General features: G+C 44.4%; 1 protein-coding gene and 2 long non-coding RNA genes across 4 annotated transcripts; all 3 read left to right on the top strand.

Moving 5' to 3' along the window:
- Positions 1 to 41,437: 41,437 nt before the first annotated feature.
- Positions 41,438 to 45,017, top strand: LOC120965201 (uncharacterized). 2 transcript variants are annotated; one of them, XR_005757617.2, is made up of 5 exons: positions 41,438 to 42,645; positions 42,761 to 42,802; positions 42,943 to 43,224; positions 43,403 to 43,506; positions 44,162 to 45,017. It is a non-coding gene; the product is annotated as an uncharacterized lncRNA (long non-coding RNA). The 2 variants fall into 2 exon arrangements; XR_005757616.2 differs by having other exon boundaries at positions 41,443 to 42,645; positions 43,418 to 43,506.
- A 4,367-nt stretch (positions 45,018 to 49,384) lies between these two features.
- Positions 49,385 to 51,530, top strand: LOC141023458 (uncharacterized). The gene is made up of 2 exons (XR_012184986.1): positions 49,385 to 49,942; positions 51,154 to 51,530. It is a non-coding gene; the product is annotated as an uncharacterized lncRNA (long non-coding RNA).
- Positions 51,531 to 51,890: 360 nt separating this feature from the next.
- On the top strand, positions 51,891 to 56,359 carry LOC109774708 (uncharacterized). Its single transcript, XM_020333473.4, has 5 exons — positions 51,891 to 52,195; positions 52,286 to 52,475; positions 52,568 to 52,729; positions 54,576 to 54,639; positions 55,982 to 56,359. Exons 1-5 carry the CDS (start codon positions 51,998 to 52,000, stop codon positions 56,190 to 56,192), a joined length of 825 nt encoding a protein of 274 aa, XP_020189062.1. The 5' UTR covers positions 51,891 to 51,997; the 3' UTR covers positions 56,193 to 56,359.
- Positions 56,360 to 72,089: the final 15,730 nt, after the last annotated feature.

The raw sequence follows: 72,089 nt of genomic DNA, 5'->3' as shown, positions 1-72,089 counted from the left end.
TCTCCCTCTGCTTCGTTTTGGAGAGGAGACCGACGCGGTCGCCGCCGTTCTCCGTCGTCACCGCGGCCACACCTACCGCCTCACTCCGCCGTCTTGTCGTGAAGCTCCGCCAGGGTCGACTCCGTCGTCTGGTGCCCTCAGGTGGAGCTGGGAAGCACCGCAGCCGCCGTTCGTCCTCGTCCCCATCTCCTGATGCCGTCGATCTTCTTCGTCTCCGGCGCCGCCCCTGCAGCTCCTAAATCGCCACCGAGCCTCCTTGTTCTGCGCGGTGAGCTCTCCTTCCTCCCCGCTCTCTTCTCCTCGCCCCAACGTGCCCGTAGTTGCCGTCTCGTACGTGCCCGAGCCCATCACCGCGGGGGCTCATCGCCGACGAGCTTCCGGCGACCAAATGGTCCCACGCCAGTGCCCGTTTAGCTCGCCCGCGCGCGTAGGACCTCGCCCCCCCCCCCCCCTTTGCCTCACCTGTTTGCGCACTGCTGCTGCTAATCCACTTCCACCCGAAAGCCACCGCCGCCCCCACTCGTCGCCGGCGCAGTTCTGGTCACCCCGAGTCCAACTGACCACACCACGCGGGGCGACATCGAGTCCTCATTCGAATGCAACAAACCGCGTGCGATTTGGTGTCTTGTGGCGCTTTTTCGAGCATCTCCGGTGATCTGCCATCGTGCGCGAGCTCGCCGGAGCTCCTTCGGCGCCGCCACTAACCTGGCAAGCGTAGGCCCACCCCGGTGAGGCTGACCGGGGGCCCCAGCGCCTCAGTTGACCGCGTTGACTACGGTCAACGCGGGCACTGTTCACCCCCTGCCACTGACTTGTGGGGCCTTGCGCTTAATTAAGATAATTAAGTTTTCAAACTAATCTGCTAATTAGAATACTCACTGACACATTGGGCCGACACCCCTAATTAACCCTGTGTGAATAATTAATCCACTGTTAACCCACAGAGGCTGACATGTGGGTCCCTGTGGCCCCACTGGTCAGTTTGACCAGGTCAGCCGCCCTGTTGACTGCTGACGTCGCAGTGATGTCATGCTGGCGTAGTATTCCTTTTCTGTTAATATTAATAATTCCACATAATGCTTTAATCTTTGAAAATTAATAGAAAATAAACTGTAACTCGGATGAAAATGTTTTCTACATGAAAGTTGCTCAGAAAAATCCAATGGTCTCGAATACGTTGTCCGTTCATCTGTCACATGCCCCTAGCATGCTGAACATGGAACTTTCCCCCTCTTTTCCTTTGTCCGGAAAACACCAAACACCAAAAAACCCTCTGGATGTTTTCCCTCTTCGTCTGCAACGCGTAGTACTGCGTTAGAACACCCCTAGTTCTGCTTTTCGTCATGTTATGCTTTGTGATGCTATGTTTGCTGTATATTTATTGTTTCTTCCCCCTCTTCTCTCCGGTAGACCCCGAGACCGATGCCTCCCCTGTGATCGACTACGTCGACGATGACCCCCTCCTTGCCAGAGCAACCAGGCAAGCCCCCCTTTGATCATCCCGATATCGCCCATTCCATTCTCTCATGCTTGCATTAGATTTTGCTACTGTTATTGTTTGCTCCTATTCTGATGCATAGCCTGCTTTTGTATCTGCTGTTGTACCTTACCTGCTTATCCTAAACTGCTTAGTATAGGTTGGTTAGTGATCCATCAGTGACCCCCACCTTGTCCTTGTTGCCCCTGCTTCATCATTGAAGACCCGATCAACGGGATTGAAGACCAGGCCCCGGCGCCGCACATCACTTTCCCCTTAGTTGCTCGACACTACTGGGTTACTATCGAGTGCCGAGGGTGAGACCTCTACAGCACTTCTGGTGTTAACCCTGTAGTGTAGCTATTCGGTCGTGGTCATCGAGGGTGATTCCGCCTTAACCACTTCCGATACGACTCTGTCATGCAACCCCTCAAGTGTGAACCTCGGGGGTGGTTCCTCTTACGTTCACCTTGATGATTACATCGAGTGGAATCCACCGGGGGTGATTCCTCGGGTTTTCCCCTTGATGTTTGGACACACAGTTACTATGGTTACTATGAATTTACACTGAACCATGTTACTAAAGACGGGTCGGCCCTGAGGGGTACCCGCGCGAGCTTAATTGTGAGTGATGTGGAGACGGGTTGACCTGGAGGGTGCCCGCGAGATAATTACGAGGCGTGGCCGGGCATTCCTAGCCCTTGCCTCAAGTCCTCGAGACGGGGCAACGGGGTCACATCTTTCGTGAGCCCCTGCTTGTTACCGCGTGTTCCTAATCCACTACGATTTGTATATTTGATCCGAGGGGCCTCTGGCCTGATAGCACTAACCATCACGTGGGCATAGTATGGGCGTTCTGCGTCGTATACATCAGCCGAAGCTTAATAGACGTCAGCGACTGAGCGGCGCGCGCCAGGTTGGACTGCGTAAGCACCTGCCTTGTTGAAGGAGGTAGCTAGTTCTGCTCACCGGCCGCGTACGCAACGTGCAGGAGTTCCCGGGGAGATAGCCCATGACCCCTGGGGGCATAGGTTTAGTCTGGCGTGTTGGCCTCTCTATTAAGCCTAGGTCGGGTTGCGGCGTATTGTTTGGCCGAGGCCGGGCATGAACCAGGAAAGTGTGTCCGGCCGGAGTTAATCGAGCGTGGTGGGTAAGTTGGTGCACCCCTGCAGGGAAGAAAACATCTATCGATAGCCTGTCCTACGGTAACAGACACTTGGAGTTGTATCCTGATCGATACAGCTAGAACTGGATACTTGTGATGAGTAATGGATTGTGATGATAACTGGATAGTATGGCTCTGGGATTGCTTTCTCACAGGGAGTCGAGAAGGGATCTCTGGCCGAGGTTGATAACACTACTACTACTTTACTTTATGCTACTCTACTCCCTCCTGTTGCTGCAAGATGGTGATTTTCTAGAAGATGCTAGTCTTCGATAGGACTTGGCCTTCTCTCTATTCTGGCATTTCTGCAGCACATTCCACATATACAACCTTCCTTTGATAATGTTGCATATGTAGTGTAGATCCTTGCTTGCGAGTACTTTGGATGAGTACTCACAGTTGCTTTACTCCCCCTTTTCCCCCTTTCTTCTTCTTTCCGGTTGATGCAACCAGATGTCGGAGCCCAGGAGCCAGATGCCACTGCCGATGCATACTACTACGTGGAGACCGCCGACGACCAGGAGTAGTTAGGAGGCTCCCAGGCAGGAGGCCTTGCCTTTTCGATCGTTGTTGCTTTTGTGCTAGCCTTCTTAAGGCAAACTTGTCTAACTCATGTATGTACTCAGATATTGTTGCTTCCGCTGACTCTTGAGTTTTCGAGCTTATGTATTCGAGCCCTCGAGGCCCCTGGCTTGTAATATAAAGCTTGTATTATTTTAATTTGTGTCTAGAGTTGTGTTGTGATATCTTCCCGTGAGTCCTTGATCTTGATCGTACACATTTGCGTGTATGATTAGTGTACGATTGAATCGAGGGCGTCACAGAGACGTATCAAGCACATCACAAAATTAGGATATATTCAAAAAAATCTACTAGTTAGACTTGTAACATAGGCCCTCCTTTGCAGCCCAAGTCCGGAACAAATGTGGGATGCATTTATTGGATCCTCACTTGAAACTTTTAAAAATTGCAATCACTATAACAAGGAAGTGAGATAGAAATTTTTTGACATTCTCAGACTTCTCGCATACAATATATATAGATAAATTAATTGAACGTTATCCTTGGTACCGAGGCAGTGACTAGGATGTAGCATACAAGCAGGAGTACAGTGGAGACTCCACTTCCCCACAACAAGTTTGCAGCCCATCTTGGCGAGTTCTTGAAAAACACGGCATCACGCAACAATGACGGCCATGAAACCCACAAATGTACATAAGATCGGCAATATCCATGCGAACGCAATCATCTTCAATTCACTCGACACCGCCGCACTCAACCAGTTTTGCAGGACGCTTCTTAGGAAGTGGCTCCTCGGGTGTAGGTGGTGGCATGTCGGGGGCACACTTGGGGTTGGGACGAGGCCCGACCTAAGCCGAGTCCCTGGTGTTAGGTGACTGGGGAAGGAAATCAGATTGGGTGTGCAGGAGAGAGGAGCACGCCGCGGTGGAGCGACCGATGATGGAGCGCGTGGCCCTAGAGTGACTAGTGGTGGAGCACACGGCAGCGATGCATGGACCCACATTGGGTTGATCCAGCATGGGGGAAGCTCGGGCTTCGATTTAAGGGATCGTCATAGGTCCGGCGGCAAGGCTACCCAAGAACTCTGCTCCTTCACGCTGTCGCGGCCAAACCCTTGATGCGGTGCGATGGGACCGTGAGAGCTAGCCTATTTTCAGTATATACTTTTTGCCTTGAATCCATATTTTATTCATACTAAAAACCCTTAAACCTATGGAACAACTTTGTTTAATAAAATTCCCTGAAGGGCATCTTAAACTTGATAATTATAAAAAAAAATTGCGATTACACTAAAAAATACAACTGAACACATAAAGACCAGTAAAAAGGAAATTCATTGAAAATCATACTAGTCTTCCTCTTCCTACGATTGTACTCCATCCAGAGATTAAAAAAATGCACCGAACCAATAGTGAAGGAACCTCGCGATACCATACTTTAAAGACAACAATGGTCATTCACCCCTTGAGACGAGATCTAGAAATCGCCGAAGAAGCATTGGAGCATCACCCCCCCCCCCACACACACACAGTACATGCATGCAATCCATCATCGCTGGTCCAGAGAGTTGGAGAAATTTGACCATGCCGCAGAACAAAGACAAAAGAAGATGTTGTTGCTGCACCATAACAAGGCAATTTCTCTCCTTTATAGACACGCCAACTACAAAGATCTGAAGAGAGCCAACACATCTATGGACACAAAATCTAACAGGTCCATCATCAGCGTCGTTCGGCCATCATTTGGGTGAGGAGAGACTAGACAGAATTTATTCCTACATGCTATCACCGTCGATAACTCGCTGATGTTGCCCGGGAAACAAAACCTAAGCAAAAGGAAAACGAATGAACGGGTCCTGACTCCTCTTGCCATCGGGGATACAAATTACACTACATGCGTACTTGCTTGAACAAAGTTTTGTTTGAGTAAAAACACATTCTCGGTCTTTAAGAGCGTCCAATTTCATCAATGTACTTTGAGATGTTCAATTTATGGTCATTGGAGACGTTGGGGAGGCCCATCTAGAATCACTGGCTTGTTCCTTATATATTTGTCTATGGTTACTAATTAGCAAACAAACCATCTTTGTCTTGATTAGTGTCACGACCGGTTTTCCAATAAAACATTTATTGAGAAACCGATCCCTTTAACGGACCAGTATAGAAGAATCCTTCTTAGTGATAGACAAATCCTTGATACAGAAAAATCCAGGAGTACTAAATATAATACAAGGTTGAGCGGAGGCTGCTCAACAATTTATTACAAGCACGCTGATATTATACATAAAGGCGGATATGACACAATGGGTATGGTGGCATAACTACTGACTCGTAATAAAAGTGGTGGTGGATATGTCACAGTGAAGTGGGTGACATCACTCCTAAATCTTACAGCTCATCGAGCGTCGGAGTGAGGCTCGAGGGCTTTTATTTGGGTGGCGGAAGCGTATATAATACAAGTGACCAAATCCAGGATCGCACGGGACTGACTGGGACTCCTCTAGGCGTCGGACTCGCTATCAAACTCATCATCCATGAGATCGCCTTCGTCAACATCTGGCCAAATCAACAAGCCAGGTGAGTACTATGAAAGTACTCGCAAGACAGTTTGGACATAAGATATAACAAATGCAAACATGATGCACATGAGCAGATTAATAATGCACACTCCGATAATAAGCTTGCACTGCATGGGAAATAAAAAGGAAGTCGGGCGGTAGTCCTCCCGAAATCCCAATGTGATACTGAAGGCCAATCGAGTGTCTGAAATGACTCCTCGAAAGGGTACAAATAAATTAACAATGCCGCAGTCGGGCGTCAGGGCGACACCACGTAAAGGGCTTATAATGGAATATAAACGACAGTGCGTGCCACAGTCGGACGTCTGAGCGACATCACGTAAAGGGCTTATATCAAAAGTAAATAACAAGAGTGCCACAGTCGGACGTCTGAGCGACATCACATAAAGGGCTTATATCAAAAGTAAATAACAAGAGTGCCACAATCGGACGTCTGAGCGACATCACATAAAGGGCTTATATCAAAAGTAAATAACAAGAGTGCCACAGTCGGACGTCTGAGCGACATCACATAAAGGGCTTATATCAAAAGTAAATAACAAGAGTGCCACAGTCGGAAGTCTGAGCGACATCACATAAAGGGCTTATATCAAAAGTAAATAACAAGAGTGCCACAGTCGGACGTCTGAGCGACATCACGTAAAGGGCTTATATCAAAAGTAAATGACAAGAGTGCCACAGTCGGACGTCTGAGCGACATCACATAAAGGGCTTATATTTCATAACTCGATATTCCAGTAGCTCATGAAGTTAAATCATCTCAAGGAAATACTCAGGTACGAAATAATAAAATGGTTAGTCCATCCACAGGAATAACATTCAACCGGGTTTACCACTCAAGCTTGTTCACCGGGGATTTCCACGGAGACTGACACAGGGACTGACACTGAGACTGATATGGATACTGTTATGGATACATTGACCCAGGTCCTTGACCATGGACACGATGACTCGGAAGGTTTTGACTCTGCAGAGTTTGTACTCTTAACCACAGCCAACGGATTTCAGTAGTCACAAGGGACTAGTTCCGTTTACGGTATTTTAGGAGAAACACATCTAACCAGTACACACCCATTCCACATTCCGATGCCAGGAATCACCCTAGGCAACGTTCAAGAAAAACCTTGAGACGGGGAGGCTACAACCTCGCGTAGCATGGGATCAAATTTATATCGCGCGCTCTAAGGGGTGCCCCCCTCTCGGTCCCAACCGGAAACACCCATGCCCCCTGACCGGATGACTGGCTTTAATCCAGGGCCATGGAACCCTCATCCCGGCCCCTCTATTTTCTGTGTACAAGGAAAGAGGTTTGCAACTTACTAAACCGTATTCTTTGTAGAAAACATGTGGCAGCACGGAAGGGGACGAACGGTAACGTGGCTCGGTCCACGTTAACGTCGGAGTTTAACGGTTGACATAAGACTGGCATGCTACAACAATACCATCTTACTACCTCTCATGTCACCACATGATCAGGTCATCTCCCATCAAAAGCTCACATCAAACTTCGAAGCACACAGGTAGTTGCCTTGCATGCAACGTGACACTCACCGATGCCCATATGCCATGCACAAACTACTCAAGCAAACATGCAAAACACTCATCATATCAAAGGTTCAAACATGCTTGCCTGGTTCGGAGAAGTCGGAGTCTAGCTCGGCGAAGTTCGCGGCTCCGTCACCTCCTCCGGTATCTACGGTATAAAGAAACCGTATACTAACGTGAATACCGTTGCGTGTATAACAATTATTCGAAAAAATTTCCAAATAAATACTATAAAAAACTAGACAAAAATATAAGACTGACAAAAAAAGAATCAGTCAAAAAGCATCTTTTGTTTAAAAGATATAAGGGTTTTAGTCCAAGGACTAATCTGTGATGAAACAAAAAAGATCCAGGGGCTTGTTTGAAAAAGCAGAAAACGCTTCGGTATGAAATACGCCTGCCCAAAAGGGAAAACACACTTTGCCCGAAGGCGCCTTCAGAAAACGGTTCGAAGGAAAAGAAAGAGAGGCTGGCGGGGGGGTCCCACCCGTCAGGTTCAAACTCCAATAGAGCTCACCGGCGCCCGAAGGCTGCGGTGGTCGCCGGCGTTGATCCACGGCGAGGTAGGGTGAGTGATCGGAGGGTACCTACGGGTTCAGGGTGTTCTTCCGCGTCGGTGGGTGGTGGACTTGACCGACGGCGAGCACCACGGCGACGGCGACCTTATCTCCGGCGGACGGTGGTTCGGGCGAGGGTGGAACTCTCCGGTGGGTGCTGCAAACTCCAAATTAGGGCGCGGGTCAGAGAGGTGGATGCACTAGGAGGCTACTGGCATGAGTTGAGAGGCAGGGGTGCACGCACTGGAGCGAATCTTGCCGGATCCCGAAGCGGGTCGAGGCGGCCGGAGTTGGGGAAGGAGACTTCCTCGAGGCCTACCCAGTGGCTTGGCGTGGTACTTGTGGGGTGTAGGGATGGTGCGTGTTCGAGTACGAGCTCGGGACCTCCTTTTATAGGTGATCCAAGGAGGTGGCCGTGAACGGGATAACGCCGACGAGCAATTACGGCGAGGCAGAGGTTGGGCAGGAGGTTTAGGCGGTTGGGCACCATCGTGGTGGTCCACTGGCACCGTTCCTCCGCTAAAACCTCGGTCGGATTGGGGTAATGCTCCGGTCCTCGACGGAACGGCCGTACGGGCACAACGGCGGCAGGGAGCGCGCTCTGTGCCTCCCAGTTCACAACGACGGCTCTGCAGCGTGCACAGAGGAGGGGACGGCCACGCGGTGGTCTCTGGTGGCTTGGGCGGTGCTGGATGGTGCCGTCCCTCGCTGCGCCTCTCTGGCAGCCGCAGCGGGCGCTGCTGCCGCCGCGCACGGGGCGATGCACCTCGGCCAGCTCGCCGCCGACGCCCGCAAGCGTCCAGGCGACCGTGCGGCGCAGTGGATAAGAAGGAGGAACAGGGCGCAAGGTGCCACTGCCGTCATTGGCGAGATCGACATGGTGTTCTGAAGAAAACGACATCGGCCACTGAAACTGTTTTTCTGAAACTCTGAACTTGACAGTAACAGTGCCCTCCAGGGGTTCGACGATATGATTTGGGCACGAGGAAAATTTTTCTGGAGCTGTGACTTGGTGAGGTGACCTCTCGATGCATCTAGAGGCTGCCTGAACTTTCTCAGATTTTTAGGAGGAGAGAACAAATGAATTTCACCAAATTTTGCAAATATGGCCCAAACTTGCAGCAAGCACATTTTGAAAATTTTGAACTGGAGACCAGTGGATCTTCCTGGATCTTGGTTGAGGGTTCTAAGGACTAGCCAGGGAAATTTGTTTGGAGGCAAAACTCAAAGGAGAACTAGTGGTTCCTTTGTAAATCTACAAGGGTCAAAATAGAGGACAGAAAAGGTTTTTGATTAGGAATAAAAGGAGATAAAAACATGGGGGAGTCTAACTTGCTGGATTTGAAGTTTATCTTAACACAAAGTGGGGATATGGCTTTTGGGAGGGGGATTTCCACTTAGGTCATGGCAAGAGGAAATTTTGAAAGGGAAAGGATCACTCCATATGCCATAGGGCTATTTTAAAAAGAAAAGATTTTCAAAAACTTTCCCAATGAAAAATCATTTGTGTTGAGTCAACACAAGATGAAAAACCTCCAAGACCAAAGATCAAGTTTTGGATGAACTCAAGGAAAATACTTGTCATAAAAGAAAATTTTTGAGAAGGAGAGTCCTTTAGGAAAAAAATTTAAATGACCTCCCTCAAATCAAATAAAGAATTTGATAAAACCAAATAAAATTTTTGGGTGTCACAACACCTACCCCCTTAGGAAAAATCTCGTCCCCGAGATTTCAGCTGATCCTCAAATAGGTGTGGGTACTCTGCCTGAAGAAAATCCTCTCTTTCCCATGTTGCTTCATCCTCGGTGTGATTGCTCCACTGAACCTTGAAAAATTTAATTGTTTTCTGACGGGTCCTCCTTTCAGACTCTTCCAATACTTTTATTGGTCGCTCCCTGTAGGTGAGGTCTGGTTGCACGTCAATGCTCTCATGAGATACATGCTTTTCCGGGTTGCTCACACATTTCCTCAACTGTGAGACGTGGAACACGTGATGGACGTCTGACAGCTCTTTGGGTAGGTCTAGCTGGTAGGCTACTGTGCCTCTTCGTGCAACTACACAGAAGGGTCCAATAAATCTTGGGGCTAGCTTTCCTTTAATTTTGAACCGTTGCAGGCCCCTCATAGGTACACATACTCATCGGGTTCAAAGCTGACCTCACGATGTTTTCGATCGTAATAGCTCTTTTGTCGGCTTTGAGTTGTCTTGAGTCGGTCCCTGATTTGTTTAACTTTCTCCTCGGCTTCCTTGAGCATGCCTGGGCCAAAGATACGACTGTCAACTGTTTCTGACCAGTTTAATGGGGTACGACATCTCCGTCCGTACAATGCTTCAAAAGGTGCCATTTGTAGGCTGGTTTGGTAACTGTTGTTGTATGCGAACTCGGCATATGGCAAGCTTTCCTCCCAACTGGCTCCATAGGTGAGAACACAGGCTCTCAGCATGTCTTCTAGGATTTGGTTCACGCGTTCAGTTTGTCCATTAGTCTGGGGGTGGTACGCTGTACTGAATGCTAGTTGAGTGCCCAGAGCTTGTTGTAAGTGATCCCAAAATTTAGAGACAAATGGAGTGCCCCGGTCGGATATTATAGTCTTTGGGACTCCATGCAGACAAACCATACGGGAGAGATAAAGCTTAGCAAGCTTCTGAGTGGAGTAGGTCGTCTTCACGGGAATGAAATGTGCTACCTTGGTTAGCCTATCTGTGATGACCCATATGGCATCATTTCCGCGTTGTGATCGAGGTAGTGCGACGATAAAATCCATTCCACTTTTCGTCCCATTTCCACTCAGGTATCCTGTTTGGCTGTAGCAGCCCTGCTGGTTTTTGGTGCTCGGCTTTAATGCGTTGACACGAATCACAACATGCAATGAATGTGGCTATATCCCTTTTCATACCGTGCCACCAAAATCTTTCCTGAATATCCTTCTACATTTTGGTTCCTCCAGGGTGGATTGAATATGGGGCGGTGTGGCCCTCGGTTAGGATTTGTTGTTTGAGGTCCTCAATGTTTGGTACGCAAAGTCTGTCCCCGTACCATAATACTCCCTCATTGTCTACAACGAACTCTGAAGCCTTGCCAAGGCTCATTTTTCTCTTTATACCTTCGATGCTGGGATGTCCATGCTGAGCCTTCTTAATCTGTTCCATTAGGGTGGGCTATATCTCCAGATTTGATACGTTGCCCTCAGTGACCATCACCATGTTGAGTTTGGCGAACTCCTGCTGAAGTTTAGGCCTCAAGTTCTGTAGACTGTCGTTGCCCGAGCTGGGGTTCCGACTAAGAGTGTCTGCCACTACATTTGCTTTCCCTGGATGGTAGTGAATGCCGACGTCATAGTCCTTGACTAATTCCAACCAGCGTCGTTGTCGTAAGTTGAGTTCTGGTTGAGTGAAAATATATTTAAGGCTTTTATGATCCGTATATATTTTACAATGATTTCCCAGCAAAAAGTGCCTCCACTCCTTGAGTGCATGGATGACTGCTGCTAGCTCCAAGTCATGAGTAGGATAATTTTCTTCATGCTTCCGTAGTTGCCTGGAAGCATATGCGACAACTTTGCCGTCCTGCATCAATACGCACCCGAGGCCCTTCCGGGATGCGTCACAATACACTTCAAAACTTTTGTGTATGTCCGGCACAACCAAAACTGGTGCTGTTGTTAATTTCCTTTTGAGTTCTTGGAAGCTTTTCTCGCACGCTTCAGTCCATACAAATTTCTTATCCTTCTTGAGTAACTGTGTCATTGGTTTTGCTACGGTGGAGAATCCTTCAATAAACCTTTGGTAATATCCAGCCATTCCTAGGAAACTTCGTACATCTGTTACGTTGGCTGGTGGTTTCCAGCCAAGAATGGCCTTGACTTTTTCTGGGTCTACGGCCACGCCCTCTTGGGTCAGTACATGGCCTAGAAAACCAACCTGTCTTAGCCAAAATTCACATTTGCTAAATTTGGCGTATAATTGATGTTTCCTTAATTCTCCCAGTACAATTCTGAGATGTTCAGCATGTTCTTCCGGTGTCCTTGAGTATACCAGAATATCATCAATGAACACCACAACAAATTTGTCCATAAATTTCATAAACACTTTGTTCATGAGGTGGACAAAATATGCGGGGGCGTTCGTCAGTCCAAACGGCATTACTGTGAACTCATATAACCCGTATCTGGAGGTGAATGTTGTCTTAGGGATATCTTCTGTCCGTACTTTTAATTGAAGATACCCCGATCTTAAATCAATTTTTGAGAACACCTTGGCTTGCGCGAGCTGGTCAAATAAATCATTTATCCGTGGCATCGGATATTTGTTTTTGATGGTGACCATGTTGAGTGCTCGATAGTCTATACATAATCTCAGTGTCCCATCCTTTTTCTTGGCAAATAATACTGGTGAACCCCAAGGTGAGGAGCTGGCTCGTATAAATCCTTTGTCCATTAATTCTTTTATTTGCTTCTTTAATTCTACCAACTCGGAGGGTGCCATTCTATAAGGTTTCTTGTAAATGGGGGTGGTGCCAGGTGCTAGTTCAATGCTGAACTCTATTTCCCGGTCTGGTGGCATGCCTGGTAGTTCTTCGGGAAATACGTCAGGAAACTCACACACCACTGGAACTTTTCTTAATTCTGAAATGTCCACCTTGTTCAACTTTGGTTGCCGTGACCGTGGTCTCTCTTGAGCTGCAACTTTTATTGTCTTGCCGTGATGATGAGTGAGAATCACAGTCCGATTGAAACAGCCGATAAATCCCTTGTTGGTGGTTAACCAGTCCATTCCTAGGATAACATCCAGTCCTTTATTTTCCAACACGATGAGATTCGCCTGAAACTTTAGTCTTTCAAACTCAATAATCACACCTTGACAGTAACTCTGAGTGATCTGCTTATTCCCGGGGGACTTGATGATCATGGACTTTTCCAAAGGAAGTATCAGAAAACCATGTTGCAAAACAAAACTCTTCGAAATGAACGAGTGAGAAGCTCCAGAATCAAACAAAACCGTGGCCGGTATTGTGTTGACAAGGAACGTACCGAGTACGATGTCTGGGGCATTCTGAGCTTCTTCCTTGGTCACATGGTTCAGGTGACCCTTCTTGTGACTGTTGTTGGGGTTGAAATTGTTACGCCTGGGGGCTGGATTATTTCCACCATTGTTCGGCTTGGGGGCCGAGTTCCTCGGCTTTGGGCACTGTTTGGCATAGTGCCCTTCCTCTCCACAAGCGTAGCAAGTGACACCTGGGCGGTACGTAAAGTCCTTGTCCCTTGAATGAAAATGTTTGGTTGGCCTTAGAGCAGTGGTCGTGGATTTTCTCGCTTCATTCCTCTGAATATCAGTCTTGCTCCGGTTGTTGCGAGCATGGGTCGTTTTGTCCCTTTTTCGCTTGCGAATATCCTCCAGACTGCGGCGCTCATTCTCCAATGTAATAGCCTTGTCAACCAGTGTTTTGAAGTCTGGAAAGGTGTGTACGACCAGTTGGCATTTAAGTGCTAGCGCCAGGCCGTCCAAATTTTTTTCCATCTTTTTATTCTCAGTCATATCCTCATCGTAGGCATAACGAGATAATTGAGTAAACTGACTGTTGTACTCAGTCACTGTCATGCCTCTCTGCTTGAGGTCATCAAACTCCCTTTTCTTGATCTTTATAATGCTCCTGGGGATGTGTGCCCCACGAAAACCTTCCTTAAACTCTTCCCAGGTGATGTTATGTTCATTGGGGTGCATGTGTAGGAAATTTTCCCACCATGCTGCAGCTGCTCCAGTGAGGTAGTGAGGTGCATAAAGCACCTTCTCACGATCTGAACATTGTGCAATAATCAACTTCCTTTCGATGTCATGAAGCCAATCATCGGCCTCAAGCGGCCTATCAGTGTGAGCGAATGTTGGAGGACGTGTCTTCTGTAGTTCAGACAACTTGGAATGCGGTTGGTATGGCTCACGGTGATTTCCCATATTGATAACGTGATTCATCATTTCTTGGTGTTGCTGCTGGCTTTGTTCGAAAAGGCGGCATACTTGAGAAAATGCTGCCTCGCTGCCCTGCTGACTAGATTGCCCCTGTGTGAAGTTGTTGCTTGTCTGGGTTCCATAAACTTCTTCCGGTGGATTTGGCATGGAACGTGTCCAGGGACGAGGCATTTTCCACTCTGGGGTATTTTGTTGCAAAACTCATGAGAAGAACTGTGTGGCACAAGGAATAATTTTGCAAAGGCGAAAATTTAAAAGACCTCAAGATTTTTCAAGAAAAATACTTGATTGCGCATGGAGAAGGACCGCTCAGTACATATCTTACACGCGAGTCGTAATTATACAATACATCACTCAGGATGTGCGTACACATTCCTGACATGTTATTTAGGCTAGTGCACTTCTCCGAGTTCCTACATGATGCGCACACAAACTACTTCTCACCAAACCTATGTACATATAAACATATCATACATGCTGGCACAATGCACGGCTGCTAGGCGCACTCAGTCGGAGATGGTGAAAACTTCCTTCTGCCTGCCGAGGGTAAGACCCAGAGGTGCAGGAGACTCAACCTCCTCCTCCTCCCTAATAGGCTCCAGGCGCGGAGCACCGCGTTGAGGAGCTGGTGCGGGTGCGGCCGGCGGTGCAGCTCTACTTGGAGTAGGAGCAATGACTTGGTCAAACTCCTCAGTGGTAGGCAGACGGCGGGCGGTGGCTAAAATGGCAGGTGCATAGGATGTTGAGGACGTGACGAAAGTCAGTGGCGGTGCCATGTGGAGAAGCTCCCTCCTGTTGGCGGAACAGCCCTGAACTGAGTCCATACGGACAGCCACAAGGTCGTCCACGAGGTTGTCGAAAGCTGCCTCCAGAGCTTTGAGATACTCAACAAGCATCTCGATAGCCTCATCTCTCTCTCCCCTGTGGCAAGCGAATGCATAGTGACAAGTATATGGCACATGGCATGGGAGGTAGCGGTAGCGACGAGTCTTCATCGTAGGAAGAACATCCCGAAGGCGAGCTATCGCCTCACGGGCAGCCATCTGCATGGCATGCCTCTCCGTAGGCATGGCCCTTCCCACAAAACGGAAATGGTGAGACGCAGAACGTCCTCCCTTGAATTGTACCACGGCCTGGTGCATAGACACGTCGTCGCTGAGCTTGTGCTGGTAAAGTGTGAACTCTGGACGAGTCGACGGCCCGATCGTGAGCTTGGTGATGGAGACGAGAAGCTTGACAAACCCCTCAGGCACATTAGCGAACACCCGTGACTCGCAGTCGTTGCCAGCCATCTACAAAAGTAGGCAAAAATTCTGAATAGTCAAATCATAAATTTATGATGTCTGACAGAAAATAGCTACATTTGCAAAATGCTGAAAAAGCACTAAAAACGCTAATAACCGATTAGCGATCGCACCTAGTGGCTTCCTACAGTCATCCTGGCTCTGATACCAAGTTTGTCACGACCGGTTTTCCAATAAAACATTTATTGAGAAACCGATCCCTTTAACGGACCAGTATAGAAGAATCCTTCTTACTGATAGACAAATCCTTGATACAGAAAAATCCAGGAGTACTAAATATAATACAAGGTTGAGCGGAGGCTGCTCAACAATTTATTACAAGCACGCCGATATTATACATAAAGGCGGATATGGCACAATGGGTATGGTGGCATAACTACTGACTCGTAATAAAAGTGGTGGTGGATATGTCACAGTGAAGTGGGTGACATGACTCCTAAATCTTACAGCTCATCGAGCGTCGGAGTGAGGCTCGAGGGCTTTTATTTGGGTGGCGGAAGCGTATATAATACAAGTGACCAAATCCAGGATCGCACGGGACTGACTGGGACTCCTCTAGGCGTCGGACTCGCTATCAAACTCATCATCCATGAGATCGCCTTCGTCAACATCTGGCCAAATCAACAAGCCAGGTGAGTACTATGAAAGTACTCGCAAGACAGTTCGGACATAAGATATAACAAACGCAAACATGATGCACATGAGCAGATTAATAATGCACACTCCGATAATAAGCTTGCACTTCATGGGAAATAAAAAGGAAGTCGGGCGGTAGTCCTCCCGAAATCCCAATGTGATACTGAAGGCCAATCGAGTGTCTGAAATGACTCCTCGAAAGGGTACAAATAAATTAACAATGTCGCACTCGGGCGTCAGGGCGACACCACGTAAAGGGCTTATAATGGAATATAAACGACAGTGCGTGCCACAGTCGGACGTCTGAGCGACATCACGTAAAGGGCTTATATCAAAAGTAAATAACAAGAGTGCCACAGTCGGACGTCTGAGCGACATCACATAAAGGGCTTATATCAAAAGCAAATAACAAGAGTGCCACAGTCGGACGTCTGAGCGACATCACATAAAGGGCTTATATCAAAAGTAAATAACAAGAGTGCCACAGTCAGACGTCTGAGCGACATCACATAAAGGGCTTATATCAAAAGTAAATAACAAGAGTGCCACAGTCGGACGTCTGAGCGACATCACGTAAAGGGCTTATATCAAAAGTAAATGACAAGAGTGCCACAGTCGGACGTCTGAGCGACATCACATAAAGGGCTTATATTTCATAACTCGATATTCCAGTAGCTCATGAAGTTAAATCATCTCAAGGAAATACTCAGGTACGAAATAATAAAATGGTTAGTCCATCCACAGGAATAACATTCAACCGGGTTTACCACTCAAGCTTGTTCACCGGGGTTTCCATGGAGACTGACACAGGGACTGACACTGAGACTGATATGGATACTGTTATGGATACATTGACCCAGGTCCTTGACCATGGACACGATGACTCGGAAGGTTTTGACTCTGCAGAGTTTGTACTCTTAACCACAGCCAACGGATTTCAGTAGTCACAAGGGACTAGTTCCGTTTACGGTATTTTAGGAGAAACACATCTAACCAGTACACACCCATTCCACATTCCGATGCCAGGAATCACCCTAGGCAACGTTCAAGAAAAACCTTGAGACGGGGAGGCTACAACCTCGCGTAGCATGGGATCAAATTTATATCGCGCGCTCTAAGGGCTGCCCCCCTCTCGGTCCCAACCGGAAACACCCATGCCCCCTGACCGGATGACTAGCTTTAATCCAGGGCCATGGAACCCTCATCCCGGCCCCTCTATTTGGTGTGTACAAGGAAAGAGGTTTGCAACTTACTAAACCGTATTCTTTGCAGAAAACATGTGGCAGCACGGAAGGGGACGAACGGTAACGTGGCTCGGTCCACGTTAACGTCGGAGTTTAACGGTTGACATAAGACTGGCATGCTACAACAATACCATCTTACTACCTCTCATGTCACCACATGATCAGGTCATCTCCCATCAAAAGCTCACATCAAACTTCGAAGCACACAGGTAGTTGCCTTGCATGCAACGTGACACTCACCGATGCCCATATGCCATGCACAAACTACTCAAGCAAACATGCAAAACACTCATCATATCAAAGGTTCAAACATGCTTGCCTGGTTCGGAGAAGTCGGAGTCTAGCTCGGCGAAGTTCGCGGCTTCGTCACCTCCTCCGGTATCTACGGTATAAAGAAACCGTATACTAACGTGAATACCGTTGCGTGTATAAAAATTATTCCAAATTTTTTCCAAATAAATACTATAAAAAACTAGACAAAAATATAAGACTGACTAAAAAAGAATCAATCAAAAAGCATCTTTTGTTTAAAAGATATAAGGGTTTTAGTCCAAGGACTAATCTGTGATGAAACAGAAAAGATCCAGGGGCTTGTTTGAAAAAGCAGAAAACGCTTCGGTATGAAATACGCCTGCCCAGAAGGGAAAACACACTTTGCCCGAAGGCGCCTTCAGAAAACGGTTCGAAGGAAAAGAAAGAGAGGCTGACGGGGGGGTCCCACCCGTCAGGTTCAAACTCCAATAGAGCTCGCCGGCGCCCGAAGGCTGCGGTGGTCGCCGGCGTTGATCCACGGCGAGGTAGGGTGATCGGAGGGTACCTACGGGTTCAGGGTGTTCTTCCGCGTCGGTGGGTGGTGGACTTGACCGACGGCGAGTACCACGGCGATGGCGACCTTATCTCCGGCGGACGGTGGTTCGGGCGAGGGTGGAACTCTCCGGTGGGTGCTGCAAACTCCAAATTAGGGCGCGGGTCAGAGAGGTGGATGCACTAGGAGGCTACTGGCATGAGTTGAGAGGTAGGGGTGCACGCACTGGAGCGAATCTTGCCGGATCCCGAAGCGGGTCGAGGCGGCCGGAGTTGGGGAAGGAGACTTCCTCGAGGCCTACCCAGTGGCTTGGCGTGGTACTTGTGGGGTGTAGGGATGGTGCGTGTTCGAGTACGAGCTCGGGACCTCCTTTTATAGGCGATCCGAGGAGGTGGCCGTGAACGGGATAACGCCGGCGAGCAATTACGGCGAGGCAGAGGTTGGGCAGGAGGTTTAGGCAGTTGGGCATCATCGTGGTGGTCCACTGGCACCGTTCCTCCGCTAAAACCTCAGTCGGATTGGGGTAATGCTCCGGTCCTCGACGGATCGGCCGTACGGGCACAACGGCGGCAGGGAGCGCGCTCCGTGCCTCCCAGTTCACGACGACGGCTCTGCAGCGTGCACAGAGGAGGGGACGGCCATGTGGTGGTCTCTGGTGGCTTGGGCGGTGCTGGACGGCGCCGTCCCTCGCTGCGCCTCTCTGGCAGCCGCAGCGGGCGCTGCTGCCGCCGCGCACGGGGCGATGCACCTCGGCCAGCTCGCCGCCGACGCCCGCAAGCGTCCAGGCGACCGTGCGGCACGGTGGATAAGAAGGAGGAACAGGGCGCAAGGTGCCACTGCCGTCACTGGCGAGGTCGACATGGTGTTCTGAAGAAAACGACATCGGCCACTGAAACTGTTTTTCTAAAACTCTGAAGTTGACAGTAACAGTGCCCTCCATGTGTTCGACGATATGATTTGGGCACGAGGAAAAATTTTCTGGAGCTGTGACTTGGTGAGGTGACCTCTCGATGCATCCAGAGGCTGCCTGAATTTTCTCAGATTTTTAGGAGGAGAGAACAAATGAATTTCACCAAATTTTGCAAATATGGCCCAAACTTGCAGCAAGCACATTTTGAAAATTTTGAGCTGGAGACCAGTGGATCTTCCTGGATATTGGTTGAGGGTTCTAAGGACTAGCCAGGGAAATTTGTTTGGAGGCAAAACTCAAAGGAGAACTAGTGGTTCCTTTGTAAATCTCCAAGGGTCAAAATAGAGGGCAGAAAAGGTTTTTGATTAGGAATAAAAGGAGATAAAAACATGGGGGAGTCTAACTTGCTGGATTTGAAGTTTATCTTAACACAAAGTAGGGAGATGGCTTTTGGGAGGGGGATTTCCACTTAGGTCATGGCAAGAGGAAATTTTGAAAGGGAAAGGATCACTCCATATGCCATAGGGCTATTTTAAAAAGAAAAGATTTTCAAAAACTTTCCCAATGAAAAATCATTTGTGTTGAGTCAACACAAGATGAAAAACCTCCAAGACCAAAGATCAAGTTTTGGATGAACTCAAGGAAAAATACTTGTCATCAAAGAAATTTTTTGAGAAGGAGAGTCCTTTAGGGAAAAAAAATTAAATGACCTCCCTCAAATCAAATAAAGAATTTGATAAAACCAAATATAATTGTTGGGTGTCACAACACCTACCCCCTTAGGAAAAATCTCGTCCCCGAGATTTCAGCTGATCCTCAAATAGGTGTGGGTACTCTGCCTGAAGAAAATCCTCTCTTTCCCATGTTGCTTCATCCTCGGTGTGATTGCTCCACTGAACCTTGAAAAATTTAATTGTTTTCTGACGGGTCCTCCTTTCAGACTCTTCCAATACTTTTATTGGTCGCTCTCTGTAGGTGAGGTCTGGTTGCACGTCAATGCTCTCATGAGATACATGCTTTTCCGGGTTGCTCACACATTTCCTCAACTGTGAGATGTGGAACACGTCATGGACGTCTGACAGCTCTTTGGGTAGGTCTAGCTGATAGGCTACTGTGCCTCTTCGTGCAACTACACAGAAGGGTCCAATAAATCTTGGGGCTAGCTTTCCTTTAATTTTGAACCGTTGCAGGCCCCTCATAGGAGACACTCGTAGGTACACATACTCACCGGGTTCAAAGCTGACCTCACGATGTTTTCGACAGTAATAGCTCTTTTGTCGGCTTTGAGCTGTCTTGAGTCGGTCCCTGATTTGTTTAACTTTCTCCTCGGCTTCCTTGAGCATGCCTGGGCCGAAGATACGACTGTCACCTGTTTCTGACCAGTTTAATGGGGTACGACATCTCCGTCCGTACAATGCTTCAAAAGGTGCCATTTGTAGGCTGGTTTGGTAACTGTTGTTGTATGCGAACTCGGCATATGGCAAGCTTTCCTCCCAACTGGCTCCATAGGTGAGAACATAGGCTCTCAGCATGTCTTCTAGGATTTGGTTCACGCATTCAGTTTGTCCATCAGTCTGGGGGTGGTACGCTGTACTGAATGCTAGTTGAGTGCCCAGAGCTTGTTGTAAGTGATCCCAAAATTTACAGACAAATTGAGTGCCCCGGTCGGATATTATAGTCTTTGGGACTCCATGCAGACAAACCATACGGGAGAGATAAAGCTTAGCAAGCTTCTGAGTGGAGTAGGTCGTCTTCACGGGAATGAAATGTGCTACCTTGGTTAGCCTATCTGTGATGACCCATATGGCATCATTTCCGCGTTGTGATCGAGGTAGTCCGACGATAAAATCAATTCCAATTTCGTCCCATTTCCACTCAGGTATCCTGTTTGGCTGTAGCAGCCCTGCTGGTTTTTGGTGCTCGGCTTTAATGCGTTGACATGAATCACAACATGCAATGAATGTGGCTATATCCCTTTTCATACCGTGCCACCAAAATCTTTCCTGAATGTCCTTATACATTTTGGTTCCTCCAGGGTGGATTGAATATGGGGCGGTGTGGCCCTCGGTTAGGATTTGTTGTTTGAGGTCCTCAATGTTTGGTACGCAAAGTCTGTCCCCGTACCATAATACTCCCTCATTGTCTACGACGAACTCTGAAGCCTTGCCAAGGCTCATTTTTCTCTTTATACCTTCGATGCTGGGATGTCCATGCTGAGCCTTCTTAATCTGTTCCATTAGGGTGGGCTATATCTCCAGATTTGATACGTTGCCCTCAGTGACCATCACCATGTTGAGTTTGGCGAACTCCTGCTGAAGTTCAGGCCTCAAGTTCTGTAGACTGTCGTTGCCCGAGCTGGGGTTCCGACTAAGAGCGTCTGCCACTACATTTGCTTTCCCTGGATGGTAGTGAATGCCGACGTCATAGTCCTTGACTAATTCCAACCAGCGTCGTTGTCGTAAGTTGAGTTCTGGTTGAGTGAAAATATATTTAAGGCTTTTATGATCCGTATATATTTTACAATGATTTCCCAGCAAAAAGTGCCTCCACTCCTTGAGTGCATGGATGACTGCTGCTAGCTCCAAGTCATGAGTAGGATAATTTTCTTCATGCTTCTGTAGTTGCCTGGAAGCATATGCGACAACTTTGCCGTCCTGCATCAACACACACCCGAGGCCCTTCCGGGATGCGTCACAATACACTTCAAAACTTTTGTGTATGTCCGGCACAACCAAAACTGGTGCTGTTGTTAATTTCCTTTTGAGTTCTTGGAAGATTTTCTCGCATGCTTCAGTCCATACAAATTTCTTATCCTTCTTGAGTAACTGTGTCATTGGTTTTGCTATGGTGAAGAATCCTTCAATAAACCTTCGGTAATATCCAGCCATTCCTAGGAAACTTCGTACATCTGTTACGTTGGCTGGTGGTTTCCAGCCAAGAACAGCCTTGACTTTTTCTGGGTCTACGGCCACGCCCTCTTGGGTCAGTACATGGCCTAGAAAGCCAACTTGTCTTAGCCAAAATTCACATTTGCTAAATTTGGCGTATAATTGATGTTTCCTTAATTCTCCCAGTACAATTCTGAGATGTTCAGCATGTTCTTCCGGTGTCCTTGAGTATACCAGAATATCATCAATGAACACCACAACAAATTTGTCCATAAATTTCATAAACACTTTGTTCATGAGGTGGACGAAATATGGGGGGGCGTTCGTCAGTCCAAACGGCATTACTGTGAACTCATATAACCCGTATCTGGAGGTGAATGCTATCTTAGGGATATCTTCTGTCCGTACTTTTAATTGATGATACCCCGATCTTAAATCAATTTTTGAGAACACCTTGGCTTGCGCGAGCTGGTCAAATAAATCATTTATCCGTGGCATCGGATATTTGTTTTTGATGGTGACCATGTTGAGTGCTCGATAGTCTATACATAATCTCAGTGTCCCATCCTTTTTCTTGGCAAATAATACTGGTGAACCCCAAGGTGAGGAGCTGGCTCGTATAAATCCTTTGTCCATTAATTCTTTTATTTGCTTCTTTAATTCTACCAACTCGGAGGGTGCCATTCTATAAGGTTTCTTGTAAATGGGGGTGGTGCCAGGTGCTAGTTCAATGCTGAACTCTATTTCCCGGTCTGGTGGCATGCCTGGTAGTTCTTCGGGAAATACGTCAGGAAACTCACACACCACTGGAACTTTTCTTAATTTTGAAATGTCCACCTTGTTCAACTTTGGTTGCCGTGACCGTGGTCTCTCTTGAGCTGCAACTTTTATTGTCTTGCCGTGATGATGAGTGAGAATCACAGTCCGATTGAAATAGCCGATAAATCCCTTGTTGGTGGTTAACCAGTCCATTCCTAGGATAACATCCAGTCCTTTATTTTCCAACACGATGAGATTCGCCTGAAACTTTAGTCTTTCAAACTCAATAATCACACCTTGACAGTAACTCTGAGTGATCTGCTTATTCCCGGGGGACTTGATGATCATGGACTTTTCCAAAGGAAGTATCAGAAAACCATGTTGCAAAACAAAACTCTTCGAAATGAACGAGTGAGAAGCTCCAGAATCAAACAAAACCGTGGCCGGTATTGTGTTGACAGGGAACGTATCGAGTACGATGTCTGGGGCATTCTGAGCTTCTTCCTTGGTCACATGGTTTAGGTGACCCTTCTTGTGACTGTTGTTGGGGTTGAAATTGTTATGCCTGGGGGCTGGATTATTTCCACCATTGTTCGGCTTGGGGGCCGAGTTCCTCGGCTTTGGGCACTGTTTGGCATAATGCCCTTCCTCTCTATAAGCGTAGCAAGTGACACCTGTGCGGTACGTAAAGTCCTTGTCCCTTGAATGAAAATGTTTGGTTGGCCTTAGAGCAGTGGTCGTGGATTTTCTCGCTTCATTCCTCTGATATCAGTCTTGCTCCGGTTCTTGCGAGCATGGGTCGTTTTGTCCCTTTTTCGCTTGCAAATATCCTCCAGACTGCGGCGCTCATTCTCCAATGTAATAGCCTTGTCAACCAGTGTTTTGAAGTCTGGAAAGGTGTGTACGACCAGTTGGCATTTAAGTGCTGGCGCCAGGCCGTCCAAATTTTTTTCCATCTTTTTATTCTCAGTCATATGCTCATCGTAGGCATAATGAGATAATTGAGTAAACTGACTGTTGTACTCAGTCACTGTCATGCCTCTCTGCTTGAGGTCATCAAACTCCCTTTTCTTGATCTTTATAATGCTCCTGGGGATGTGCGCCCCACGAAAACCTTCCTTAAACTCTTCCCAGGTGATGTTATGTTCATTGGGGTGCATGTGTAGGAAATTTTCCCACCATGCTGCAGCTGCTCCAGTGAGGTAGTGAGGTGCATAAAGCACCTTCTCACGATCTGAACATTGTGCAATAATCAACTTCCTTTCGATGTCACGAAGCCAATCATCGGCCTCAAGCGGCCTATCAGTGTGAGCGAACGTTGGAGGACGTGTCTTCTGTAGTTCAGACAACTTGGAATGCGGTTGGTATGGCTCACGGTGATTTCCCATATTGATAACGTGATTCATCATTTCTTGGTGTTGCTGCTGGCTTTGTTCGAAAAGGCGGCATACTTGAGAAAATGCTGCCTCGCTGCCCTGCTGACTAGACTGCCCCTGTGTGAAGTTGTTGCTTGTCTGGGTTCCATAAACTTCTTCCGGTGGATTTGGCATGGAACGTGTCCAGGGATGAGGCATTTTCCACTCTGGGGTATTTTGTTGCAAAACTCATGAGAAGAACTGTGTGGCACAAGGAATAATTTTGCAAAGGCGAAAATTTAAAAGACCTCAAGATTTTTCAAGAAAAATACTTGATTGCGCATGGAGAAGGACCGCTCAGTACATATCTTACACGCGAGTCGTAATTATACAATACATCACTCAGGATGTGCGTACACATTCCTGACATGTTATTTAGGCTAGTGCACTTCTCCGAGTTCCTACATGATGCGCACACAAACTACTTCTCACCAAACCTATGTACATATAAACATATCATACATGCTAGCACAACGCACGGCTGCTAGGCGCACTTAGTCAGAGATGGTGAAAACTTCCTTCTGCCTGCCGAGGGTAAGACCCAGAGGTGCAGGAGACTCAACCTCCTCCTCCTCCCTAATAGGCTCCAGGCGCGTAGCACCGCGTTGAGGAGCTGGTGCGGGTGTGGCCGGCGGTGCAGCTCTACTTGGAGTAGGAGCAATGACTTGGTCAAACTCCTCAGTGGTAGGCAGACGGCGAGCGGTGGCAAAAATGGCAGGTGCATAGGATGTTGAGGACGAGACAAAAGTCAGTGGCGGTGCCATCTGGTGAAGCTCCCTCCTGTTGGCGGAACAGCCCTGAACTGAGTCCATACGGGCAGCCACAAGGTCGTCCACGAGGTTGTCGAAAGCTGCCTCCAGAGCTTTGAGATACTCAACAAGCATCTCGATAGCCTCATCTCTCTCTCCCCTGTGGCAAGCGAATGCATAGTGATGTTGGGGAACGTAGCAGAAATTCAAAATTTTCTACGCATCACCAAGATCAATCTATGGAGTAATCTAGCAATGAGGGAAGGGGAGTGCATCTACATACCCTTGTAGATCGCGAGCGGAAGCATTCAAGAGAACGGGGTTGATGGAGTCGTACTCGTCGTGATCCAAATCACTGATGATCCTAGCGCCGAACGGACGGCACCTCCGCGTTCAACACACGTACGGAGCAGCGACGTCTCCTCCTTCTTGATCCAGCAAGGGGGGAGGAGAGGTTGATGGAGATCCAGCAGCACGACGGCGTGGTGGTAGAAGTAGCAGGATCCCGGCAGGGCTTCGCCAAGGGCAAGCGGGGAGGAAGAGGTGTCACGGGAGGGAGAGGGAGGCGCCAGGGCTTCTATATTGATGCCCTCCCTTCCCCCCACTATATATAGGGCCAAGGGAGAGGGGGGCGCAGCCTTGGCCCTTCCTCCAAGGAAGGGTGCGGCCAGGGGGGAGTCCTTCCCCCCCAAGGCACCTCGGAGGTGCCTTCCCCCTTTAGGACTCTCCGTTTATCTTATCTCTTGGCGCATTGGCCTCTTGGGGCTGGTTCCCTTGACCCATATAGGCCAAGGCGCACCCCCCACAGCCCATGTGACCCCCCCGGGGCTGGTGGACCCCCGGACCCCTTTCGGCACTCCCGGTACAATACCGATAAAGTGCGAAACTTTTCCGGCGACCAAAATAAGACTTCCCATATATAAATCTTTACCTCCGGACCATTCCGGAACTCCTCGTGACGTCCGGGATCTCATCCGGGACTCCGAACAACTTTCGGGTTACCGCATACTAATATCTCTATAACCCTAGCGTCACCGAACCTTAAGTGTGTAGACCCTACGGGTTCGGGAGACATGCAGACATGACCGAGACGACTCTCCGGTCAATAACCAACAGCGGGATCTGGATACCCATGTTGGCTCCCACATGCTCCTCGATGATCTCATCGGATGAACTACGATGTCGAGGATTCAATCAACCCCGTATACAATTCCCTTTGTCTATCGGTATGTTACTTGCCCGAGATTCGATCGTCGGTATCCCTATACCTTGTTCAATCTCGTTACCGGCAAGTCTCTTTACTCGTTCCGTAACTCACATCACCCCGTGATCAACTCCTTGGTCACATTGTGCACATTATGATGATGTCCTACCGAGTGGGCCCAGAGATACCTCTCCGTTTACACGGAGTGACAAATCCCAGTCTCGATTCGTGCCAACCCAACAGACACTTTCGGAGATACCTGTAGTGCACCTTTATAGTCACCCAGTTACGTTGTGACGTTTGGTACACCCAAAGCATTCCTACGGTATCCGGGAGTTGCACAATCTCATGGTCCAAGGAAATGATACTTGACATTAGAAAAGCTCTGAGCAAACGAACTACACGATGTTGTGCTAGGCTTAGGATTGGGTCTCGTCCATCACATCATTCTCCTAATGATGTGATCCCATTATCAACGACATCCAATCTCCATGGTCAGGAAACCGTAACCATCCATTGATCAACGAGCTAGTCAACTAGAGGCTTACTAGGGACATGGTGTTGTCTATGTATCCACACATGTATCTGAGATTCCTATCAATACAATTCTAGCATGGATAATAAACGATTATCATGAACAAGGAAATATAATAATAACCTATTTATTATTGCCTCTAGGGCATATTTCCAACAGTCTCCCACTTGCACTAGAGTCAATAATCTAGTCCACATCACCATGTGATTAACACTGACAGGTCACATCACCATGTGACCAACATCCAAAGAGTTTACTAGAGTCAACAATCTAGTTCACATCACTATGTGATTAACACTCAATGAGTTCTGGTTTGATCATGTTATGCTTGTGAGAGAGGTTATTTAGTCAACGGGTCTGAACCTTTCAGATCCGTGTGTGCTTTACGAATATCTATGTCATCTTGTGGATGCTACCACGCGCTATTTGGAGCCATTTCAAATAATTGCTCTACTATACGAATTCGGTTTACTACTCAGAGTCATCCGGATTAGTGTCAAAGTTCGCATCGACGTAACCCTTTACGACGAACTCCTTTTCACCTCCATAATCGAGAAAATTCCTTAGTCCACTAGGTACTAAGGATAAGTTCGACCGCTGTCATGTGATCCTTTCCCGGATCACTATTGTACCCTCTTGACCAACTCATGGCAAGGCACACTACGTGTGCGGTACACAGCATAGCATACTGTAGAGCCTACGTCTGAAGCATAGGGGACGACCTACGTCCTTTCTCTCTTTTCTGCTGTGGTCAGGTCTTGAGTCTTACTCAATACTCACTCCTTGTAACACAGCCAAGAACTCCTTCTTTGCTGATCTATTTTGAACTCTTTCAAAATCATGTCAAGGTGTATGTTCTTTGAAAGTATCATCGGGCGTCTTGATCTATCTCTATAGATCTTGATGCCCAATATGTAAGCAGCTTTATCCAGGTCTTCCTTTGAAAAACTCCTTTCAAACAACCCTTTATGCTTTCCAGAAATTTTACATCATTTCGGATCAACAATATGTCATTCACATATACTTATCAGAAATGTTGTAGCGCTCCCACTCACTTTATTGTAAATACAAGTTTCTAACAAACTTTGTATAAACCCAAAAACTTTGATCACTCCATCAAAGCGTATATTCTGACTCTGAGATGCTTGCTCTAGTCCATGGAAGGATCGCTGGAGCTAGCATACCTTTTAGCATCCTTAGGATCTACAAAACCTTTCTGATTGTATCACATACAACCTTTCCTTACGAAAACTGGTAAGGAAACTTGTTTTGACATCCATCTGCCAGATTTCATAAATGCAGCTAATGCTAACATGATTCCGACGGACTTAAGCATCGCTACGGATTAGAAAATCTCATCGTAGTCAACTCCTTGAACTTGTGGAAATACTCTTTGCCACAAGTCGAGCTTCATAGACGGTAACATTACCGTCCATGTCCGTCTTCTTCTTAAAGATCCATTTATCTCGGATTTCATGGCTTCTAACCATTTGTCGGAATATGGGCCCACCATCGCTTCTCCACAGCTCATAGGTTCATCGTTGTCCAACAACATGACTTCCAAGACAGGATCACGCATTACTCTGAAGTAGTATGCATCCTCGTCGTCCTACGAGGTTTGGTAGTGACTTGATCCGAAGTTTCATGATCACTATCATAAGCTTCCACTTCAATTGGTGTAGGTGCCACAGGAACAACTCCCTGTGCCCTGCTACACACTAGTTGAAGTGACGGTTCAATAACCTTATCAAGTCTCCACCATCCTCCCACTCAATTCTTTCGAGAGAAACTTTTCCTCGAGAAAGGACCTATTTCTAGAAGCAATTACTTTAGCTTCCAGATCTGAAATAGGAGGTACACCCAACTGTTTTGGTATTCTATGAAGATGCATATATCCGCTTTGGGTTCGAGCTTATCAGCCTGAAACTTTTTCACATAAGCATCACAGCCCCAAACTTTCAGGAAACGACAACTTAGGTTTCTCTAAACGGTGTCGTCTCAATGGAATTGCGTGGTGCCCCTTTTAAAGTGAATGCGGTTGTCTCTAATGCCTAACCCATAAACGATAGTGGTAATTCGATAAGAGACATCATGGTATGCACCATATCCAATAGGGTGCAGTTATGATGTTCGGACACACCATCACACTATGGTGTTCCAAGCGGTATTAATTGTGAAACACTTTCCACAATGTCTTAATTGTGTGCCAAACTCGTAATTCAGATATCTCTATGATCATATCATAGACATTTTATCCTCTTGTCACGACGATCTTCAGCTTCACTCTGAAATTACTTGAACCTTTCAATAATTCAGACTTGTGTTTCATCAAGTAAATACACTCAGCATCTACTCAAATCATCTGTGAAGTAAGAACATAACGATATCCACTGCATGCCTCAGCACTCATTGGACTGCATACATCAAAATGTATTACTTCCAATAAGTTGTTCTCTTGTTCCATTTTACTGAAAACGAGGCCTTTCAGTCATCTTGCCCATGTGGTATGATTTGCATGTCTCAAGTGATTCAAAATCAAGTGAGTCCAAACGATCCATCTGCATGGAGTTTCTTCATGCATATATACCAATAGACATGGTTCGCATGTCTCAATCTTTTCAAAAACGACTGAGTCCAAAGATCCATCTACATGGAGCTTCTTCATGCGTTCTATACCAATATGACTCAAATGGTAGTGCCACAAGTATGTGGTACTATCATTACTATTTTGTATCTTTTGGCACGAACATGTGTATCACTGCGATCGAGATTCATTTTAGGTGCAAGACCATTGAAGGTATTATTCAAATAAACAGAGTAACCATTATTCTCCTTAAATGAATAACCGTATTGCGATAAACATAATCCAATCATGTTTATGCTCAACCAAATAACAGTTATTTAGGTTTAACACCAATCTCGATGGTAGAGGGAGCATGCGATGCTTGATCACATCAACCTTGGAAACACTTCCAACACATATCGTCATCTCACCTTTAGCTAGTCTCCGTTTATTCCGCAGCTTTTATTTCGAGTTACTAACACTTAGCAACCGAACCGGTATCTAATACCCTGGTGCTACTAGGAGTACTAGTAAAGTACACATTCATATAACGTATATCCAATATACTTCTGTCGACCTTGCCTGCCTTCTCATCTACCAAGTATCTAGGGTAGTACTGCTTCAGTGACCGTTCCTCTCATTACAGAAGCACTTAGTCTCGGGTTTGGGTTCAACCTTGGGATTCTTCACTAGAGCAGCAAACGACTTGTTGTTTCATGAAGTATCCCTTTTGCCCTTGCCCTTCTTAAACTAGTGGTTTTACTAACCATCAACAATTGATGCTCCTTCTTGATTTCTACTCTCGCGGTGTCAAACATCGCGAATAGCTCAAGGATCATCATAACTATCCCTGATATGTTATAGTTCATCACGAAGCTCTACTAGCTTGGTGGCAGTGACTATGGAGAACTATCACTATCTCATCTGGGAGATTAACTCCCACTCGATTCAAGCGATTGTGGTACTCAGACAATCTGAGCACATGCTCAACGATTGAGCTTTTCTCCCTTAGTTTGCAGGTTTAAGAAACTTGTCAGAGGTCTCATACCTCTTGACGTGGGCACTAGTCTGAAATCTCAATTTCAGTCTTCAGAACATCTCATATGTTCTGCGACGTTTCAAAACCGTCTTTGGTGCCACAATTCTAAACCGTTAGCATTGAACTATCACGTAGTCATCAAAACGTGTATGTTAGATGTTTCGCAACATCTACAGACGACGCTGAGGTTCAGCACACCGAGCGGTGCATTAAGGATATAAGCCTTCTGTGCAGCAATGAGGACAATCCTCAGTTTACTGACCCAGTCCGCATAATTGCTACTACCAACTTTCAACTAAATTTTCTCAAGGAACATATCTTAAACAGTAGAACTAAAGCGTATGACATAATTTGCAAAGACCTTTTGACTATGTTCATGATAATGAAGTTCATCTGATTATTTAATGAACTCCCACTCAGATAGACATCCCTCTAGTCATCTAAGTGATACATGATCCGAGTCAAACTAGGCCGTGTCCGATCATCACGTGAGACGGACTAGTCATCATCGGTGAACATCTCCATGTTGATCGTATCTTCTATACGACTCATGCTCGACCTTTCGGTCTCTTGTGTTCCGAGGCCATGTCTGTACATGCTAGGCTCGTCAAGTCAACCTAAGTGTTTTGCATGTGTTCCGAGGCCATGTCTGTACATGCTAGGCTCGTCAACACCCGTTGTATTCGAACGTTAGAATCTATCACACCCGATCATCACGTGGTGCTTCGAAACAACGAACCTTCGCAACGGTGCACAGTTAGGGGGAACATGTCTCTTGAAATTTTAGTGAGGGATCATCTTACTTACTACCGTCGTTCTAAGCAAATAAGATGCATAACATGATAAACATCACATGCAATCAAATAGTGACATGATATGGCCAATATCATTTTGCTCCTTTGATCTCCATCTTCGGGGCACCATGATCATCTTTGTCACCGGCACGACACCATGATCTCCATCATTGTGTCTTCATGAAGTTGTCACGCCAACGATTACTTCTACTTCTATGGCACGCAGGTCATACAAAAAATAAAGACAACTCCTATGGCTCCTGCCGATTGTCATACTCATCGACATGCAAGTCGTGATTCCTATTACAAGAATATCATCAATCTCATACATCACATATATCATTCATCACATCTTCTGGCCATATCACATCACATAGCACATGCTGCAAAAACAAGTTAGACGTCCTCTAATTGTTGTTGCAAGTTTTACGTGGCTTGTATAGGTTTCTAGCAAGAACGTTTCTTACCTACGTAAGACCACAGCGTGATATGCCAATTTCTATTTACCCTTCATAAGGACCCTTTTCATCGAATCCGTTCCGACTAAAGTGGGAGAGACAGACACCCGCTAGCCACCTTATGCAACTAGTGCATGTCAGTCGGTGGAACCTGTCTCACGTAAGTGTACGTGTAAGGTCGGTCCGGGCCGCTTCATCCCACAATGCCGCCGAAACAAGATAAGACTAGTAGCGGCAAGAAGAATTGACAACATCGACGCCCACAACTACTTTGTGTTCTACTCGTGCATAGAAACTACGCATAAACCTGGCTCTAATACCACTGTTGGGGAACGTAGCAGAAATTCAAAATTTTCTACGCATCACCAAGATCAATCTATGGAGTAATCTAGCAACGAGGGAAGGGGAGTGCATCTACATACCCTTGTAGATCGCGAGCGGAAGCGTTCAAGAGAACGGGGTTGATGGAGTCGTACTCGTCGTGATCCAAATCACCGATGATCCTAGCGCCGAACGGACGGCACCTCCGCGTTCAACACACGTACGGAGCAGCGACGTCTCCTCCTTCTTGATCCAGCAAGGGGGGAGGAGAGGTTGATGGAGATCCAGCAGCACGACGGCGTGGTGGTGGAAGTAGCGGGATCCCAGCAGGGCTTCGCCAAGCGCAAGCGGGGAGGAAGAGGTGTCACGGGAGGGAGAGGGAGGCGCCAGGGCTTCTATATTGCTGCCCTCCCTTCCCCCCACTATATATAGGGCCAAGGGAGAGGGGGGCGCAGCCTTGGCCCTTCCTCCAAGGAAGGTTGCGGCCAGGGGGGAGTCCTTCCCCCCCAAGGCACCTCGGAGGTGCCTTCCCCCTTTAGGACTCTCCGTTTATCTTATCTCTTGGCGCATGGGACTCTTGGGGCTGGTTCCCTTGGCCCATATAGGCCAAGGCGCACCCCCCACAGCCCATGTGCCCCCCCCGGGGCTGGTGGACCCCTCGGTGGACCCCCGGACCCCTTTCGGCACTCCCGGTACAATACCGATAAAGTGTGAAACTTTTCCGACGACCAAAATAAGACTTCCCATATATAAATCTTTACCTCCGGACCATTCCGGAACTCCTCGTGACGTCCGGGATCTCATCCGGGACTCCAAACAACTTTCGGGTTACCGCATACTAATATCTCTATAACCCTAGCGTCACCGAACCTTAAGTGTGTAGACCCTACGGGTTCGGGAGACATGCAGACATGACCGAGACGACTCTCCGGTCAATAACCAACAGCGGGATCTGGATACCCATGTTGGCTCCCACATGCTCCTCGATGATCTCATCGGATGAACCACGATGTCGAGGATTCAATCAACCCCGTATACAATTCCCTTTGTCTATCGGTATGTTACTTGCCCGAGATTCGATCGTCGGTATCCCTATACCTTGTTCAATCTCGTTACCGGCAAGTCTCTTTACTCGTTTCGTAACTCACATCATCCCGTGATCAACTCCTTGGTCACATTGTGCACATTATGATGATGTCCTACCGAGTGGGCCCAGAGATACCTCTCCGTTTACACGGAGTGACAAATCCCAGTCTCGATTCGTGCCAACCCAACAGACACTTTCGGAGATACCTGTAGTGCACCTTTATAGTCACCCAGTTACGTTGTGACGTTTGGTACACCCAAAGCATTCCTACGGTATCCGGGAGTTGCACAATCTCATGGTCCAAGGAAATGATACTTGACATTAGAAAAGCTCTGAGCAAATGAACTACACGATCTTTTGCTAGGCTTAGGATTGGGTCTCGTCCATCACATCATTCTCCTAATGATGTGATCCCGTTATCAACGACATCCAATGTCCATGGTCAGGAAACCGTAACCATCCATTGATCAACGAGCTAGTCAACTAGAGGCTTACTAGGGACATGGTGTTGTCTATGTATCCACACATGTATCTGAGATTCCTATCAATACAATTCTAGCATGGATAATAAACGATTATCATGAACAAGGAAATATAATAATAACCTATTTATTATTGCCTCTAGGGCATATTTCCAACAAGTGACAAGTATATGGCACATGGCATGGGAGGTAGCGGTAGCGACGAGTCTTCATCGTAGGAAGAACATCCCGAAGGCGAGCTATCGCCTCACGGGCAGCCATCTGCATGGCATGCCTCTCCGTAGGCATGGCCCTTCCCACAAAACGAAAATGGCGAGACGCAGAACGTCCTCCCTTGAATTGTACCATGGCCTGGTGCATAGACACGTCGTCGCTGAGCTTGTGCTGGTAAAGTGTGAACTCTGGACGAGTCGGCGGCCCGATCGTGAGCTTGGTGATGGAGACGAGAAGCTTGACAAACCCCTCAGGCACATTAGCGAACACCCGTGACTCGCAGTCGTTGCCAGCCATCTACAAAAGTAGGCAAAAATTCTGAATAGTCAAATCATAAATTTATGATGACCGACAGAAAATAGCTACATCTGCAAAATGCTGAAAAGGCACTAAAAACGCTAATAACCGATTAGCGATCGCACCTAGTGGCTTCCTACAGTCAGCCTGGCTCTGATACCAAGTTTGTCACGACCGGTTTTCCAATAAAACATTTATTGAGAAACCGATCCCTTTAACGGACCAGTATAGAAGAATCCTTCTTACTGATAGACAAATCCTTGATACAGAAAAATCCAGAAGTACTAAATATAATACAAGGTTGAGCAGAGGCTGCTCAACAATTTATTACAAGCACGCCGATATTATACATAAAGGCGGATATGACACAATGGGTATGGTGGCATAACTACTGACTCGTAATAGAAGTGGTGGTGGATATGTCACAGTGAAGTGGGTGACATGACTCCTAAATCTTACAGCTCATCGAGCGTCGGAGTGAGGCTTGAGGGCTTTTATTTGGGTGGCGGAAGCGTATATAATACAAGTGACCAAATCCAGGATCGCACGGGACTGACTGGGACTCCTCTAGGCGTCGGACTCGCTATCAAACTCATCATCCATGAGATCGCCTTCGTCAACATCTGGCCAAATCAACAAGCCAGGTGAGTACTATGAAAGTACTCGCAAGACAGTTTGGACATAAGATATAACAAATGCAAACATGATGCACATGAGCAGATTAATAATGCACACTCCGATAATAAGCTTGCACTGCATGGGAAATAAAAAGGAAGTCGGGCGGTAGTCCTCCCGAAATCCCAATGTGATACTGAAGGCCAATCAAGTGTCTGAAATGACTCCTCGAAAGGGTACAAATAAATTAACAATGCCGCAGTCGGGCGTCAGGGCGACACCACGTAAAGGGCTTATAATGGAATATAAACGACAGTGCATGCCACAGTCGGACGTCTGAGCGACATCACGTAAAGGGCTTATATCAAAAGTAAATAACAAGAGTGCCACAGTCGGACGTCTGAGCGACATCACATAAAGGGCTTATATCAAAAGTAAATAACAAGAGTGCCACAGTCGGACGTCTGAGCGACATCACATAAAGGGCTTATATCAAAAGTAAATAACAAGAGTGCCACAGTCGGAGGTCTGAGCGACATCACATAAAGGGCTTATATCAAAAGTAAATAACAAGAGTGCCACAGTCGGACGTCTGAGCGACATCACATAAAGGGCTTATATCAAAAGTAAATAACAAGAGTGCCACAGTCGGACGTCTGAGCGACATCACGTAAAGGGCTTATATCAAAAGTAAATGACGAGAGTGCCACAGTCGGACGTCTGAGCGACATCACATAAAGGGCTTATATTTCATAACTCGATATTCCAGTAGCTCATGAAGTTAAATCATCTCAAGGAAATACTCAGGTACGAAATAATAAAATGGTTAGTCCATCCACAGGAATAACATTCAACCGGGTTTACCACTCAAGCTTGTTCACCGGGGATTTCCACGGAGACTGACACAGGGACTGACACTGAGACTGATATGGATACTGTTATGGATACATTGACCCAGGTCCTTGACCATGGACACGATGACTCGGAAGGTTTTGACTCTGCAGAGTTTGTACTCTTAACCACAGCCAACGGATTTCAGTAGTCACAAGGGACTAGTTCCGTTTACGGTATTTTAGGAGAAACACATCTAACCAGTACACACCCATTCCACATTCCGATGCCAGGAATCACCCTAGGCAACGTTCAAGAAAAACCTTGAGACGGGGAGGCTACAACCTCGCGTAGCATGGGATCAAATTTATATCGCGCGCTCTAAGGGGTGCCCCCCTCTCGGTCCCAACCGGAAACACCCATGCCCCCTGACCGGATGACTGGCTTTAATCCAGGGCCATGGAACCCTCATCCCGGCCCCTCTATTTGGTGTGTACAAGGAAAGAGGTTTGCAACTTACTAAACCGTATTCTTTGTAGAAAACATGTGGCAGCACGGAAGGGGACGAACGGTAACGTGGCTCGGTCCACGTTAACGTCGGAGTTTAACGGTTGACATAAGACTGGCATGCTACAACAATACCATCTTACTACCTCTCATGTCACCACATGATCAGGTCATCTCCCATCAAAAGCTCACATCAAACTTCGAAGCACACAGGTAGTTGCCTTGCATGCAACGTGACACTCACCGATGCCCATATGCCATGCACAAACTACTCAAGCAAACATGCAAAACACTCATCATATCAAAGGTTCAAACATGCTTGCCTGGTTCGGAGAAGTCGGAGTCTAGCTCGGCGAAGTTCGCGGCTCCGTCACCTCCTCCGGTATCTACGGTATAAAGAAACCGTATACTAACGTGAATACCGTTGCGTGTATAAAAATTATTCCAAAAAATTTCCAAATAAATACTATAAAAAACTAGACAAAAATATAAGACTGACAAAAAAAGAATCAATCAAAAAGCATCTTTTGTTTAAAAGATATAAGGGTTTTAGTCCAAGGACTAATCTGTGATGAAACAGAAAAGATCCAGGGGCTTGTTTGAAAAAGCAGAAAACGCTTCCGTATGAAATACGCCTGCCCAGAAGGGAAAACACACTTTGCCCGAAGGCGCCTTCAGAAAACGGTTCGAAGGAAAAGAAAGAGAGGCTGAGGGGGGGGGTCCCACCCGTCAGGTTCAAACTCCAATAGAGCTCGCCGGCGCCCGAAGGCTGCGGTGGTCGCCGGCGTTGATCCACGGCGAGGTAGGGTGATCGGAGGGTACCTACGGGTTCAGGGTGTTCTTTCGCGTCGGTGGGTGGTGGACTTGACCGACGGCGAGCACCACGGCGACGGCGACCTTATGTCCGGCGGACGGTGGTTCGGGCGAGGGTGGAACTCTCCGGTGGGTGCTGCAAACTCCAAATTAGGGCGCGGGTCAGAGAGGTGGATGCACTAGGAGGCTACTGGCATGAGTTGAGAGGCAGGGGTGCACGCACTGGAGCGAATCTTGCCGGATCCCGAAGCGGGTCGAGGCGGCCGGAGTTGGGGAAGGAGACTTCCTCGAGGCCTACCCAGTGGCTTGGCGTGGTACTTGTGGGGTGTAGGGATGGTGCGTGTTCGAGTACGAGCTCGGGACCTCCTTTTATAGGCGATCCGAGGAGGTGGCCGTGAACGGGATAACACCGGCGAGCAATTACGGCGAGGCAGAGGTTGGGCAGGAGGTTTAGGCGGTTGGGCATCATCGTGGTGGTCCACTGGCACCGTTCCTCCGCTAAAACCTCGGTCAGATTGGGGTAATGCTCCGGTCCTCGACGGAACGGCCGTACGGGCACAACGGCGGCAGAGCGCGCTCCGTGCCTCCCAGTTCACGACGACGGCTCTGCAGCGTGCACAGAGGAGGGGACGGCCACGCGGTGGTCTCTGGTGGCTTGGGCGGTGCTGGACGGCGCCGTCCCTCGCTGTGCCTCTCTGGCAGCCGCAGCGGGCGCTGCTGCCGCCGCGCACGGGGCGATGCACCTCGGCCAGCTCGCCGCCGACGCCCGCAAGCGTCCAGGCGGCCGTGCGGCGCGGTGGATAAGAAGGAGGAACAGGGCGCAAGGTGCCACTGCCGTCACTGGCGAGATCGACATGGTGTTCTGAAGAAAACGACATCGGCCACTGAAACTGTTTTTCTGAAACTCTGAACTTGACAGTAACAGTGCCCTCCAGGGGTTCGACGATATGATTTGGGCACGAGGAAAATTTTTCTGGAGCTGTGACTTGGTGAGGTGACCTCTCGATGCATCCAGAGGCTGCCTGAATTTTCTCAGATTTTTAGGAGGAGAGAACAAATGAATTTCACCAAATTTTGCAAATATGGCCCAAACTTGCAGCAAGCACATTTTGAAAATTTTGAACTGGAGACCAGTGGATCTTCCTGGATCTTGGTTGAGGGTTCTAAGGACTAGCCAGGGAAATTTGTTTGGAGGCAAAACTCAAAGGAGAACTAGTGGTTCCTTTGTAAATCTACAAGGGTCAAAATAGAGGACAGAAAAGGTTTTTGATTAGGAATAAAAGGAGATAAAAACATGGGGGAGTCTAACTTGCTGGATTTGAAGTTTATCTTAACACAAAGTGGGGAGATGGCTTTTGGGAGGGGGATTTCCACTTAGGTCATGGCAAGAGGAAATTTTGAAAGGGAAAGGATCACTCCATATGCCATAGGGCTATTTTAAAAAGAAAAGATTTTCAAAAACTTTCCCAATGAAAAATCATTTGTGTTGAGTCAACACAAGATGAAAAACCTCCAAGACCAAAGATTAAGTTTTGGATGAACTCAAGGAAAATACTTGTCATAAAAGAAATTTTTTGAGAAGGAGAGTCCTTTAGGAAAAAAAATTAAATGACCTCCCTCAAATCAAATAAAGAATTTGATAAAACCAAATAAATTTTTTGGGTGTCACAATTAGTCATGAATGAAGAGTGAACTTTGTCATTGATCGATGGTTGATACGTCTCCAACATATCTAATTTTTTTGATTGTTTCATGCTGTTATATTATCATTCTTGGATGTTTTATATTCATTTTATAGCAACTTTATATCATTTTTTGAGACTAACTTATTGACATAGTGCCAAGTGCGAGTTGATGTTTTTTGCTTGTTTTTTGCTTTGCAGAATATCCATATCAAGTAGATTCCAAACGCAGCGAACCTTTTTGGAGATTTTTTTCTGTCCAGAAGACAACTTGGGAGCCAAGGAAGTGCCCGAGGGGAGGCCCGTGGGGCCCACGAGACACTAGGGCGTGCCCTGGTGGGTGGTGGGGCCCATGTAGCTCCTTTCCACCGCCTCTAAGCTCTATAAATTCCCAAATATTCCAGAAACCCTAGGGGAGTCGACAAACCACGAGATCCAATCTAGAGGCCCTTTCCGGCACCTTGCCGGAGGGGAACACGATCACGGAGGGGTTCATCATCCTCATTAGTGCTCCTCCGATGATGCGTGAGTAGTTAAACACAGACCTACGGGTCCGTAGGCAGTAGCTAGATGGCTTCTTCTCTCTTTTTGATTCTCAATACAATGTTCTCCTCCATGTTCTTGGAGATCTATTTGATGTAATGACTTTTTGCGGTGTGTTTGTTGGGATCCGATGAATTGTGAGTTTATGATCAGTTCTATCTATGAATATTATTTGATTCTTCTTTGATCTCTTATATGCATGATTATTATAGCCTCGTATTTCTTCTTCGAAACTTTGGTTTGGTTTGGCCAACTAGAATGATTTTCTTGTAATGGGAAGAGGTGCTTTGTGATGGGTTCGATCTTGCGGTGTCCTCACCCAATGACAGAAGGGGTAGCGAGGCACGCATGTATCGTTGCTATTAAGGATAAAAAGATGGGGTCTATTCCTACATGAATAGATATTGTCTACATCATGTCATCGTTCTTATTGCATTACTCCATTTTTCTATGAACTTAATACACTAGATGCATGCTAAATAGCGGTCGATGTGTGGAGTAATAGTAGTAGATGCAGGTAGGAGTCGGTCTACTAATCTTGGACGTGATGCCTATATACACGATCATTGCCTTGGATATCGTCATAATTAGTTGCTCTTCTATCAATTGCCCAACAGTAATTTGTTTACCCACCGTATGCTATTTCCTCGAGAGAAGTCACTAGTGAAATCTACGGCCCCCGGGTCTATTTTCTATCATATTGTTTTCAGATCTATTGTTCCAAAAAAACAAAAATACCTTGCTGCACTTTTTCTTTACTTATTTTATTTTGTGTTTTGCTAGATCTATTTATCCAATATCATACAGTTTTATCTATCTTTTTACCGGAGAGGGATTGACAACCCCTCTTACGCGTTGGGTTGCAAGTATTTGTTCTTTATGTGCACGTACCGTTTACATAGTGTTGCTTGGTTCTCCTACTAGATTGATAACCTTGGTTTCATAACTGAGGGAAATACTTACCATTGTTGTGCTGCATCATCCTCTCCTCTTCAGGAAAATACCAACGCAGATACAAGCAATCAATGGTCGGGTACAATATATATGCATCCCGAACATACGCGGCGTTACAAAGAGGCAGCCACAATGTTATAAAGAGATGCATTGGTTGCTCGCGTCTCTCCCGGATTGCAACCGCATGACGGTTGGACAAAGGGGAGATTCCCTTTATTAAAAGTGCTAATTAATCACAACACATTCCTAATCTATGCTTGTCCATGTAGAATGTAGAAGTCTCTGTGCTTTTTGTTCCATGCCTGGATCAGTATGCTGGCACACACAATACTTTGATGAAATACCATAACATCACATATAAAAAAATCGTAGATGCAGAGTATACCTTATTTATCACAGCGAAACTTATCAATAGGGGTGTGGAGTCCCATCAATGCCAACGGAAGTTGTGTGTAAACCGTAACCCTATATTGTAACTCTTTCTCATCGTAGGAATATCTGCAACATGAGACGTTGCAGCCATGTAGGTCAGTACATTGAATGTACCGTCAAGATCACAACAGAACGATGATGAAAGTCTATACTATATGAAAATATGGCTGGTGGTGGCTCTAAGTTTATACTTTTTGCGTAAAGCTCATTTTCCCTACAACAAAGGAGTCAAACAAAAAAATCACTACAAAAGTTGGTTGTTAATGAGATGGTTTCGACAACCAATTCTCATACCCCCAAAATTATCAATAGACCCACTTATATATATATATATATATATATATATATATATATATATATATATATATATATATATATATATATATATATATATATATCACGAGAAGCAACAAGAGAGAAATGATGTGTCCTCCGAAAATAGTCTCCGCAGCGGTGGCCGACGGAGCTAGGAGCTGCGATCTTCTCGCGGGTAATGTTTGGTGTACGAGATGTTGATAGTGGTGGGTTGATCGATGTCTCCTATCACGGCGTACCTGGATGTATTACTAATTGCAGCACATAAATCTAAGACCCGACGATACTGCTAGCTACTCGAAGAAACACGTCCTAATAACCAATGGCCAGCATGAATATTTAAGAACATAATGCAGCGTCAGATTTGAAACATTGTTTGATTTTTTTTTTGAACTTGTCCAAAAAATAAGAATGAATTTGCGTATATTCTTCGAAACATGAACAATTTTTTAAATTCCAAATAGCTTTATGAAAATTCTGAATATTTACAAAAAACATGAAGAAAATTTTAAATTGGAATATTTTTTGAAATTCACAAACATTTTCTGAAAACATGAATTTTTTATAATAACCAGCATATTTTTTGAATTAGTGAAAAGTTTTTAAAAATGGTAAAATGTTTTGAACATTCAGAACAATTTTGAAAATATTTTTTCCAAAAAAGAAAATTATTTTAATTTCAAAAAAACTTCTCTAAAATAACAACATTTTCAATTTTGAAACATTTTTTCAAATGCAAAGAGAAATATTGGAAATCATGAATAATTCTGGAAAATAAAAACATTTTAAAAAAAATTGGGAACATTTGTTTTCTTTTGACAAATTTCAGAAAGAAAAAAATAAAGTTCTGAACATTTATCAAAAAAGAAACATTTTTAGAATTTGGAACATTTATCAAAAACTTGCACAAAAAATTTAAATTCTGAGGTTTTTTGATAATTTCTAATTTACTGAAAAAGGGAAAACGAAATTAAACTTGGAAGGGAAAAAAGTAAAAAGAAATATGAAAGAAAAAGAGAAATAAACAGAAAAAGACAAAACACATGATAAAACAAAAATGGCCGGCCCAGTATTGGGCAACCTGTGCGAAGCTTTGGGTATTTTTCATTCCAAAATTTGTATTTTTTAAATATGAACAATTGTGAGAATTTTGAATTTATGAAATAAATTATATAAGAAAATAAACTTTGAAGAGAAAAAATAGATAGGGGAAGGAGAATAAAAATAGAAGTAAAACACAGAAACAAAGAAAAATGGGCCAGTCTATTATTGGTTGTCCTGTGTGAAGCTCTGACTATTTGTCGCCCAGTGTGTAAAATAGATGTTTTCCAGCTGCGTGGGCAGATAAATAAGTGGGCTGGCTTCGCTGGGCCACAGTGCGCGGCCCACGCACGAAATTATAGAAAGCCTTTGTTTTCTAGGAGACGAACGCATAAGAATTTAGTACCATCTTGAATAGAAAAAAAATTCTTTTCCACGGTGAACGGATGAAAAAATTAGCGAAACGTACCTTGCTTTATTATTAAATAGAATAGATAGATATAGATATAGATATAGATATCTATCTATCTATATCTATACTTCTATATCTATATCTATCTATCTATATCTACTTATATATACTTATATATACTTATACTAATTACCGACTCCCAAGAAATTCCCACGTTAACTAGAAAATACTGACCGTTAATTTGGTGGGACCAAATTATTATGGTGTAGATCAACTCACGTGATAATTGACAAAAAAAAATACTCATAGGGCCCACAAGAGATAAAAACACGCTTAAATCCTTTCACATGGGTCATGCATGCGGCAGCCCATAACAGAATCACGGAATCAAAAGGTTGATTAACTTCCCTAAACAAAAGCTAGGTTCATTAACTACATATGTATTTTTTCGTGGTGATTAACTACGTATGTAACATCCCAATAAAAAAATAAAATGGCCAGGTTGTAATATGCCAATAAAAAAAAGCGGCCAGGTTGTTAAAAAAAGAACGTAATATGCCTAGGAAGACTAGCACGCAACAATCGGATCTCACACCATTGAACCTGCACTCATCTAAAGATTGCAAAGAAACTTTAAACACACAGACTCCCCAACCAGGTCTCGCCAATCTTCCTTCTCACCAAAGCTCCTACAATACTGCCCGATCGATCGATCATCTGAGGCTCTCCCCAATCTTCCTCCTTGCCATATGCACATGTTCTTCCTGTAACATCTTCATTTCTCGATATTCATGCCCAATCTTTGTTTCTTTGCTTTTCTGCTTCATGTATATTGCGTATTTCATACGCTATCAACTCATCGCTCTGACCAAAATATTTTTGCACGTATATCTAAGATTGATCCATCAACATCACTTCCTGGCCGATGAATTTGGAAGTTTCAGCAGCGAAGGAAGATGCGGTAGGGTACAGTAACGTCAAGCTCCAGGTTCATTCGCGGAACATCCTAATTAGATTTTCTTTATTCTGTCCAAATATACCACAATTTGTTCTCTTTCTTAGCCACCTCTTTTCCTAATTTTCGTAATTGGCAATTTGTGCAGTGCTATTAACCATGGAGCGTCTGGAATTTGTAATTTCCACATGTATGTGCCTAATCCTAAAGAATTTGATCTGCTCTTCAATCATTGTACCAAGCTTAGATTATTTCTTCTTCTCATGTTGAAGGTTTGATGCTAAGTTGCTAACACAATTCATACAATTTACCTCTTTGGTTATTAACCAGTATGATAGCTTTTCCAACATAAGGCCATGATCATGTTGGACCTATCTGGAACTTGACGTGGATGGAGAAAGCTTTATGACGAGAACCCAACAAACAGCCAGTTTTTTTGGCGAGCACTGAGATAAGCCAGCATATCAACATTATCCTGATTTGCTCCTTTAGCGTATGAGAAGCGCACCGCGAGCAAGCCATGGTCTATTTCCAAGAAGGTGGCTATATATGATGTACCCAGCTTCAGGCCAGAGATCATTGCCCAAGTTTTCATTATCTACACCACGTTGGGTAAGCCACCCATTTAAATCTTTTGTTCTAGGGATACAATACGCAATTGATGTTGCATAGATACAAAACTACATACATGAAAAACAGGGAAGTATCATGATCTTTTGTCCCATATTGAATTCCGAAATTGTTGATTTTTTTATTGCATGAAACTGAATTTTGAAAACAATGTCACCAGATGTCCTTAATGCAGTTAACCACGGAGGGAGTGCACTGATAGTAGATGGCAGACATAATACTTGAATTTCATACATCACGACTGTAGGATAACATGGTAAAATGGTAAGCAGGGTGAGTAAGAGTAAATGGATTTACATTACGAAAGGATTATTGATGTTTTCTGTCATTTTGTACTCTAAGTTATGTGGGATTCTGGGTTCAATTTATTATTCACAAAGCATGAAAAAAAATTCAAGCATGGTATATGCGTGCAGTAGTTGCTCGAGCATCTGGAATACTTTGTTTTTTTCTTTTTATTTTTATATAACCGGATCATTTGATCTTTCTTTGTTGTTTGCGCTGTGTACAATTGTAGGATGCTATTAAAAAATTATGATTTATGTAAGACGCACTAGGTATTTCATTCGTATTTTATACATTGTATCTATTTTTTTAGATGTACAGGTGGCAGTTATGAATTTGAATTTCTGTCGGTTGGTAGCCAAGTGAATGAACCTATTTTTATATAAAAATCGCATCCAACTATAGAAACATACACTTTAATTTGGTCAACTCTCAATACGTAATTGTACTCCTTATTGTCCTTTCAGTGTGGAAAATAATTTCTTTAATATGTGCTACTTTTATATTATTGGCTAACTAATTAGAAAGAAAACAATGGCTGTCAGGCATAAACTGCCCCTTTGCTTTTAAATATAGCATGTGTTTTCAGTCTGAGTAATAATTTATAAACATCATGTTTATGTATATGTTGTAGGCTAAAGGAAATATCGGAAAGCAACTACACATTACATGTTATGGAGTATGCTCTTTGTTATGGAACAATAGGCTCCTACTATGCCATATTAAAAATAGAGATATTTGCATATTTGAGGGGGCTATGGGCCTCAAAGGGTGAAAACAAAGGTTCTGAATAAAGGAATGCAAAGGATCTCAGTGTAATGCTCGAACAGACGATATAACTGAAGGTCTAGGTCAGCGATGTTCCTCTGAGCCAAGATCTCCTCGCACCATGTCTCAAATTAAATATCTTCTATATCATTTGTTCTAATTGTTCGACATGCCAAGTATCATCATTCCATAACTGTTTGGGATACAAGACTCAGCAATGGAATAGTTGGATATATGCTAGCTTGGATTGGCAGGTTCAATTAAAATCCATAGTTTAATTAATTTTGCATACCCTCTCGATTGCAAAATCAAGACGTTATTGTGTTGCGATGTGAGCAGAGCACGCTCGAGCTATTTCGACCATTGTTTTTAGAATTGTTTGAGTGTATATGTTCAGTACTGGTGTTGTACTATTTCAGTTCTATTGCAGAGTATGCCCTTCCTTTCCTGTCATACTAAGGTCACCAGACCAAATCTGATGGGGGCCGTTCCATCACAAACATTTTATACTTCACATGTAGTGCTTTCTCCATGATTCTACCACGCATGAAATTGTTTCTTCTCTTTTCATTGTACGTGATTATCCATGTCACAAGGGCAAAGCTTAGTTCCAACATGCATAGGAACTACAACCTCCATCCTAAATTACTTAACTTAGATTTGTCTAGATACGGATGTATCTAGACACATTTTTAGATACATCTGTATCTAGACAAATCTGAGACAACTAATTCAGGACGGAGGGAGTATATAATTGAAAAATTCAAAATGTGATGCATGCATGCTTCTTATTTGTAGGTTTACAGTACAAAATTATTCTCTCCAAGCTTAGCATCCTATTTCTATTTTGCCATTGGATAGTCAGACTAATCCTTGCGCAACACTATCGTTTTTTTAGATTCACTCCATATTAATGGTAGTAAGATGTTATGCATATATTTCATAATACTACAAATCAATAATATACCTTTATGATAATATTCAAATGGAAGAATTTAGCTGGAACAACAATTTTTTTAAGGAACGGTGTAATTCTACCAAGTAAGCATATCATTTCTGAAAGTGCTAGTATTCGATTAGAGGGGGGGGTGAATAGGCGATTTTTATGAAAGTCTTCAAAACACGGGGGCTTTGAAGACTAACAGTAGAAATGAACCTATTGATATGCAGCGGAAGATAGACTACACTAGATAAGCCATAGTCAAGTAAGCAATGAAGTGAAAACACGAAGACTATCAATAGCTAGGTAGTATGGATCAGGATGGAAGACAGTATGAAGCCAAACAGTAAATAGTCTTCACTCAGTGAAGATAATCAGATCAGACAAGTAGGCAATGACTTCACGAAGATAAACTGTAAAGTAAAGGGAAGTGAAGGATAGAACCAGTTGCTTGATGAAGACAAGGATTTGGTAGACCAGTTCCAGTTCCTGTGCCAACTGTACGTCTGGTTAGGGAGGCTGAGATTTAACTCAGAAGACCGCGTCTTCACCTTATTCCCCTTGAGCTAAGGACACCCAGTCCTCGCCTAATCACTCTGGTAAGTCTTCAAGGTAGACTTCCAAACCTTCACAGACTTCGTTCACCGGCGATCCACAATGGCTCTTGGATGCTCAGAACGCGACGCCTAACCGGCTGGAGGATTCACAGTCCTCAAGTGTAACAAGTCTTCAGATCACGCGGACAGAAAGACGCCTAACACTCTTTGGCTCTGGGTGTTTTGGGCTTTGTCCTCGCAAGGATCTCTCTCTCAAATGCTTCGGAGGTGGGTTGCTCTCAAACGACAAAAGCCGTGCACTAACTCTAAGCAGCCACCAATTTATGGTGTAGGGGGTGGCTATTTATAGCCAGGAGGCAACCCGACCTGATTTGACCGAAATGACCCTGTGTCACTAAGGAACTAAGACGTGTCCAACGGTCAGATTTCAAACACACGCGGCATCTTGACTTGGGCTACAAGTAAAGCTGACTCATCCAGCTCTGGATAAGATTTGCTCTCATTGTCTTTGCTCGAAGACATAGGATTTGGTTGAGCATCACATCAGTCACTCTGACTTTGTTCACTTGGACCCCACTTAACAGTACGGTGGTTCCTATGACTCAGCAAAGAAGAAAAGGAAACTACGAAACAACTATGTCTTCGCACCCCATAGTCTTCACGTGAATGTCTTCTCCAGTCATAATCTTCGTTGTGAATATCTTCACAGACCACCATTGTCTTCAATGTCTTCACACATTTTTAGGGGTCATCTCTGGTAGGTAAACCGAATCAATAAGGGACTACTACCTGTGTTATCATGCAATTCTCACAAACACATTAGTCCCTCAACCAAGTTTGTCGTCAATACTCCAAAACCAATTAAGGATGACACTAGATGCACTTACAATTTCTACTTTAAAACCTAAGATTTAGGACTACATGTGCTAAACAAAATGTATGTGGTTTGTCCACTGATATTTGTGTCAACACACATAAATACAGTAATCCAGACCAGTAGTTACAGTCATATCAATTTTAGTGAGATGATGGTGCCGATAAATCTTTAGAGAACGATGGAACTTAATAAAAATTATATGTGACTTTTGGTCCTACTAATTATAGTACCATTTTTTGGAGAATATAGTGCCAGTTATTACATGTTCAAAACAGTAATATATCTTCTGCATATTCGTAAAATTCTTCTTATCCAATTTGTAAAAGATTTTACAATAAGTAAATGTTACCTAAATGTGTAATCTGATGATTATTATAACTAGCCCATGCAGATGCACGGGTTGACGACTAGTTATTATTAATTGTGTTGAGATTGGCTAATATTATCATCTCTGGTGCTCATGTCGTCCGTAACCGGGGACAGGACTAATCGATTAGTTTAACACTCTGTAGAGGTTTGCGCACTTTACCCGCAAGATTCGATCCCTCCTGTTATGTCCTTGCACTGCCTGGTGTTTGAGAACGGGATGGTCGAAACATGGTCTTCCGGAGCGATCATTCGGCAGATGTCAGTGCCCATGCAATCCTATCGTTCGTCTACATCTACTAGCAATCTGACCAGCCAGAGTCACGACTAAGGCCAACCAAGCCTTAGCCCATAATGACTTGCGGTTGCACACGTAAGCTTTCCGGCCTTGAACTATCCATCCATCTCTTTGAGCCTGGGTGGCATTATGTCGGGATGATCACGGGTAGATACCAGGATTCCTGAGCATAACCATGATAGATATCAGGCTGCCAGATGCAATACCATTCCACCTAGAGGTATATTGAGTCCTTGAAGTCTTGATCATCATGCAGGTCTTGAATTATTAATCCTCACGACACTCTTGTATCACACATCCGACCCCCATCTACTAGAGCGTAGCAATAATGCAAGGTAACGTCCCTTCCATGACAATGGTAACAGGGGTATTGGGTTTCTCCTACCTCATGAATACTACCTCAAGTTTCAAGCTCAATATAACTACCGGAGGAATGTTGAAGGTGACACTAAATGCAATAAAGCATAGGTATGAAAATATGGTCAAAGTGAACTTGCGTGGTATTACTTGATGAAGACTATAACGTTCTCAAAAAGTTGATAGAACTAATCGTCACTCTACGAAGAAAATCTATATAGTCAAACAATATATTCACATAAGCAAACATACTAGCAATCAAAAATAAAAATCAACAAATAAAAAATCAATAAGAAAACCAAATAAAAATTCAAAGGAAACATCAAAATAAACTATAAAGAAAACTGTGAAGATTAACACACTAAACAATAAAAGTTTTTTTGTTCTAATAGAACTCAACAGCAAAGGAAGCACTTAAAACAATAAATTAACAATAAATAAATAAATTTTTTATTAAAATAACAGAAATAAAATTTCCTACAAATTTCTATGCAAAAAGAATCAACTTAAATTCATTTATAAAACTCCACTTATGATAAAAACAACTTTTCTTTCAAAACAAAAGAAACAAAAAATATATTTTAAACTACAAATAAAGTGCCTACTGTTAACTCACAGAAACTAATTAAAACTTGTCAAATTGAAAAAAAATAAAAATAATTGAAAACAATTAAAACAAAAAGAAATAGGATAAATCCTAGAAATAACTAAAATAGTACCTTTTTGCTAATAATCAAATATAAAATGAAACAAAAATAAAAATTGAAGAGCTACTAGATGCACAACTATTTTTGTGACAAAGTGCAAAAAGAATTAAATCAAAATAAAAATTTAAACTCAAGTTATAAGCAAAATAGTGGTTTGAGCAAATTGCATCTAATTCAAAATTTAAACATTTCAAACTTGGCTCAAATTGAATCTACAGAAACTAGATGAAAATTTGAATCTAATAAAAAAGAATCACTCAAAAATATTAGAAATCGTAAAAGATATTCAAATTCTAAAATCAGAACTATTTCTGAAATCAAAATTAAAAACAGAAAATAGGAATTTGCTACGGAGCGTTCAAGTGACACGTCGCAGCGCGAGATTTAGTCGGCTAGTGATTGAATTCAGAGAAACGGGCGGTCGACCAAACCTTAGCGGAAAATGATTCGGCGAAAAAGAAGAGCGATCTAATCCTAGCCGTTAGATCTGGATCGGATGGAGGGAAAGGGTTGCCGGCGCTTACAGAGGGGAGGAGGAGTCAGGCAAAGCAGGGAGCTCGAGCCCGGTGCGGGAGGCTGCTCCAGGGGCTCCCGGCGACGGCGGAGCGGCTTAGGCGATACAACGGTCGAGGGCGGAGAGGATGGCGACGTCGATTGGAGTCGAGGGTGACCGGAGGGTGTACAACGACGGCAATGGCGGGCGATGGTGGTTCGGATGTCCGGCGAGGGATTGTGGGCGGTGTACGGGGTCTCCGGGATCGAGTAGGAGCGAAACGGGTCGAGGGGGTCCTCAGCTTTATAGGGAGGGAGACGTGGGGAAGGGGGCAGCCAAAATAGGCAGGGGAGACGCTCGGGACGGGGCTTACCTGCGCCCGGTACGTGCGCCGCTGCTACGTGTCGCTCATCCCTGCCTCTCCTCGGCGTGGTTGTTTTTGGCCGCGAAAAAAAAAACAAAATACCAATCCTAATACGCGTCTGTTCGGTCCAGCGGGGTCCTCTCGTATTCTTCACCTCTTTACTCCTCTCTCTCTCTCTCTTTCCCGTCAGAGCTCGGACATGGAGCAGAGCATGGAGGATGGAGGGGATGAAGCCGCCGCGATGTCCACCCCATGCCCCCTTACTTCAGGAGTCGACTTCTCTCTCGCCGGATTGCATCTTCTCCGGCTGCTGGCCATGTTCTTCTCTCCTCGGTCGCGCAGCAGGTCAGGGGCAGCTCGAGAGCCCGACCATGGAGAGGTGGATCTTGGGCGGGCGCAGCTGCCTGCAGAGACTCACGAGCTCGAGCGCTCCAGCCCCGACCTGGAGGTGGTGGATAGTGGGTGGGGTAGTTGCTTCGACTAGCTGGAGCGCTGCAGCCCGTACATGGAGGCGGCGGATCCCGGGTGGCGCAGCAGCTCTGTACCGCCATGAGTGTGCTACACATAGACGGAGGCAGCAGACCCGGACACCGCAGGCTCGTGGTGGAGAGCTCGTGCGGTGCCTTCGTTCGTTCACCAAGAGATTCAGCTCTACTACTTCCACAAGAGATACGACACAGCCACACAGGTAAATTTTCTTTTTTGCTTTGCTGGTCTCTTGATCTTTGATTTCTTGCTTGTTTACTAGGAACACGAGTTATGGTTGTGGGCATAGAGATAATTTGGTTGCTATTCTATTCAATCAATGTTCAATAACAAGTTCTAATGAAAAATAGTGTCAATTAAAATCGACTTCGGTGCATAGGGTTAATTTGATCGATATTCGATTCAATCCATGGCACCCCCGCAAAAAATAAAATTAAAAATCCATGGCAAATAACAAGAAAACCAGTGTCATCTACAAAATTGATTAAATTGGCTTTAGTACATGGGATGGAACTTTTTATTTAACAAGGGAGTGTCTTAACGAGCGAATGTGAGAAATTTTGTTCTGGCGTGACCAATCCTTTTGTCGTTCCATCCGCCACAAGCACGCGGGGTGGTGATGGGGTAGGAAAGGTGAATCGAGCTGGCAGCAGGACCGACAGTCATACCATAGCTATAAACTGTTCATAACAAATTAAGTTGGCTTCGGTTCATGGAAGATGACTTGATTTTGTCCTGTCATTATAGTAGAGGCAGAGGTTCCAATGCTCTGTTGCTGCAATGCCGAGTTGTGCAGTTGGAAATCGGTGTAGATGTGGTTGTTTGGATGACCCTATGCAGAAAAGTAGCAAAGTTTAATGATGCAGAAGTTTCGAAATGATAATAAAACATGACAAAGTAGAATGCTTATACCATTAGTGCATTGTATTGTTGGAATCCTGCCAGCATTCTTTGGTTCATTGGCATCGAGAATGCATTTCCAAGTGACGACTGCATTGAGGCACTTAGCAATGGGTTGTACTGCAAGTGCGGTGCAACCATTTGATTTGTCATAAACTCCAAATGACCCTACAAAAATGATAGATAAATGTCAATAAAATTATTTTTTCTATGTAAACCAAGCAGGATAGTTTTATACCCTCGATGTGCTTTCAGGTTGTACTTGTAAAGAATCACCAGTCTTTCACTTTATGCTTACCGCCTCTCCGGACGCTAAAACCCATAACTTCAGCATAGTTGTTATAAAAGGAATAAGCCTCTTCATCAGATAAAAAATTCATTCCAATCTTTGGTACCCTTTAATTAATACGATCTTTCGCATTGCTAGCTGCGGTTTCTTGCACATCCTGTATCAATCAATGTACATTATAGTTAATACACAGATGTTTAACAACCATGTTTATTTACCATCAGGGAAAAGGAGGATATGAAGACAAAAAATCACTAGGAAGATGAAAAGGAGGATATGAAGAATACAAGTAAGAATCTCACTGTCGGTGGTTCTGATCCATTATCATCATGGTTCCCATGACCACCCCCTGGAGAAGCCATCAGGGACGGACAAGAAGATCCTTCGCTTCAATCTCTAGGCCGCTCCAGACTCAGAGACGTTGCATCTGCTTGACGCTGTTGATTGATGAATGATAAAGAGTCTCCTGTTTGTTTCAGCAGGCTGTATTAATCTTTATATTTTCTGGTCCATTCCAATGCGATTTAGAGATAAGGATGTTGTTTTGGCGTGATTAAGAGATCTGATTGGGCGGGAGTATTCCCCTCCATTGTTTTATTCAGTTTTGATGACCAGCAAGTATTACGGGTCTTTTTTTTTGGGGTAAAGCAAGTATTACGGGTCGATGTGTATTAGGAAGGATATTTTTGATTGTTTTTTCTGCGACTAAAAACGGCCCCACGAGGGGAGGCAGGGATGGGCGACACGTATCAGGGGCGCACGGATGGGCACAGGCAAGCCCCGTCCCACTATTACCCTAAAAAAAATCAATCCCACATTATTAGCGCTGGATTAGTTACCATAGAAAACAAACGCATGCGTTGCAGATGCTGTCCCACCAAATTAGCTATCCAGTCAACCTATAATCTCTCGCCTGGACTAGGTAGCATATCCAACGCATGTGCTCCTTCCGATCCAACGGCCAACGAGTGGTCTCAAACCCAGCGGTGGTCTCCATTAGCACGAGTCTGATTCCTACCCTAGATCTCTCCTAGAAGTGTACCACCGCGCCGCCACCCCCCAACCCAGATGTTGGCTGTCCGCTGTGGCGGCGCCGGCGCCGGCGCCCACCTGACGGCCGAGAGAATAACGGCAGCTCGGAGTGGAAATGGCCGCGGGACCCTTCTTGCCGCGGGCACCGGGGCCAGGGAGCTTACACACAGGGTTTCCTTCTCACCGTGCTCCCATCCCCACCGGATCGGTGCTTCATGGCCGTGGTCGGTAGTGGTAAGTACCACTACTTTCTTCTGGGCAGCTCAGTTCCCTGATTCCACAGTTTATTCGGGCGTAATGAACTTTATGCCACTGCTTCTGCAGCGTTGCTCCCCTGGTCCTTCTCCTGGCATAGAGGATCGGCCCGTCATTAAAAACAAAAGGGACGAGGCATGGGAGGCGTTGAAGGCGGAGATGCTTGACATGTTCCGCCCCCTGCTGCGCAGCGTAGCTGAGATTTGTTCGCTCCGCCGCGCATACGATCTTGAGGACTATCAAATCGGCATGGTCTTTGGTGCGTTTGAGTTTGAGTTGAATGACTCTGTTATATGTTCATTGTTTTAACTGTTGAATCACTCACATCATATGGATTATGTCTATTTGCAGGTGCATTTCTTGGATGTGTTGGCTGTTACCAACTGTGGAAGACGGCTCCTTCACTCTTTGTTGATGTCATGCTCGCCTTCATGTTCTATAGACTCAGTGTTGTATCATCAGAGTTGCATAAACGCCGCAAGTCAAACAGCTTGATAACCCGACTGAAATTTGGTAGTTTCCTTATTTTTTAAATTGTTATTTTTCAGTTAAACCCATCAAAAGGGATTATATGATGCACAAAGTAACATAGATAATGGAGCAGATTGTATAGCAAACTACTACTCCCCCCTTTTCTTTTTACTCTGCATATAAACTTTGCCTCAAGTCAAACTTCCTAAAATTTGACCAAGTTTATAGAAAAAATATCAACACTCACAAAACTAATAATATCATTAAATGCATCATTAAATTAATTTTCATATTGTATATCTTTAGTAATGTACATGTTGATATTTTTTAATATAAATTTGGCTAAACTTCATGAAATTTGACTTAAGACAAATCTTATATGCGGAGTAAAAGGAAATGGAGGGAGTATCTTAGATCATTTCTAAGTTCTAACCCATCCCCAACTCCCAAAACCCCACCCAATATTGCTTATATCTAACCCATTCCCTAAACTTAACTCCCAATGTTTTTTTTGTCAATTCTCACCTAACTTTGCATACAAAAACCAATTTGAACTATATTTCTACATTATTGCAGAAAAAAAGGGAAGGATGAAAAAAAAATCCTTTTGACCCTTTTGTCAAATATATGTTCCGTGCATCTCCAGCAGGAGCGCACGTTGGCCGGCGGGGCTCGCTACGAACACCGCTGTGGCAGAGGGGGGAGGGGGAGGTGGCATACCAATTCCCCCTCGCTGATGCTTGAGACCACGGCACAATTTTGGAGGTGATGACAGTCAGCGCAGGGTGGGGGGAGTGACTGCTGGGACCCTTGGGGAAGGTGTGCCAGGCACAGTAGGATGCTCGGGAGGCAGTGGTGTACTGGTGCAGCGGTGGGGAGGTGAGCTGCTGCAGTGGCTGCCGCAAGTTACGGCTCGTTGGAGGCAACGGGAGAAGGCTTGGGAGACGGAGATGGGTCACGGTGTGGCGGGAGTGGGCCGGGACACGGCCCACGGGGGTGGCTTTGCTTGTCATAGATGTCATCGACACAAGGTGGGGGTTGAGGAGGGAAACTTCCTCTCCCCCAGATACGAGTATTGGGAGGGTGCAAAATATCTCAACTTGTCGGGAGGGAAGGGCTGTTTTTGAGAGCTTCCAATTTTTTAGGGAGCTAAGAGAAGTATTGCGGATGGGTTAGAGTGTGCTAACTCCCATAGTGGCAGTTTTTTTGGAGTTACAGATTTATTGCGGATGGGTTAGAGATGCTCTTACTTTTTGTACTTTTTAGTGCAGGAGAAGAGTATAAAGTATCCCTATGAATAAACAATAATACTAACACATTATCTTACTGGAGCACAAAGTCTTGTTCACAAATGTGTAGAGTGAACAAGACTTTGTGCTCCAAACAGATACTGTGAACACTGGACTGTTCCTTTGACTCAATACTGTTATGTAACTTAATAAAAAGTTATCAGCTTAATTCAAAACTATAGTCGCTTTGGGATTGAATTAACATATTTATAATGCATACACTGCGGTTGTCTGGGTCACCGTCACTTGCACAAAATGCCATATACCCATTGCAAGACTCCTGACTTTATAAAGTTGTGAGAAATTACTACGAACTGAACTGTTAATATACATTTCACAAGTGACTGATCAGTGGCAACATTGATGTGTTCATTTTTTTAAATCACCAGTGGCTTTCTTTAGCAACCTCAAATAGCTTGTTTAGCATTAACTATAACTGTATTTACATTTGTGTGTATTTATAACCTAATGTCACTTTTTGTTAATCGCAAGTCATTCTACTATATTTTTTAATGGTCCAGTTTCATTTCTTTCTGCAGTAGTAGTTGTTCCACTTAGCCATATTTTTGGAGATTCATTGCATCACCTTCTCAATGTAGGTACCATACTTATCATGGTTTTGAAGGATATCAAGAAAAACTATGTCCTCCTGGATGCTATTAGGTCAGTATGCATTGTCTAACTGCTAAATCATTTAGTAGTCAGGTGCAACAGTTTTGTTTAGAGTTACCGCTTGCATTTTCAAATAACTCCTTCTAACGTTGAATTACAAATTCTTGAATGACAACTTATCCTCCAATTTGTACAGCACATAATTCTGTTTTTATGTATCCCTTTTCCCTTTTTACATTTTATTAGAACTTAGATAGCTTGTCAAACTGATATACCAACACTAAAACATCATAAGAATTGTATTTCAGATCTATAGGTCAACCATAGTGGTAGCTAATGCTTTTTGGTGTTAAATTCATATCCAAGATGTGAACAGTAAGGCTTACATTCAACGTGAGTGATGGAAGAGAAAGATGGAGCAATTTTTCTTGCCCTCACTAGATTTTGTTCTTTGTATGTCACTTTGTTCTGCTGCCCGAGTTTAACTTTGTTTTTGATAGAAGTGTTAAGGGTTGTGGTTGTCTTACACTAATAATAGGGTGACAAAGATATTCATACTGCATATGAGTCACAAGCATTAAGCAATGCATCATGTGTGGGCAATTAGCCTAGCAAAAATGGCCTAAAACAAGATAATGCAATGTTTCCATGGCCACATGAACAGTGATAACTTTGCTTCACATCCAGTAGGTAAGGAAATTTTGAATTGGCACATTCTCTCCCTGCTTGAGAATGCAGTTCATAATTCTGTTTGTCGAAGAATGCATGAAGTATCATTAAACTCTCATTGCACTGCATGCAAAGAGTACAAATGTGCAAATCACAAACTGTCGGATGCTTTCTTTCAACGTGTAATGGCATCTCATTCAGTCATTGAGTTGCCATTCAACATTGTTGGTCTAAAACGTATGTGTCTCTGCTCGAATTTTTGTCAAGCTTATCATTAACTTTGTGACTTAATATTGGAGCTTTGATATGTACATATGAAATATACTTAGTGTTGTTAGGGCTGTCACCATAAGTACAATCCTCCCACCAGAGGATCCGACTGTTCTATCTGTCAATTTTCTTATTTATCTTAGCTATACGAGATATATAGATGTTTGTAATCAGATTTCAGTAGTCTGCCAAGTCTTGATGGAACTCTGTATAGAACATAGATTCCTGAGCTATATACTTTGTGTAAGCATCTAAATTTTGTATCTGATAGGATATAAGTTGGGGTTAGCTCTCCGACCTTTATTAGTTATTAATATGAAATCGACAGTACCATCAAAAGACTTCAATAGATTGGGCTTCTTGATTTGATTATGAAACAACACAAATCTTTTTTATGCATTTCTTTTGGAGATGCTTCATTCAAGCACTAACTGAATGTTGTTTCATGACATAGAATGCCGGTTTTCCTCCTCTACATCTGTGCATTCCTATTTGATGTTGCTGGTGTGAAGAAGTATGGAAGGCGTGGTCTGATTTATTTTGTTAATTTGCTGAAAACCAGAGGCGGTATTCAAGAAATGTATAGAATTATGTGGTATCCTGGCTATATCTCTCCGTATGACGATTCTGAGGACTGGCTACGAGACTCTTACATTCGGGTATAAAATATTGGAGCCGGTGTGGAAACTTTTGTGATAATGTAATATATGTGCGCATAAGTTCTCATTTGTACAAGCCGCCATGTTAATTACTAGTGGTATATACATCCATATTATTTGTCGCTGATTTAGTACAACTTTATTGGAGGGAGTATCTAACTTTTGAAAATCTACCAGTTGGTGTCTGATATTTGCGAGTGCTAGGATATATACTTGTGATGGATCAAAGCACTCTGAAGGTACAGTGTCTACTGTTGATACATATGTGGCCTCCCACGGAAAAGAAAGAGCAAAAGTACTCAATACATATAAAGCGGGGCGGAAGCCTTTTCGGTAAAGGAAGTACTCAATACATGCGTGGCCTTCCATGGAAAAGAAAGAGCAAAAGTATATATTTTCTTTGTGAGGGAAGGGCAAAAGAAAACACGATTCATGCTAGTATGAAAAATCAAGTGAACTAGCTAATTCCCCGTGCATTACTTTTTGTGCTCGATATATACCTTATACTCATGATTTATTTTGATTATACGGTACACTCTCCGTCCATTCGGACGAGGCATCCGAGCCAATGCTTGGCATAGCTCCATCCATTTTGGCCTTCATCTTGGGATCAGCCTCATCAATCAGACGAAGGAACCTAGTTTGTGCTTGCTCCAACTCCTCCTGCTGGGCATTTGATGCGCCCTCCATCTTTGGCACACCGAAATATCGTGTGAAGTAGCTGAAGTCGTGAAAAACCAGCATGCGCATCAACTCGATTTTCCCGTGTTTGGTCTTGGATAGCGCCAACAAGAAATTGAAGAGAGGATTCAGGAACTTCTTCACGCCGCTCAAGTCCGAAAGTACCGACACGGTATAAAGGAAGAAAACAGGAACCCTGCGGCGTGCCGATATTTTAGCACGCGAGACATGCTGACATCAGCTCCCTGATTCAGTTTGTCTAAATCACATTTGAACTGTAATTGTAACCATGCTCAGTGAAACGCACGAACTAATTACCTGATGTAATCAAGGGGGACAATTCTTTTGTGGATATCCTTGATGGCCATTGTGACGCCGATGACTGAGTGTTCATCACAAAAAGTGCAGTTCAGTTTAGAAGAACGTCAAGTTCTCACATCACATAGGAGTAGCTAGGTAACAGAAGAGCAGATGGCAATGGTGACTAACCGAGCTGGACCCGGGTGATTAGGTCGTTGCAAAAGCCCTGTTTCCGGACATCCGCCGCGAGGACGCTGAGCTTGTAGAAGGCGTAGGCGAGCATGAAGTCGAGGCACGTCGAGGGATCCATCTTCCACATCTGCCACAGCCCCAAGCACGCCAGGAAGGCTCCTGCTCACGCGCACACCAATGTTAAACACCTTGTCTTACAGTCAATGACAATCATGATGTGCGTGTACCCCTGCGCACCGAAAGGCATGCCGACGTGGTAGTCCTCCACGTCGAAGACGGTCCGGAGGGAGCGCAGCTGCTTCAGGTTGTCCAGGAGGGGCCGGAACGCACCGGCCACCGCGTCCAGCAGCGCCACCGTCGCCTCCATGTCGGCACCTCGATCCCGCGTGAAGCGGAAGCACTCGTCCGGCGCCGTGGGAGGTACGGCGGTGTTACCGTACCCACCGGCGCAGCGCTGCACGAGACAGGTCAGAGTAAGTCTAAGTCAAGATCTACATAGGTTTCTTTTCGACTTGAGCTATACGCCTATAGCTGGATTTTTTTTGAGGGGTATACATATACGTACATACATAGATACAACAAGGATTGCGAGCGGTGCTCACCATCGTCAGGGAACGAGCAGTACCGAGGGGCGGGAGGCGGACCATCGAGTACGACCGGCGCCGAGAGGAGGACGGCGCCGGCACCTTGGCGACGAGAGCCACAGCGTGGGACAGGCTGGAGCACGCCATGATCGATGGGTACGTAGCGTTGAGGACAGGGTGGTTCGCGTCGCGTACGGATCGATCGGTACTTGTTTCGCCGCCGTTGCTTTTGAACTGCCCTAGCTAGCGTCGGGCCAACAGTTATATACACAGACGAAACCTGATCGATGCAGTACTCACGAATCCGGATATTTTCTCGGTAATAGAATTACAGTCCGGATATACACAGACGCTTTCCTCGGTAATAGAATTACAGTCTGCTAAGGCCTTATACAATGAGAGGTGCTTAGAGAGATGCTTAGAAAAATAAACCGGATTTTTCTAAAGCACCGGTGCCTATTTCTACAGAAGAGACGCTTAGTACAAATAAGCATCAGTGCTTAAGAAAAGCCTGGTTTATTTCTCTAAGCACCTCCCCTAAGCACCTCCCATTGTACAAGGCCTAATACATCTTCAACTACACTCTCCGGCACACGGCGCAACCAACAAGCGGTGCTACCACCAGAACGGCCAATATTAGCAAGACTATGAGCAACTCTATTTTGATGACGCTTGCTTTTCTGTGGAATAAACCAACGCAACTCCAGAAGTTTCTTGATCTCTAGCATAAGATGTCCATAGGCGGAGCGAGCCAATGAATCATCTGATAAAGCTGCAACAACACACGAGCTGTAAGACTAAATCATAATTGGAAGATCTGACTGTTACATACTCATTGATAGTCCTTCTAGCACCGCACTAACTTCTGACTCTAGGGCATCATTGCAGTGAAATAGGTAACGATAAGCCGAAAAGATGACCACCCCATCTGAATCTCTAAGAATCATACCTGAACCCGTCCTCCTAGTTTCTTTCACAAACGACCCATCAACTAATAATGCCACCCAGCCAGGAGGAGGCCTAGGCCAAGGGGCATGATGTTTTACGCGTGGAGCCGGGGCTGCATGCACCACGTTCAGTGGCATTTTACCTTTAATCATATCCGGATATGAAGTAGGAGTACGTCACGGATCCTGATCGATTCCCCGAAAAAGAATCCTAACCGATATCGTATTTGTCTTGAATGGGTATGAAACATGTTTGTATAGTAGATGGAATGGCGCGCTCCGCTGCGCCCGGCTATAGCCGGGTTCTCCACATGCAAATTTAATTTAGCCACTATATGATTCAGAATTCTCACACATGCAAGAATGCACATTGCTACACATGTAGCCCATCAAATAGTTAACAATTGTACCTTCTCAAATGCTCCAAAATCCTTTATATTTTTTTTGAAACAAGGCAAAAGACTTGCCATTTTTATTGAATAAGAAGAAGATTGAAGAGTCTTGGCCAAAAGACCAGGTTACAAGCATCACTCTCACGGCATTATATTACACAAATATTCCGCCCCGGCAAGGCACCACATCAAAGTTTCCGCTTTGACGCGAGTCACAAGCACCCCGAGCGGAATTGCCGTGCTGTGGAACACACGTGCATTTCGCTCTTTCCAAATTTCCCGAGAGATAAGAAGCATAAGGGAAAGAAGCGCCCTTCGAGATTGTGACCTCCCGGAAGCTATGTTGCGCCACCACTCCTTGACGGAAACCATGCCTCCCCAATCCGTAGGATGGACATCATGTAAACCAAGCCATGTTTTAATCATTCCCCAAACTCTAACCGTGTAACGACATTGGAAGAGAAGATGAGCTGCTGATTGATCATTCCCCAAACTCTAACCGTGTAACGACATTGGAAGAGAAGGTGGGCTGCTGATTCTGGCGTTTGTTTGCATAGCGGGCAAAGTTACAGTTGGGCCAGCCCCTGTGCTGAAGCCGGTCTGCCGTCCAAATCCTATTGTTGATGACCAACCAAGCAAAAAAATGCATTTGGGAGGAGCCCAATTCTTCCACACCAAAAGAGACATATCTAAGTCGATAAGGCCAAGAAATTGTGCACGGTATGCCGTCATCGCCGAATATTGGCCATCATTGGTGAGCTTCCAGGAAATTGAATCGGCCACGCCGGGGTTGAGTTGAATGCGTGATAGCTCACTCCAAAGGTTGACGGACTCAGCTATGTGGTTCACATCAAGCTTCCCACCAATGTCCACTCTGAAGACCCATGAGTTATTATGTAAGGCCTCTTGGACAGTGCAGTTTTTTCATGCAGAGATCGCAAAAATATTTGGCGTGATGTCTTTTGCATTTGACATATTCAAATCAGCTAGAATCTCAATCGGGTCTTTTCATCCAGTAAGACCCAAACACATCGCGAAACTGTACAATTAATTGAAGTATGACCCAAAGAATCCCCCGTTGTTCACCGTGTCGGCCATCATTGCCGCTAGCTCATGATTCACCATTTGCAAATTTAAACATAAAATTTAGCACTTGAAGTCACACATCTTTCGCATCATGATAGATGACAATGAAAGCACTAGCATAGCCACAAAGAAATTCCCCACGCCCACGTCGTCACTCCCGCGGCGGCTCAGGCGAAACCCTAGCCCACCGCCGCCACCCCCCTCCATCCATCTTCCTCCTCCCCCCTCGCCGCAGCCGGGGAGTTCCTCGTGTTCCCGTGCGTGCATCTGGCGGGGGAGGCTCCGGTCCTTCATGTCCTGCTCCCCGACGGCCGGTGACTCGCTTGATCCGGCTCAACGGCTTCCCTTGTGGCGCGCCCCGACTGCGTCGTCCGGTCTCTCCGGCTGCGCTCGGTTCTGGCAGGGTGTAGGCCGCCTGGCTTCTTGGTGGGTGCTGCACGCCCGGCGGTGCGTTGGTGCACCAGCGGCTGGTCCATGGCGGGGCAGGTGCGGGCAACCGTCGGATCCGGTCGGGCTCGCCGGATCTGGCTTGCTGGCTTTGGTTGGTGATGAGGTGGTTTGTGGTGGTCCTCCGGTGCTACTGGCGTGGTGGCGTTGGGGTGGTGTGCGGGCTAGTGGAGGTGTGGTGTGTGGGGATGTGTTTGGTGGGCGGTGCTCTTAGCGAAAGCTTGTGGGGCTTTGGCCGACCGACGGCGTGGGCGTCCGTGGGCGTCGTGTTACCTCCTTGGAGGCGCCGCCATGGAGTCCACCCCCCTGCACCCCCTCCCCGAATCTAGCTCTTCGGGTGAAAGGCGCCTCTAAGACCCGGCTGGATCGGGCAACGACGTTGGCATTGTCGCTTCCCTATTTGGGGCGTCGCCTTGAAGAGCATTGTATCCCATTCGCGCTCTCCATGTTCTAGACGCTCGCGGCACTGCGGTCAGTAGGTGCCCGGCCGGCAGTGTGGCGGTGCTGTGTCCAGTTTGGCAACGACGATGATGGCTAGCAGTGCAGGGGCGCGGCAATGCTTCGGTTGTCGGTTCTTACCCGGCTTGCTCGACAGGTCTCTTCTGGGTCTCGTCGTGCCGTCGCGGAGTCGGAGCTGCTTGGGAGGTGCCTAGGTGGTGACAATGACAAGTGGCTGGTGGTCTTCGAGGAGGTGTTAGTTGGCGCCAACTCTGCCCATCTCTCCTGTGTTTTGGTTGTCTTCTTAATCGGAGTTGTCTGGCGCCTACGCCGATGGCCGACTGTTTGGCATGGGTCGGCATGGATTCCGGCGTTTGAGGCGACGAGGACTTCGTTGGTGGAAGTCGATGGTGAAATCGGAGTCGCTGACTCGTGGAGGAATGATGACGATGACACCTGGTGACGACCTTGATTTGGTGTTTCTTCTATGCAGCGTTGTTGTATCTTTGTGTGTTGTATGTATGTTGCCGCTGGCTGCAGACCAACCCACCAGGTCGCCCGCACCCGGCCACAGAAGTACTACTACTCACGCCCACCCATCACGTCGCCAGGAATTGAGGAGGAACACCATCTCAGGAACAGGTCAAACTGCAGCAGCCAACATACACCATCAAAGGAAAGGAAAAAGCTAACACCCACACGTGTGGGCGTTTGCGCATCGCCCACACGCCTCCATCACCACTCATTTTGCCACGTATGAATAGATGACATCAGCATGAATCTTTTTGGTTTTCGGCTTAAAAATGTTGTATCTCCTAAATAAAAAAGCGAACTAAAAATCCGTTTTCACCATTAAATCCGTCTCGACGAGATCTTCAAAACTAGACCCCATGTTGATATGTTTCGATGATTTTTTTTGCCCAGAAGTTGCCATGATGTTTACACTGCAGTTGCCATAGGGCTTAAACTAAAGTTGCCATGTGGCAATTTTAGTTTGTAGATCATGGCAATTTTAGTATTTTGATGATGGCAACTCCAGTACTTTGACCATGAAAATTATTTTTTGTATGAACCATGGCAATTTTAGTTTATGGTTCATGGCAAGTCTAGTTTCTTAATTCCCCGTTTTATAAATGTCAAAATTTACTTTTAAATGTAGAAGAAAATAGCTGAAACATATCATGGCAACTTCAGTGTAAACACCATGGCAATTCATATGTAATAGACATGGCAAATTTTAATCAAAAAAAATTCATCAAAACATATCAACATGAGATCTAGTTTCGAAGATCTCATCGCGAGAGATTTAATGGTGAAAACGGATCTTCAATCGGATTTTTCGTTTAAGAGATAAAACATTTTAAAAACTGAAAATCCAAAAAAATTCCTGCATGCGATGACATGGCAATCTGTTTGCATTAGAGACGTGTGGTGCGTCTCCCTTCCTGCCACACGTGTGGCAATTATCGATGTCCAAAGGAAAAGCCATTCTAGAGCGAGGCCAGAGCCCCAGACACCACTGCGCCCACCCCACAACTGGCCCCATGCAGCAGGGACTGTACCGCCCGACGACTGGGCCCCACTCACGAGCCGATCACCAACAGTCATCACACACCCATTAATCCACCCACACACGTCGGGACTACCGCATCCCAAATGGAACGACCCCACACGCCTCCAAGGCCAGCTTCCTCCTTTGCAATATCTGGATTGTAAGACGCATCACTGTACGCTCGAAATCCTGCACTTTGAGATTGAATATATTGCAGTTGAGAAACAAAATCATCATTTTTAATAGAATTGGTTTTGGGCTCATCTTTCTCCTCAATGAACGCAGCACTTAGCATTGCTTTAGTAGCAAATATCACCCACATAAGACTCCATTTTTTGTTTTGAAAAAGAAAATCATTCTAGCTTTCCAAATATTCCATAAAAGTGTGAAAATGGCATCTAAATCCAAATCAGCATGTTGAGAAGAAAGAATTAAGTGAATTATATCAGAAGGATATAAGTTTGCATTTAGTTCATTAGATTTAAGCCCAAACAAGAACCATAAAGTCCTAGTGAAATCACATGTAAAGAAAAGATGTAAATCTGATTCCACTTCCCGACACCAGCAACATTCTTTTTTTTATATGATTGGAATACCTGGATCCTCTCAGTCCTGAAGCTAAAGCTCTTCTTATAAGTCTCCATGCAAAGGTTTTTACTGTTGGAGCCCTGATCTTGCTTTTCCAAACCTGATTAAGTAGAAAGCTCTATATTTGAAATAGCATGATTTTGGGCTTGCATCCTTGGTTGCTCCTCCTGCATCAAAGCTTTGTAAGGACTTTTAGTAGTACATTGGGCATTTGGAGTATGAATCCAACATAAAGTATCTTCCATATTTGTATTAATGATAGGAGTTCGCATAATATTCCTTTTGAAATTATCTTCAAAGAACATATTAGTTTCGTCCTCGGTCATCCAATTTTTACTATTAGGTTTCCAAAGATCACTAACAACTTTAGGATAAGGCCCATCTAAATTTGGAGTAAGATGATTATAACTCTTTCCCAATTATTGCACCAAGGATTAGTCCAAATACAAGAGTTACCATTAGCTGACAAAAAGGAATATTTAGGAATATTACCATTAGCTCTCCAAATAGAAGAATTGTGAAAATACTTGGCTTTGAGAACTTTAGTCACATAAGAACCAGGATTATTAATAATTCTCCAAACCATCATTGCAACCATGGACTTATTCATAGTATTTATATCTCTAATTCCCAGCCCACCTTTATGCATAGGTTTACAAATATCATCCCAAGCTTTGAAGCAAATAGGTTTAGAATTATTATCTTTGTCAATACCTGTCCACCAAAACTTTCTGATAATAGAGGTGAGCTTATTAATAGTGGACTTACTTAACAGGATATTAGACATATAATATACAGGAAGAGAGGCAAACACAAATTTGATAAGAGTAGGTCTCCTTGCATGAGATAACCTGTTAGCTTTATAACAATTGAGTTTGGCTTTAATTTTGTCAATAATAACATTATAAGCCACAAATCTATTTTTTGTAAGTAAAATGAGAGGGTGGCCAAGATGAGTAGCATTATGATCCATATTTGGAGAAGGAAAGATACTCTTAATTTGGTGTCTCAGAATATCATCTGTATTATTACTAAAAAGTATGGTAGACTTACTCAAGTTAAGAGTTTGACCAGAAACTACACAAAATTGATTAATAATACAGGCAATAATATTGGCATCATTATTACCAACTCTACCACAGACTATCAGGTCGTCGGCAAACATAAGCGAATGAATAGGGGGACAACCTGGACCTAATTGGATATTGCTCAAATGATTAGAATTTTAAAGCCCCTGCATCCAAAGCGGCAGTTCATTGACTGCTAGAATAAAAAGGTATGGAGACAGAGGGCAACCTTGTCGAATACCATGAGATCCCTTAAAGCTGCCAAACGGTTGTCCATTAATGTTAACAGAAAAAGTAGCAGATGAGATGCATTCCATGATTAAACTTATGAAATGACCAAGCAACCCTTTGCGCGTCAGTGCTCTTTTAATAAAGCACCATTCAATTCTATCAAAGGCTTTAGCTCCAGGATTTGAGAAGAAAAGAATGTGTTACTTCTTGAGCAATAATAATATTATTAGTAACCCTTCTGCCTTGAATAAAATCCTGTTGTGACTCATAAATATAATCAAGAAGAAGGTATTTAAGTCTATTTGCGAGAGTCGTTGTAATAATTGTTTGAACTACATTACAAAGACTAATGGGCCTGAAATCTTGAGGGATCTTAGCATTATTTTTCTCAGGAATTAAAGTGATACAAGTTCTATTAAGTTGGGGATGAAGTTTACCTCTTATGTAGAAGTCTTGAACTAATTTAATTATGTCATCTCCTATCCATCTCCAAGATGGTAAATAGAATGCAACATTAAGTCCATCTGGTCTAGGAGTAGCATTCCTCTTCATTCATTTTAGTACCTGCAAAATTTCTTATTTGTTTGGAATAGTAGGACAACTCATCATATTATCGTTGTTACTATGAAAAGAAGGTAAAGTGTTCAAGTTGGGATTACTAGTAGAGAAAAGATTATTGAAGTAGTTTATAAAGCAAGCTGCTATGTCATCTATGCTTTGTAACATGTTGTTGTTGTTGTTGTTGTTGTTGTTGTTATTGTTATTATTATTATTATTATTATTATTATTATTATTATTATTATTATTATTATTATTATTATTATTATTATCTAGAATAGAACTGGTTCTATTTTTCCTTCTTCTTTTAAGAACTGAATTAAGGAAGTAACTAGTATTCCTGTCTCCCTTAGTAGCCCAATGTTTCTTAGCTCTTTGCCTATAATATCCCGTAAGCTTGGTCATGGTCCTGTCATATAAATCCACCAAGCTAGCTTCTTCATTATGGTCCTGAAAGTGAATGGGCTTAGACTGCAAGTTCTCAAGGTCTTTATGAATAACATCAAGTTGCTGCTTCAAGGGCCTCTTAGTTTTTCTCCACCTCCTGAGAGATCCTGCAAGCATAGAAGATCTAACATGGAAAGGTTTATTGTTAGTATTGATCCAATTATATTTTGTGTAGGGGAACGCAGCAGAAAACAAAAATTTTCCGACCTACGCACCAGCCTAGGACCACTACGGAGACTGCATACATGGTTTGATCTTTTTCGTTACTGACTCGTAGCGCAGCGGGAAGTAGAGTCGATGACGATCGGCGGTGCAGATCCCCGCAGCTAGGATTTACAACCTCCCAACCGCGAGGATGTATACCCTCATATGCTCCTCAGACAGCCCTCCAGGAGGCGGTCGAACAGCCCCCCGGACGGTGTCGCGGACAGCCCTTCGGGAGGACCCTCGAAACTCGGACGGTCACACGGACAGCCCTTCGGGAGGCACTCACGAACTAAGACCGAAACTACGATCTCTCTACAGAGTTGCACACATACGGTGTCATCTATCCGGCAGGGCTTCGCCGTCCAGAACTAGTTCCTGCCGGAACCCAGACAGCCTTACGGCTCTACGAAACTCTTTTCGTGGGAGGGAGAGAAGAAGCCAGATAATGCATGGCATGTGTATGAGAGCAAGGGATGAGTGTGGAGGGCTGCCCCTCCACCTCTATTTATAAGAAATCCCAAGGGGGTAGGGTAGTTTCACAAAAAACCCAAAATGCACATGAATGAAGTCCTTCCACAAGGACCTAGGAGTGAAACCAAGGAACAAGAGGGTCCCCAAGGGGGGATACCCCATGTGGCCGGCCACACCCCCAAGAGGGGCCCAAAAAATGGCTCCTATCCATCCATGTCATCCCCAAGATCTTTTGGAGCAAAGCCCCAAAAGGTGGCTTTCCATAAAGTAACCATAAAGCTGATTTTCACTATTCACGACGAAATTTTTCAGCGTCTGATCGAACTGAAAATATTTATGTGGGCTAAGAACATTTCCAGTACCCACTAAAATGATTTTCAACGCGTTCCGAAACAATTCCGGTTTTAGTGATTTTCATCTGCGAGACGCATCTGAAGTGGCTCCGGCAGCTCCGGAACATTTCCGGTTTTTATCTCAGAAAATTCCAAAAAGCTTCCAGAATGATTCTGGCATCCTCCAAGAATTATCAGGCATGTGCCGAAACCAATTTGACTTAATGGTGTATCCCGAAACAACTTTTCGGTATCATCGAAACTTATCCGATGACCTCTCTCTGCGGTACGATTCCGCTGTCCGAAACTTTTCGGTGTCCGAAACTTTTTCGGTGATTTTCTCTCAGACTCCCTGTCTAGTATTCAGCAGATATATGACCCTTAAGCGTGTGACCCTATAGGTTCGGTGAAGTATAGACATGACCCGGAACCCCTTCCGATCAATGATCAACATCGGAGCCGTGGACACCCATATTGACCCCTATACCCACACGAATAAATATTCGAGTGAACCTCCAGTTGTCGTGTGCTATTCCTGTTGCTTCGCGATATGTTACAAATACCCGAGGTGAGACATGTTGGCATTCCTGTGGATCAACAACTTGTCCACTATGCTAGTTACCTCGTTACCGGTATTGTTCTCTTTTCTCGTTATCGTGTTCCGGCATCCCCGTGATCAAATCACAAAGTGTCTGGCCAGACGATGATGGATACCGTAACACCGAGAGGGCCCAGAGATATCTCTCCATCGTCGGAGGAGCAAATCCCAATCTTGAGCTATCAAGTTACTTGACACACTTTTCCATGAACCCGTAAGCCGCCGTAATAGCCACCCATTTACGGATGACGTTTAACAAACCCCAAAGTTCATGAAGCAAGTATGAAGAAACTCGATACTCTCATGGTCTAAGGAATCATGCAAACGTTAACCATCTCTGTGTTATGTACCAATAAACTTGTGACGAATGAATCTCATAGCATAACATCATGCCGGGTCGATTCAACACAAATGTTCTCTTAACATTATGCCCTCAAGGTTGGTAACATAGACATGCCCATGATCAGGAAAACATAACCATCATGCAACACTTGAGCTAGTCTTAGAGGCCAGACTAGGAATACATTTTACCGTTTATTATTCCGTACGTGCATATGAGTCTTCCTCCGAGCCTCGTGGTTATTGCAGACTCGAGAACCATAGCAGTTATAGCATGGAACATAAACATAATTATGAACTCGGAGATAAATAATATCATTTATTATTGCCTCTAGGGCATATCTCCTACAGACTCCCACTTGCACTAGAGTCAATAATCTAGTTAATGCTAATGCACTTTACACCTGTGGCACACCGGTATAAATATGCTTCGCTTGTGGTATAGCCTGATGTCCAACGGATCTGACGACTTCAGTTCCGTGTGTATCTTTGCATGTCCTCGCGTTTTCACGTTTCCACAAAATTCATATTTTGTGTGGACTTGGCTTTGTATGTATGTGAATCACAGGTCGAACCTGGATTCCTCAGACTGAGTTATGGAGCAACTACCTGCAGTAGTGTCCCATTGTCAAAAGCCATCTTGGAACTATACTAAGTTCATGAATGAACTATATGATTCAACATCTTCTTTGTCGCTTCTAAAGCGTCAACATACTTAGCCCTTGTTATAGAATTTGCCACAGTAACTAGTTTGAACAAATTCCAACTAACTGTGCCACCACATTGTGTGTTACACAAAACCCTTAACTTAAATCGAAAATCTCACGGTGAAAAGATGAAGACTATCGATGTAACATTTTACAACGAACTCTTCATGATCTCCGCTTGCAAGAAAACATATCATCAGTACTTACTCTAGTACTCAATGACATCTTTCACTGTTGTCCCACGATCAGTACTTTGATCACTTTAGTATCCATACTCGCAACACCTTGGGAGTATCGGACATATCTGGTTGTTTTACATACCATGGAATACATGATTAATCCAAACACAAAAGTGTGTGGAATCTGCATTATGTATTTTACTCATCAGTGTTTTGGGACACCGAGTCTTGCAAAAACTCTTTCCATGTGACTTTGGCAAGAATCACTCCTTGGCGTTTTAAATGCTAAAAGGTTTTAGCATCTTGTCAATATGTATTCATTGCTTAGCCCCATTAGGTAAATCTATCTCCATAGATCATCATGCCTAATATTGAGGCTATTTAGCCTAAGCACTTCATCGAAAAACTATTTTCAAATGAAGTCCTAATTCGTGTCAAGAAATTTATTTCCAATTACCAATGTGCCAAGCACATAAGGTTTTTAGAAATATTATTACGCTCCCACTTACTTTCTTGAATTACAAGCATCTTCGTTACCCATTGATGAAGTCAAAACCCCTTTGACCATTTCATCAAAACACGAAGATTCCAACTCCATTTTGCTCTCTTCTGTCCATTGCTAGAACTCTGAAGTTTGCATACCTACTAGCATCCTCTGGATCGACAAATTACTTTGGACTGTATCATATACAAGTCCTAGCTTTCATTTCCATCAGATGGAAATCCTTTTATCATCCATGTTTCATATCTCATGATTGAAATATGCATTTGCTAGTTCAACCCGAACCGACTTTAAGCATCGCTACGATGAAAACAACCTCATCGTAGTCAACTCTTGAACTTGTTATTTCAACAAGTCGAGCTTTATGGATAAAACATTTTTATCCGTATCAGTTTTAAGTTCCATAAATATTCGTTAGACTCTAAGTCTTCCGAAAGGTGTATCAAGGTTTAAATCTTGAATCACTTATATGGAAACTAATTCGGGTTGTATTGGCATTTTGCCAATTCCGGAGTCAGGGCCCATCAACGCTTCCTTGTGTATCGTAGGTATAATGTTGTCTAACAACAATATCTCGTTTGCGCACCTGAGAGGTTTGCACGAGCCTTGCCTACGTGGTTCAGCTGCAAGTTCGACCGAAGTTCATACATTTTATTGTAGAGACTTCCGTATCAGTCGCAGTAGGAAACTCTGGAATTACTTCCAAGGTCTCTTTCCTTTGATCTGATGACATAGATACTGTTTATCTCGTCGAGTTGCACTATTATCCCACTCACCTTTTTGAAAGAACCATTCTCTTTAAAAGCACACCGTTTCGCGGCAAAACTATTTGCCTCGGTATAGTGAGGGAGGAATACCCAACATTTTGGTATAACCTACAAAGTAGCACTTGTCTGATTTGGAATAGGTTTGTAACCTTTTACACAAGCCCCATATTCCAAATGTTAAGAAAAGATATAACATGGTTGGGCGTACCATACCATGGCTTCATTTCAACAGACCCGATGTAGCTCTTTTCAGTGTAAAAGCCGCAGTCTTTAAAGCATCACTTTAAAAGGGATAATGGCAAATTTATTTATGTCATCTTTGACCTTACCATGTCATAAATGGTTTGATTACATCTCCACAGACTTTCCACTTGCAGTGGTGTTCCGGGAGGTGCAAGTTATGAAACCCCTTTCACAACTCATCAGACATTTGCTAAACATGTAACTCAAATATTCCTTTGTGCAATCAAATTGCAGAAACATAATTTTCTTGTTACAATAACTTCTACTTCATTTTTGAAAACCTTTTGAATGATTTCAAAAGATCCAGACTTACGTCTCATCAAGTAAATATCCATATATCTACTTGAGTCATTTCTGAAGATAAATAAATCCACTACTAACAACACTTATCGGACTACACACATCAAATGTATGATCACTAATAAGTTTGTTGTTCGTTCCTTATGGCCTGTGAACGGTATTTTAGTCACTTCACTTTTCGGAGGAAAGTTGCAAGTGTCAGATGATTCAAAATCAAAAAGACTTCAAAATCCATCATAACGGAATTTTCCATGCGGGTTTCTCCAATGTGACCAAATGTAGTGCCACACTTGTGTGGTATTCTTTTAGTCTTGCGACATTTAGCGTCAGTGTTATGGATGTATCATATTTCCATCAATATTCATAACATACATGCCATCTTGGATGGAAGCATGGCCCTTCATGTTATTCATAATACTTAACAACAATTGTTGTTTTTATGAACAACTCTTTTGCAACAAACATTGTGCAATGGGCTAGCGTGTATGAAACTCTAAAATGAATTATGAAAGTAAACCCAGAGGTATTGTATTATTATCAATATTCATAACATACATCTCATTCATAATGAAAGTATGGCCCTTGTGTTATTCATAACATCGAACATAAAAAGTTCTCTTATGAACAACCTTCTTGCAAGATACCTTATGCAATGGGATAGAGTTTGTAAAACTCTAAATGAATTATGAAAATAAATACAGACGGCAATACACCGATGGAAGGTATAGTAACATTTACTATGTTCCCTGTGTATACCTTAACCTCATTTCTAGCTAGTCTTCCAGGCCATAGTAGTTCTTACATCGAGTTGCAACAGAATGCAATCGAGCGGGCAATTTTGTGATGAACTCACAATACCCAAGAATTAGTGATTAACATGTTTAACCATAATTCGCAAGAACTATATCTTTGACCAGCCTTCTATACATCAAAAACTTGTATGACATTCATACATGAGCTGGATATTCCAGTCTTCTTTCATTTTGCCTTTATACTTCTAATAGTTTAACTTTTAGTATTTCTCCTACTCTCAGAGGAAGCACCCAACTTAAGAGTGGCATTAGCCCCGGACTTCCTAGGCGTGTAAGTCATACTAACACCCTTTGGACACTTCCTTTCTCTTTAAGTTGTTGTTTTATTCACCTTTCATTATATGACAGGCGTTCTTCTGGATCCCTTTCCCAACAGTCAAATGCATAGTAAACACTTTTACTAATACTTGCAAACAAACATTGCTTTGTTTGTATCTGAAAATAATTTTCAGTTCCATGAATATCATATAACTATCCCAACTTTCGAAGTTTGGGTTTCATGGAAGCAAACATATTCCACTTGACCGTAACAGAATTCTAGCTTTTGGATCGACGGACGAGAGTCACATGATCCATAGCATTAGCGGGAGGATACGGAAAGCATGCGATAGGACAAAGTCCTTCTCGCCACTTTTGAGGACAATCCTCATATTACGTTACCAATCGTAAAGTATAACCAGATATTTAACAGCTATTCAATTTTAATAGGGAAGGTGGAAATGCGAGCCATTATTCTACAACTATTATGCAAGAAACACTTAGACAGTGTTCATAATTAATTGCACTGAGAATTAAACATGTTAATTCAACAGTGCGCTCCCACTCAAATCAATATCTCTCACAATTAATTTTGAGTGATACAAGATCCAGACTTCAATTCATCGCCAAAGAATCATCATCTCATAACGGGAATTTTAATCGGTAGGCCAACTTGCC

The sequence above is a fragment of the Aegilops tauschii genome, chromosome 5 (assembly GCF_002575655.3).
Source record: "Aegilops tauschii subsp. strangulata cultivar AL8/78 chromosome 5, Aet v6.0, whole genome shotgun sequence".
Classification (NCBI taxonomy): Eukaryota; Viridiplantae; Streptophyta; class Magnoliopsida; order Poales; family Poaceae; genus Aegilops; species Aegilops tauschii.
Note: the sequence above shows the minus strand (reverse complement) of the source record. Positions and strands in the feature narration are given on the sequence as shown.

Coding starts and splice junctions, on each gene's coding strand:
- LOC109774708 (XM_020333473.4), top strand. CDS start 51,998: ATGTTGGCTGTCCGCTGTGGCGGCGCCGGCGCCGGCGCCCACCTGACG. Junction 52,196..52,285: donor CATGGCCGTGGTCGGTAGTG/GTAAGTACCACT, acceptor CTGCTTCTGCAG/CGTTGCTCCCCTGGTCCTTC. Junction 54,640..55,981: donor GTCCTCCTGGATGCTATTAG/GTCAGTATGCAT, acceptor TTCATGACATAG/AATGCCGGTTTTCCTCCTCT.